Source organism: Indicator indicator, chromosome 18, assembly GCF_027791375.1.
Source record: "Indicator indicator isolate 239-I01 chromosome 18, UM_Iind_1.1, whole genome shotgun sequence".
Taxonomy (NCBI): Eukaryota; Metazoa; Chordata; class Aves; order Piciformes; family Indicatoridae; genus Indicator; species Indicator indicator.
Genome location: NC_072027.1, coordinates 6,628,166 through 6,685,788, shown reverse-complemented (window position 1 = coordinate 6,685,788; position 57,623 = coordinate 6,628,166). Strand labels below are relative to the sequence as shown.

At 43.2% G+C, this 57,623-nt stretch overlaps 3 protein-coding genes across 3 annotated transcripts; 2 read left to right on the top strand and 1 right to left on the bottom strand.

Moving 5' to 3' along the window:
- Nucleotides 1–6,377: 6,377 nt before the first annotated feature.
- On the top strand, nt 6,378–10,895 carry LOC128973151 (double-headed protease inhibitor, submandibular gland-like; the record flags this gene model as incomplete). Its single annotated transcript, XM_054389372.1, has 8 exons — nt 6,378–6,450; nt 7,041–7,063; nt 7,613–7,737; nt 8,447–8,495; nt 9,397–9,524; nt 9,665–9,710; nt 10,222–10,355; nt 10,850–10,895. Coding segments are annotated over 8 exons (624 nt in total), but the record flags the coding sequence as incomplete, so codon positions are not given.
- A 3,391-nt stretch (nt 10,896–14,286) lies between these two features.
- On the top strand, nt 14,287–18,272 carry LOC128973091 (serine protease inhibitor Kazal-type 6-like). Its single transcript, XM_054389285.1, has 4 exons — nt 14,287–14,344; nt 16,458–16,483; nt 17,380–17,492; nt 18,227–18,272. Exons 1-4 carry the CDS (start codon nt 14,287–14,289, stop codon nt 18,270–18,272), a joined length of 243 nt encoding a protein of 80 aa, XP_054245260.1.
- Nucleotides 18,273–33,712: 15,440 nt separating this feature from the next.
- Nucleotides 33,713–44,728, bottom strand: UBLCP1 (ubiquitin like domain containing CTD phosphatase 1). The gene is made up of 10 exons (XM_054389086.1): nt 44,575–44,728; nt 44,102–44,193; nt 43,603–43,688; nt 43,402–43,517; nt 42,192–42,290; nt 41,227–41,264; nt 38,973–39,071; nt 38,066–38,182; nt 36,624–36,751; nt 33,713–34,698 (listed from the first exon to the last, which is right to left on the bottom strand). The coding sequence occupies exons 1-10, from the start codon at nt 44,726–44,728 to the stop codon at nt 34,671–34,673; spliced, it is 957 nt and encodes a 318-aa protein (XP_054245061.1). The 3' UTR covers nt 33,713–34,670.
- Nucleotides 44,729–57,623: the final 12,895 nt, after the last annotated feature.

Genomic DNA, 57,623 nt, shown 5'->3' with positions numbered 1-57,623 from the left:
ATTTTCCACTATTTCTTTCCTGAAAGCAGTTTCTGTGTAAATCCTAACTAATCAGATTGTGATTGAGCATTTGAAATCCTGAAACACCCAGCTATCTGAACAATATTTGCACAGATATTATTGGGTGAAATTGCCATTTGCATCTGGTGATAGTTTCAGCAAAGAGTCAGTATTCAGTTTGTGTCCAAGTTCTTGTCAAAGTTCCTGCAGCAGCATCTACAATTGTTACACAGGCTCTGCATGGCTGGAGGCAAGGTACCATCTTACTCCTGCCCTATTCCTGGGCTTTTTCTCAGCTGGCCAGTAGTGGGGGGAGCTCAGGGGTGTGGGTAGGATCTCCTAATGTCACCTACCTTATATATCAGTTGTTGAGAGCTTTTCTGTGAACACACGTTGCATTTATCTACAGGACTACTGCAGTGACTACTGGGTCTGTACCCCAGAGCTGTCTGTACTGTGGCATACCCCCCAGACTGTGGGTCTGATGGTGTACCATATTCCAGTAAATGCTTCTTCTGCAATGCAGTCCTGTATGTTTGAAAGTAAACCTCTTCACTAAAAAAAAAGGCCAACTAACTTAGCTTGAATTAACTAATCAGTCTTGGAGAAATAAAGTTCTTTTATTTTGTGTTTGCCTCTTCTCTTGCTAACAAGGGTCAGGTTTTTATTGGGACAATTTGCCAGGAATGTCTTTCTTTTATGTATAAACAGGTAACGTTTAGCAGAGTTCTTTATTTCCCTGTAAAGTAATGGCTGACGAGCTTTCTTCTGGCAGGCAAAGCTTATTTCCCACAGACTATTTGTTCTTCATTGAAATTAAGTCTTTATCTTTGAATTCTAGTAATAAAAGGAAATAGCTGGAATAAAGTTCAGACATTTTCTGTTCCGGTTAAGCTACTCTGTTAAGATAGCCTTCACCAGAGGGAGAGACAAACAGTGAAAGCCCAGCTGTTGTGTCTCTGAGGTGCAGATTTCTTTCTCTACAGAAAGGCTTCAGTTCAGAAAGAGGAATCCTCCGTGGTGATGTTCTTCATGGCAGACACTCCCCTACAGCCTTGACCTGAACCTTGGAAATTCTTGATGAATCTTGAAGCCTCTGTTTAATAAAAAAAAAAAGCCAGCAGAATGTATGTCTTGTTTTAACAATGTGTCTCATTCTGTTTTCATCTAAGATGTTTCATGATTACATCACTGCAACAATTCTGGGGTGTGGATATTACCAGGCTAATTACAGGGAGAGGGAATGGATTGTTCTGATTTACAAAGAAATGAATCCCAACCACAAGGGCAATGGGTAGATCTTGAGGGCATCTGCCTTCATGCAGCTTTCCAAAAGAAACCCAGGGCTGGAGATACGTCCTTGTGCAATGCTTCAATCAGTTTGTTCCACTAAGGGCTCCTCAGACAGACGCTCTGCTTGGGTGAGAGGAACTGTCTGCCTCCCTAACGCTACTGTCAAATACCTGCTGCCTCACACTTGCATTGTGGTATGGTAGACTTTGGCAGCACGAAGAGGCCCCAGGAAAACCTGAATGTACACATAAACAGAGACAGTCCCAAGATTATTGTACTTGTTTGCTCTGCAAAAGCCATAGAAGCACAGAGTCTTGCTAGCACATTCCTGCTGTTACAGTTTCCAGTGTTAGCCCAAATTTCTTACCACCACAAGAAGGGTGGTGAAAAGGGCAGTTTTCAAGCTGCATCTTTTCTCCTTGCAAGCAGGGTTGGAAACCCATCTTAGGGTGAGAGGACCTCTTTTGCAACCTGCTCTGCTTCCCAAAGCAAGGGGACAGGATATTTTATCCAGGCAGATACCCTGCTGCCCATGGTCATGTTTGCAACTGAGCTGAGTACTGAAGAAAACCAGTGGGCAACCAGTCCTAACAGACCTGGTGCTCAGAGGACAGCTAGCAATCGCAACCACGGCCCATTTCTGCACCTCACCCACCACTTAGCTGCTACTTGTAGGTAATTACGTCAGCTGTCGCTTGTGGAGGATCCTTTGAATTTCTTCGGCCCCTGGAAGTCCCGGCTGATGAAAGGAAGGGCTCAGAGTCACAGCGTTAATTTATTATTCATTAAGAGCAAAGCGCTGGCAGTGTGGCATGCTGTACTGGAAGCAGTCTCACAGTCAAATAGTTAATGGTCTTAAGTGACAGAGTGTCACTTTGCAAAGACCAGAGAGAGCAGCTCTCTGAAAGGAGACAATTTATTTCCAAAAGACATGACTTTCTGCAACGATTTAGTGTCAAGTGCCTTCCTGGGGGCTGGAATGTCCCTCCTGTGAGAGGGAGGTCTATGTGCAGGAAGGAATTTCAGTGTCAGGCACAATTTCTTAGGACCAAAACAAATTGAGGCTCTGGGGAGGTAGTATTAGGAGTGGGTGGCTCAAATGCTTCATGATCCTTCTTGTCTCCTTCCAGTGAGTGAGGAGGTTGGGAGTAAGATAACACGAGCTCCAGCATGTATTTCCTTTCCTGGGGAGCAGCAGAGAGGATAAGAATGGCCTCCTGGAGCCATGATGTCTTGGAGACAAGCAGAGCTTCCAGTTATGGTTAAGATCCCAGTGATCCTCAGATCCAGGGGCCATGTCTGCTAAACAGGAAAATCCACCAGGCAATTGAAGGGAAATAGCAAGGAGAAATGAATGGGGACAAATCCTGCATCATGATGCAGAGTTATGCAGAATCCCTGCCCCAGGGGGGCAGGTCTTCAGGATGGAGGAAAAGAAGACAGTCATTTTTTATGGGCACCTCATTGGAAATAATTTTTTTGTTGCTGCTCAATAAAATCTTGCCACAACAACACAAAATCCTTTCCCCATTACTAATCTAACTCTCCCTCCAGGAAATTCAAGGCAGGAAACATTGTCTGCCTGCCGAGGTATTTTAAGATACAATTCTTTGAGCAGTACATTGGCCCTTTATGTCGTTATCTGATGGTTGTGAATTTCAGAAATGCCATTCAATTACCCCACAGCCTGATTAACATATTCCATGTAGTTGTTTTGTTCTGCTCTATTTTATATCGATGCTTCTGCTTTAACGTATTGTTCTACTTGTTGCTGGCCAAAATGAACCTCAGGCCAGTCTAGACCTTCCTCTTAATGCAGTTTCTCTCTGAGGTTTCATTCAGGATAAATGTTTTGCTAGTATGTTCCTTTTTGATGTGGAGAAAAATAAAACTGTGTTGGAGAAGAAAATTACTTGGAGACGTCATTTTGAGGGCTGGCTGTGTCAGAGCTATTGCAGAGAGGCAGAGCTGAGATTCAGTGAGGGGCTGGGACCAGATCCTCAGCCTTTTGCTGTCAAATTATTGCAGACATCCTTGCCTGTGATATCATCTCTGCTTAAAAGACTGGAGATATGCAGGCAGCAATCAGATACCTGAACTACAAGGACAAATATTAGATGAGTGCGGCTTAGAGCAGGGGCTTTGCTTCTATAAATTGAATTCATGTTCTCGTAGAAGATCCCATTCTGCCCCCGTGTGCAGAGGTCCGGGAACAACAACCTGTTTTGGGAGCTCTTGCATTGTGCTGCACGGGTAGTCAAATGGCAAAGAAATGCATTTTGCATCTGTCTGTGCTGCAGCATAGACTGGAGCAGAGCACCTCTTTGTTCTTGATTACAGTGTGATGTGTGACAGCAGGATATGGGAGCAAGGACAGCAATACTGCTACTGGAATAACAACATGAGGTCTGGTGTGCACACGTTCACTTTTTTTTTTTTTTTTTTACTTTCTAAAAGAATTAACAAGTATCCTTTCTGTTTGTAGCCAGATGAAACCTATGGCAAATTTTAAACTAAAGCAGGGAAGATAAATAAAGATTTTTTTTTTTTTAAAACATCAGGCTGTATGTGGCTCTGAGCAACCTCATCTGGTGTGAGGTGTCCCTGCCCATGGCAGGGGGATTGGAACTAGATGATCCTTGAGGTTCCTTCCAAGCCTAACAATTCTATGACTCTATGATTATGGACTTAGTTGAAACAGGAAGTCTCAAGATCAGAGGAAAAGATTCCCAGAAAAATACCATTGCTATTGGAAGAAATAATGCTGGATCAGAACCTGAGTAGAATTTCCAGAGTTGTTGGCAATTTGCCTTAATACAAATGGATACATTGTATGACAACCAACGTTTATCCCATTCATGTGTTTATCCCATTCTTGAATGTCTGCCCTCTAGGAACTTGAAATCATAGAATTGCAGCAGGAAGAGTTTTATTTAAACTTTTATACAGATCTCATATCTGTAAAAACATTACAATAGTCCTATGTCCAAAGACATACTGAGCCCACCACAATGATACTCTTGAACACTACAGAGGGGTTTTGGCAAGTGAGTTCACTCAGCCCCTCCCATTTACAACATGTGCATGACATTTTCTGAAGCTTACTCTTACAAACACATGGAGACAGTTGCTTTTGACTATTCCTAATGCCTGTTTTCAACCCATCTGCTGCAATTACTTCTATCCCATTCCCACTGTTTCTTATTGATGGAGCTCCTTGTGCAATCCCACATCACACCTAGCCCAGCAGCTCTTGCTGCCCTGCCCCAGCTGCTACCAATTATCTCCCATCCTTTCCCATATAGAAGACCCTGCAAAAGACTCTTCCCTTGCTTCTTGTTTTCTCCCTGCTGCCCTGTGAAGAAGCAGGGACTACTGGAGGAAAAGGGCTGCTTTTGGAGCAGTCCTGGCTGGCTCCCCAGAGCCTCAGAAGCAGCATGTGGATGGGAGGGGAATCTCCCCAGACGATCTAAGGGCTGGTGTTGGCCAAACATGAGAATGATGCTGCTCCCTAGCAGATGCCTTGCTGCTGGTGACAGCTCATGAGTGACCAGCTTGGTTTCAGCCTGGCAGGAGAGGCAACTGGAGAAGCAGCACAATTTCTGGTAGTGGATATGGAGAAACTTGGGCTGGAGGGCTGAAGAGGAAAAAGGCTGTGTCCCCATAGCCTCACTAACCACTGCATAGCCAGTAAGTGCCAACTTCACTGGTGTCTGGTGCAAGCTCTGAAGCCTTTTCAGTCTTTGGCATTCCTGCCCCTGGGGAATAATCAATATTAACATTTCTGTGATTACTGCTTCCCTTCCAAACATGCTCACAATCAGTGCAGGGAATTTGAAAGTCACATCACTCAGGATGCTAAGAATACAACAGAAACAGCTTTCAAAGGAACCCTTCAACTTCTGATGTTTGTGAATGAGATCCAAATAGCATTACTCATTTATTTTTCAGGAAAATGACTTCATTGATATGAACAGGCCAAATCCTGAAAGCACTATTCTGTGACTGCAGCTCCCTTTCACTTTCAGCTTCATTTTTATGATTTATCTGCCCATGCCAAGGCTTGAACGTGCCCCAGGATAATAAGAAAAACAATTTTGATTTCCTACTTAAAACTCAGGCTGCCTTTAAGCCCAATGTATGAATCAAGCTTCTTCTAAATCACAAACATGTTCTGTCCCTCACTTCCTGCCCTGACTATCTTAAATTAAAAAATGTATTATTGTGTGCAGCATTCCTTATTTGTTTGGTTGTTTGTGCTGTGACAGTCTAGCACATTATTCTTCGCTTACCTTCCCTAAAACATGATTTTCATCTGACTCTAAATTTAATGCAATAACAGAGTGGGGAGAGGGACCTTAAGGACTCACCTTCTGTTTGCAGCTGTGCAATTTTTTCTTGCATGTCTTTGGTATTAAGAAGCCCATTTCACCTGCACAGAATACCACTCGCTTGCCATTAAGAGGAAACATTTAAGGATGCTTATTCTTAAAATTTCTTAATCAGGTTCGTGCCCATTGCCAACAGGTTAATGTCTTACTCCTGCATAGAAACGTCTTGTAAACTTCTGAAGTTTTAGGCAATGCTTTCCTCTGTGATGACTGTTCCCTTCCTGTTGGTGAGAAATCCAGTGTACCAGGAAACTACAAGAGAGTGTGGAGAGATTAATTGAGCCCTCAGTATCTTTAAAGTAACCAGAGACCTGCCAACTCCCAGACTTCATGCTTGTTAAAGGTTAGAGCATCCCATGCTGCTGTCCTCCAAATCTGTTATCTCATGCAAATCTCCTGGAGCTCAAATAACCTCTGGTGTATGTAACATGGTGCGCACAAATTCAAACAGCGTTGACAAATGGGATTTTTTTTATTTGCTTTACCAACTTCCATACATAATTTCACAACATCAGTATTGAGACAGTGCTCTTGTTTGGAAAGTACAAATCAGTCATTGTTAACAAGCTGGGTGTAGCTCACTTTTTTTTTTTTTTAAATTCTTCAGGCCATCTCTCTAACAAACAAGTATTCTTTAGAGCTCAACTCAATAATCAATACAATTTTCTTAGTTTACAGAGCAAATAATTACTTTCTGTGGTGACTTCACAAGCTCGGGGAGATGCATATATATACTGCGGAGTGAGAAGGCTGAGAGCCATCTACTGAACTCAGCAGCAAGAGATTTGCAACTAACAGGCTACACAACCATCTCTGCTATGAAGACAACAGGGAGCATTGCCCTTCTTGGGCTCATGCTTCTCAGCTGCCTTTCTGGTAAGTTGCCTTTGTTACAGTCTATGCTAATACCTCTCTACCTCTCCTGACCCTTCGCCTTTATGTGTAAATCCTACAGGACAGTTCAGCCTTTTGGAAATGTGATGATTTAGTAATATGTAGGCTCTTTTTTAACCAACTTCATCCTTGTGCAGATAAATATCAGTAGAATGCATTTGTCTGATTTATGTTTATGATCCTTCGTGGAGATAATAGTGCTGTAGAAAGAGAAAAGTTTATGCTCTGTTTCGTCTTTAGAGAGTCAAAGTATCTGGTCTCACAAATAATTGATTTATTTGTTTTTAATTTAGTATATAACTACTTTGGAGTAGATTAACATTTGGAAAACCAATCACTTCTCAGTAATGGGAAAGTGTCTTTGGTAACTCTGTTGGAAAATTGATGATTCCAAAGGATTTTTTTTTTTTATCAAGGACATTGTACAATTTTTATATTTTATAATCTCTGCTTTTATTGTAGATTTTGCTACTGCCCAACTCCCGGTGAGTAGTAGTTCTTATTTGTTATTCAGTCTTGATTTCTGAGTTTAGATGAATAATTCATACTCACACTGTATCCCGGGGAAGGCTTGAGGGAGAAAAAAACAGGAGAGTGAGTGAGAAAGTAAGTATCCCTCTAAGTTTTATGCCCCCTCTTTCCCCCAAAATAAGAAAATACCTTTGTCAGAGAAAGACAGCTCATGAATTTGATGATAGAAAAGACAACAATTAATAATGTAGAGAGTCAGCACCGCACAGAGTGCCAGCAGAAAATCTATACAACTATTGAATAACTGCCTAAATATCATCCCTGTCTTGATTCCCCAAGGAATGATCATATTTTCCTGTAATTCTTGCCAAAAGTACAGGAAGTCTTAATAGCAATAAGGTGCCTTTATGCAGAGGAAACAGGGTATATTTTGTTTCCCCTCTTCTTCACCATGAAGAACAAAAATAAAATGACCCTCAGTAGTCTCCCAGTGTCACAAACCCACGATTAACAGAGGCACACCTTTCTCTCTACTTGGAGAAATGACAAATCCTCTTTAACAGATCTCCTGTGCCTCATACCGGTTGACTGGTGGCACGCTTGTTGCTTGTCCCCGCAACTATGAACCTGTCTGCGGCACCAATGAGGTGACCTACCCCAATGAGTGCAACCTCTGCGCAGAAATCCTGTGAGTATAATGTCTCCTGATTACCTACAGTGCCAGTTCAAGCAGCAGACAAAAGCTTGTGGGGTTGTGACTAATCCTGGGGTGAACTTGGTTTTCATAACTTTGTGTCTTCCCTAAAGCCCATAACTTTCCATGTGCAAGCTCCTGAATCTGATTGATTGCTGGGGCTTTATGAGTGGAGAGACTTAATGGGTGAGATGACTACATGGTATGAACAAATTCACAGAAACAAAGAACATCAGAGGCTGGATGTTCTCTCCAGAGATCATTGAGTCCAACGCCCCTGCCAGAGCAGGATCACTTAGGGTAGTCTGCACAGGAATGCATCCAGGAAGGTTTTGAATGTCTCCAGAGAAGGAGACTCCACAACCTCTCTGGGCAGCCTGTTCAGTGCTCTGTCACCCTCACTGTAAAGAAGTTTCTCCTCATGTTGAATTGAAATCATCTGTGTTCAACTTTGTACCCTTTGTTCCTTGTCTTATTATTGCACACCACCGAAAAGAGATTGGCCCCCTCCACTTGACACCCACCCTTCAAATATTTATAGACATTGATCAGATCCCCTCTCAGTCTTCTCAAGACTAAACAGCCCCAGGTCTCTCAGTCTCTCTTCATAGGAGAGATGCTCAAGTCCCCTAGTCATCCTCATGGCTCTCTGTTGGATTCTCTCCAATTCATCCTTCCTTTCCTTCTCTCGCTCTCCCTCTAGCCGTAACCGAGCCATCAAGAAGAAGCATGATGGAAGATGTGTTCATCAGGTAAGGTCCAAGATTGCCTCCTTCTCCTGCTGCGCTGAGCAATGGTGTATGAAGTGATGGCAGAGAGCTAGACAGAAACCTTGCCTGTGATTAATTCTGTACTAAACCTCCACAATTTCAGGCTGTCAGAAATGGAGTGAAAAGGAGTAATTTCGTATTTGCTAGAATTTCTTTTAAATGTTGTTTGAACAGTTAAAATGTTATCTTGTGTATAACACCAGACTTTAGAATAGAAACTTTTTATTTCAGTCATGCTTTGGCATTATCAAAACCCTTCTCTTTAGACTTAGAGGCTTGTTGAACCCAAGAAATTCCAAGAGGAACTTTGGGTTTTGACTAAACTGTAGTTTTGTAATAGAAAAAATGATTCTATCGGACTGTTTATCATAAAGTTTGTTTATTATTATATAGAGCTGCTGAGTAATGGAGAAGTGTCTCTCTTTTTAGAGTGAGAAAAGAACGAAACATTCTGGCTGTGCAATTTAGCAGCGACTTCCATTTCATCACTCTCAGAGTAACAGCAGAAACACCAAGATGAATGTAAACTTCATTTTCTTGTGGCATTGACATTTTGTAGCAAATGTTGCTGCCACATGAGGCATTTTAGGTTAAAGTCCTTCCTGGTGGCATTCACAGCGAAAATCCCCAAGATGACAGGCAGGAAGGCCACTGCAGGATAGGAAAGAAGGACACTGCAGGACAGATGCTTCATTGTCATGCTGTACCCACATGCAGGATTTCAACTCCGTGTATTCCTTCTGAATCCACCACACTGGGTCTGGAAGATTCTCTCCCTTTCAGCTCTGGATAGAAAGGAAGACGTCTCTTGCACCATGCTCCATTACAAAGGACTGATGCAAAGGGTAGTAGAGATTCAAATGTTGCCCTGTGACTGTTTCAGGTTGACTGTACTGGCCATACGAGATCCACCCTTGGTGTTGCGGTGCCCTGCACCATGGAGTACACGCCCATATGCGGCACCAACGGAGTTACCTACTCAAACAAGTGCCGCTTCTGCAATGCTGTGGCGTAAGTGAAGGGGCTGGGTCATGGGAAGAGTCTGTGGATCAGGGGGTGCTCATGTTGGTATTTAGAGTGTAAGGAGGTAGTTTGAGACCTCGAGTGTCTGCGCTGTGCTCATTGATTCTCAACTCACTTTCTTCCCAAAGGAACGGACTGAACTTAGACGTGCGTCATCAGGGAACATGCTCTGAGGTAAAGCACAGAAATCTGCAGTCTTGACTGCTGTTAAATTTTTACAACACAAATTGACTACATTATAAAGAAATACAATGAATGTCTGCACTGTCCTAGTGCATTTGAACTGCATATAGGGTTTGACGAAGGAACTTAAAATACGTCAAGGTAAAAGGCTGTGGACCCAAATTCCTGACTCAGAAATGCAGTCCTTGCTGTGACCTGGGAATTCAGCAGTCAGTGGGTGCCAAGACCTTTGTTTCCTGGTTAAGAGGCTGAGCAAGAGATGGTGCCTCACCCGTTCTGCAGGGGAGCAGGGGGGTCATATATTACCAGCACTATTAGCAGTGGTGATTCCTTGGGTGGAAGCACTTTCTGCAGTGTGCCTTGTGATCATCCACATCCAGTATGCTTGACCCTGCTGAACCAGAGCAGCCAGAAAGAGGGCCAGCCTGGGAATACCAGCATGGCCATTTCACTGTTGATAATACAATTTATCGGATTTTTAATTTTTCCCTCTCAAATTCAGGCTTCCAACAACCCAGGGATTGACTGCAGCGAGTTCCAGATTAGCAATCTCGTCTGCCCCACGAGCTATGACCCCCTGTGCGCATCCGATGGCAAAACTTATGGAAACAAGTGCCAGTTCTGCAGCGCACTTGCGTAAGTGTAGAGCTCATCACAGAGCTGTGAAGCTGTGAAGCACATGCAGGAGCTGGAGCACACATGCAGTGGTGGCAGCTGGTGTGGAAGCCCCACAGTTCCCATTAGCCCCTTGGTAAATCCATCCTGGCTCCACATTCCTTTCTTGGTGCTCACTCCTCTATCACCCCCCAGGCACTGCAGATCTTAAACCTGAGTGAATCTTCTCCTTCTCTTGCAATTAAATCTAGATCCCCATTTGCAGGCTCATAGCGTTGCTGACTCCTTCCCTGCCACAGTGATTTAAACTGTGACCATAGGAGGTGCCCAAAATTATGGGGTTTGTCCCAAATCTCTTTAACATGAGAAAGTGTGTAACCTGAGGAGTCAGGGAAGAGGTGAAACATTAAGTGGAGTACTTTATAACTTGGATAGCATGAGAGCGTAGGCTTATTAGGGTAAAGTTAGACTATAAAACTGACATCCATGTCTGTAATTTTGTTCTTTCTCTTCAGGAAGAGCCGGGGGGCTCTGGCTCTCAAACACCATGGCCAATGCTGAACTCTGGAGCCGTATTCTTCTCCCTGATTTCTCCCTTACAAACCCTGCAATCAAATATGCTTTTCCCTGCTCCCTCAGCGGTTGCACGTTGGTCTCTGCTTTGATTGATCAATAAATTAAATGCAGCCACTCTTTTTGCCATGAACTGGTTTTTGGTTGGTTGGTTGTTTTTTTTTTTTTTTTTCTTTTCAGGGCAGAGATCATGGTCATCAGGCTTTTAGGTACTTATCTGTCAGGCAGAAGTTGTGAAATAAACCATGATAAAGAGCAAAGCGTAACACCTGTCACACACTAGCCCAAGCCCTCAGGAGACTACGTCACTCCGTACCAAACCATTAGAAGAGAAACCACACTGCTATAAAATACTGCCACTCTCCTAGTTCTGGTGTCTTATAGACTGTAAATGGATTTGACTTTGTAACACCACCGAGCCTTGAAGGGACTGGTCCCTTTAAGGTCACTGGCATGGGGGGATGGTCCTGGAGAAGTGTGAAAGGTAGCCATGGTCAGCCCTACCTGGTCACACCTGGGCAAGGCGCAAGTCTGGCAGTGCGTTATAAAAGGGAGGCTCATGGCAAAGGGAGGAGGTTATCTCACAGGGAAGAAAATTAGGAACTGCTGCTTCCTTGATGGGTGTGTCCATCAAGACTGTGCTGATCAGCAGAAGATTGCAGCAAGCTATGCAAGGCTGTAATGAGCCTAATGAGAACCCCAGAAGAAATTAGACTAGGCTCAGGCTTTCAGCTTCTTGGAGAAGTGAGCTGAAAAGTTGTAGTCGGAGTATTTGAGGCAGACGTAGGACAAGGGACCCTTCAGGAAGAAGTACTGGATTTTCTAAACCCAGGAAAGAAGAAACAGAAGATGTGCTGGTAGTTCCAAGATGCTTTCTCTCTTGGGAAGAAAGGTGTGGAGATAATATCTTTATGGGAGCCTAAAGAGTGCACTAGAAGAGCAATGATACCTATGAATGTTCATGATGACGTGCCATGTTTCTGGGTGAGTCAAGGAGTTAAAATGCAAACAGTACAGGAAAAATTCCCAAGTGCCATGGCTCACAGAATCCCTTCCTCTTTCTCCACCTGGTGTTCTTGTTTTCTTGTTATGTAGCAAGACTATCTGTTGATAAAGCTGATATTTAGGACAAAATCTGTGACTTGCAAGCCTTTTCTTCGGGTCTTGTTTCCTTAAGTAGATAATTGCTTGACCAGGAATTTGCAGGTGCTTCTTACCAGAATAAGAGGCTTCTCTTTCCCCTTGTACTAGGACAGAGCAGTGCTGTGAGGGGTGGAACTTCTTATTTTCAGGGTACAGGCAATAAAATCATATTGTGCCTTCTCTTAAGAAAAGGCACATGGGACACTGCTGTCTGCTTATATGTGTGTGTGAAAAATAATTAAGGAACAGGCTGAGTGAATAAAGACCTGTCAGCACAAGGCAGACTTCTGCTATAATTTCTTGTTGGCCTAGAGGTTTATAGAGTAGCCACAGGCTAGTAGAGTTTTGGTCATAGCAGGAAATTTGTCTTCAACAGCAAGATCCTATGGTGAGCTGCCTTCTGAAGTGGTAGTTTCTGCCTGAGGACACCAGATATTTGTTAGTAGCTCTGAAGGCTTTAGAAGAGCACAAGTAAGATCACCTACAGGGTGAATGGCAAATACTGGGTTTATGGCTGTATCTTGGATGCCTTATGAACTTCTAAGCAAGAACCCTTTAGAAGATGGAAAGATTTGTACCACATAAAACTAAAGACAGGCCCAGCACAGGTAAGTACTTGGCTTGATGCCAGCAAGACTCTGTCCAACTACACCCTTTAGACTGTCAAGCAAGGTTCAGGTGCCCTTCTTCTGTCCCTGAACAGAAAGATTGCTTTGCCTATGCCAGCAAGGGACCTGTTTCAGATGTAAAAGAGAAGTGGAAAGGGGTAATAACAGTAATCACCCAGCTGGTAATTGAGTCTCTTCCTCTCCTCAGCTGGGAAGGGATTGGTCCCTGCAGCATGTTTGCTAAGGCTTCAGCCAGTCAGCTGTGCTGCAGCAGCCAACATGTCTGGGTAGATAAAGGACCGAGGCATTAGGCTGTGGTCGTGAGCAGTGACGTATGAAACTAGAAAAGGCAAACAAGCAGTGCTGCAGAGTGGCAGAACTAAGCGTGGCTTTGAACAGCGCTGCGGCTGACTGGCTTGATAACTAAATTATACGAGAGGCTGTGTTGTGAGCTCACCCTTAATAGACATCTGAGAATTCACCTGTCAGTCACAGCTTCTTTGTTGTGTGGATTTTAAGATGTCTAAGAAGCTGCAAACGAATGCTTCCCCAGATGTGAGGCATTCATAGCATTACTCTCCTGCAGAAGCTCTCTCCCTTGCTGGCTGAGGATCTTAGTATCATCTTTCCTCGACTGCTAGAAAAAATGTATTTATTATTTTTGATCTTTTTTTGCTCCCATGTCAGAATTGGTTTGAACTAGCTGCAGATGCAGAATTTACTGAGGGAACTAATAAACAGCTATATCTATACACATTGCTCTCCTAAGCTTTGTCTCCTTAGAAAAGCACACCAAAATTTTATGCTTATTCTTATCTGTACAGGTATTTTGCAAATAGTGCAGCTGAACACAAATCCTTGCACAGGCTCAGCTGGAAATAGAGCTCAGGGTTCCCAATTCCTCATCAAATTCCCTTCATTGCCAGTTGCTGTGGGAGCAAAGTCCTAACATATGTTGGCGCATACAAAAAAAAAGGAGGGGAGGAAACATTGACAGCTAGAGTTTAAATAGTTCAGGGAGGAGAGTCAGCAGTCCTATCTGGGACTGTGCACACAGCTATGGGAGCATGTCACATTGGAGAGCTTCTCCACCCCAACCCAACAAATTTAGATCCATCCTCAAAAATAGCCAGGGAACAACGTATAATTGGTTTCACAGACAACATATTCTCATGCTGTGATTTATTTCGTAACGTCTAGTGAGTGTCATCACGCCACACTCGAAGCCTTGGAGCTGGCATTCAAGCCAGGGCCCAGAGAATGAAAATTACCAGCTTCCCTGATGAATCACTGCTTTGAAAATTCACCCTTGTGAGAATCTTGTGACTATTCAGAAGAAAAAAAAGAAAAGATATTACAAGCCTGTCTATCATTCATATAATTAGCCCTTTTCTGGGTTTGATGTGGACAGGGCAGCATTCCTAAAGCACCATAAACATGGCCAGGACCAATAATGGCTTAGAAGCGAAGTGAAGAAGTTCTCACAATTAAGGTGGGGAATGAGGGCAGCTACGGGTGGGTACATAAATACACAGAAAGGCAGGCCTGTGTGCACACTGTGGGCTCAGGTGCTGAGACAACACCTCCTGCACGGATAGCTTGGCTTGGATTAAAGAGCTACCTACAGCATGAAGGCAACAGGTGCCTTAGTGGTTCTCAGCCTACTGCTGCTCTCTTTCTTCTCGGGTAAGTGATCTTTTCTCTAGCCTAGAAAAAAAAAGCCAAACCAAGCCTTTCCTGACAACAGCAAACTTTAGAGAGCCTTGATCACTGGATGACAGGCTTGAAGATAAAGCTGAGCAAGTAGAAAATATCTGCAGGACTTGCTCACTTGTATGACATATTTCTACTCCTTGTGTGCCTCTGCAGTGCATAATGCAGCAGAGGTGTCACAGAGCGAGCAAATTCTAAGTGGTTCTTGCAGCAAATGTACCAAAGTAGAGTGTAATTATGAATATTTTGCTCAAATATTCACTGGAGAGTTTTGCTGAACCAGTTAGAGAAGAAACTCATTCACCTCAGGGTCATCAGCTCTTGTTTTGATCCTAAGCATCTTGGTATTGGTATTTTCCTTGGAGATGTGGAAACGTAATTAGATGAAAGTTTCAGCTTTCGTTTATGTTGCACAGAAAAGCTTGAAAATTAAATTCAAATGTCCTCAAGGAGTCAGAACAAAGAGGGCAAATTAAAAGGATCCAATGTTTATTTATCTGGAGATTCACACATCTCTCTGATCTGGGGAAGCTGAGTGATGATGTTTGAACATATAGGTCACATCAGTGTTATCAGTTGCTTGTGTCCAGCTGACCCAGCTCTGCAAGCTTTGTGGTGATGGTTATGGAAGAATGAGCAGAACAAGAATTATTTATCCTTGTTTTTCTGTGAGTAATATGAATAAAGAATTCACTTGAGAAAAATGCAAGCTGTGCATGCTAAAAAAGAGGTGAATTACTTTGTACGCATTATTCATTATGAAATATTCATCTGGCTCTAATTGAGTCTTAATTGGGACTGGGTTCCATCAGAGTGCTGAAACCTCCTTCCAAGGCCATGCGGAATAGCAGCAAACTCTGTGATCTCCTATAAAATAAACAGATGCCAAGAGACATCATCACAAAGCCTTCTGTAGCTGCATGTAATATTTATTAAAACTATTTAATGAGCTAGATTGTAAATAAGATGCAGATAGCCATAACAGTGACTTTACAATTAAGGCAGCTTATCCTAACCTGAGGACATGAGAAATACACCAGCACCAGAGATAAAACACCAAAGGGCAGAAGAACTAGGGTGGGTTGATGGATGATGGTCTAGCTGACAGAGGGTTGGGTGGGATTTCCAATGTGTGGGGGCCTGAGTATAGGACAAGGTCCTTCCATTTCCTGCCCTGGGTTCCCTCCTGCCCAGAGCCTCCTGAACCGCCTCACAGCTATTAGTGAACCCAGTAGGTACAGCTTCAGCTCCAAATCTCTGCTTTCCCATTGCCATGCAAGGTCCTGCATATTTATTGCACAGTGTTGTGACCCAGATCCTGCAACTGCATTCAGTCCACCCTGGAGTGTCAGACTCTCGCCTTAGAGATGTCACAGAGTCATGTTTTCCTGCAGCTCTGACTTAACCTACATGCCAGACTGCAGTCTTTGCAGTAAAGAAATACAAAGGGGATGGACTGACTAGCTTCAAGCCCAGAGCCTGTAGTTACAGTGGGTATTTTTGCACTCTTACTGACTGGCACTGCCTGTTCCGCTCTGTATCACTCCATGACGTCTCTTTGTGGGATCTTGCTCAGGATAAACTTGTTCTGGGACGAGTCTCTGGGTTGTGTTGTGCTGAGGATGGCTGTAAAGCTGACCACAGGGTCTCCTCCTCCTCCTCCATGGTACACTCTTGTCAGGAGTACCAGGCACTTCATTGTTCAGAGGTGCAGGAGCCTAAAAGCCTTGGAGGTCAATATAGCTTTAAAATCTCTGTTGAGCACAGCTCTGGATCTGATATGGCAGCTCGCTTCCCCTGGAGTGGCTGCCTTCCAGGAGACTGGGTTGTGTGTCTGAGGTGCAGTTAGCAGCTGAACAACAGATTACATGGTATTTGAGTAACATTTTTCGAAAAAGCAAAATACTGAAAAGCAATTCAGATAATGTATTTCCTGCCCCCTCCTCCGCCACACAGGATGATGGGAATAGGAAAAACCCTGTGTATGTTCCACTGAGGTTTGCACAGAGGGTTTATGACTTTAGTTCAGCTTCTATCAGGAAATAATGCTGACATTTAAAATCTGCTTCTTTTGGTTTTATTCCAGATGTAGCAGGTCAAGACATTGAAGAGGTTAGTGCAGCTGTTTCTGCTTACTGAATCTGCATTTTCTAGAGGAATGGTTTTATAACCAGGATCTTGGTGCATGGTAAACAGTTTTTGATGTCTGCTGGGAGAAGGTGGGTCCTTCCAAGAAGTCCCAACACTCTTGGGAGGTCACCGCTGTACAGGGGATGTTAGGTGGGACCATATTAGCAAGATAGAGCAGGGAAACGGATGGTTTGTTTAGCAAATGCTTCCCATGATTAGCTCTAGGGTGCTTGCACAGGATTGTGCTGCTATGCAGCACCACTTTTGTCCACCTTGCTCCACTGTCCAATCTTCTCATGAAACAAATGAAGCAGACTTTAATGCCCCCAAACAAGGTTCATCACTGGGACTTATCCAGAGACAAAATACCTGTACATTTCCTGGACATCATTTTTAATTCCCCGTAGATAATGGTTTTCTCTTTCTTCCACTGGGAAGGCAGGAGCACCAAGCTGAGGGCAGTTTTGCAAGGTGCATGAAGGCATGCAGCAGCGAGCTAATGACGCCAAATGCCTGAAAGAGCATCAGTGCTGACTCTTCTCCTACATGCCTAGGCTAATCCCCTCCTGTCTTTGGGAGATCAAGACTTCTCCCTGATGACTACAGTTTCCTTTCTCAAACATGGGCCAAAAATTTCCTCCAAAACACTGCTCCTGCTCATTTCTGACAGGGCTTTTTCTTTCAGGGTATAGGCAATGTCACTACTGCTGCTTTACCCCTCTTGTCAGAAAAAGCATTAGATTATTTACCTTCTGTCCAGTTTGGAAAGTCAAAGAAAGGGTATGGGAGTCCTGAATGTTGTTGTTTTTTTTTTTTTTTTTTTTTGTTGGTTTGGGGATTTGTTTTGGTTTGGTTTTGTTTTTTAATTCCTTTTGCAGATTTGCAGAGAGTTTATAAACAGAAGCGTGTACTGCACAAGGGAGTCCAACCCTCACTGCGGCACGGATGGGATTACGTATGGAAATAAGTGTGCCTTCTGCAAGGCAGTGCTGTAAGTGAGAGCAGGGGGGGTTGAACTAACAGGGGGAGTTGGCTCCATTTCCATGTATGCAATGATGTTCCTCGTGGAGGGATAGCCCTGCATCTAGGCTGCTCCTCTTGTATGGACCAGCCCCTGCGTCGTGCCAAGTGGAATATTTCCTTGGAACGGCGCTGTTTGGATGCAAGTTAATTTTAATTTATTTCTAGGCTTTGCAGGCTGCTGGTTGCCATGCTGAGAGGCAGCACGGGGCCTGGGAGGCAATTGCATCCTGCCTGTACCTTCTGCACGCACTAATTTGATGCACATTTCCCACTATATGCCACAGGCTGCAACTCTCACTGCCCACATTTCTGGATGCTGAGAAGTGTATGGAGGAATGTGGGAGCTGAGCCGTGCCAAATTATTCCTTAAAAGTCTGAATGGGCTTTCTGGAAGAGGACACAAAATCTCAGAAGAAGAACCTGAATTTCTCCTTCTCCTATCACCTTTTAAAGCAGATGCAACAGGAGCCAGGACTCCTGAAGTGATATGTGCTTGCAGAACATTGTTTTTTTCCTTAGCAGGGAAACCAGAAACAAGCAAGGAGAAAAGATGGCTTGATGTTCCCTGTGAGGCATTGTGTCAGTGTGAGCTAGGCATGCTAGCGTGTCATGCAAATGGTTCTGTTTGGATAAACCTCTTGTCCCACACTGGACTGTCTGTCATACACTGCTTTATTTAAGTCTGACTTGCTCATTTTACAGGAGAAGTGGAGGGAAAATAAGGTTGAAGCACCTGGGGAAATGCTGAGTCCTCACCGGCACCGAGCAGCAGCAGCTGAACCCAACCCAGCAGCAGCTGAACCCACCCCAGCAGCAGCCATAGATACCTGGGCACGGACATGGGAGCAGCTCACCTTCACCTCCACCAACTCTGCTCAATAAAACAAAACCCAGCACGACTCCTTGGCTGGATTCCTCTTTCCATAACATCCAGAAAAGTGCTTTCATACAGCTGTGCTAGAGCCTAATGCATGACTTCTCTATTACATCACCCTCCTCCTGGGAAGTGAGGGGCTCCCTGTGCCAGAGCAGTGATTCCCATGGCTCCCATGAGCTGTGTCCTCCTGCCCCCAGCAGTCATAGCTCTTCTGTCCTGTCCTGTGTAACAAATTGGCACACACTTGCAGGGCAGCCAAGCCATGCAACTGCTCATGTGCTCCTGCCCAGCTCTCCCCACCCTGGGGGGTGGGTGACAGCGGGAGCCTTTATTCTTTACCCAGCCTCCGTGTACATGTTCCTTCCTCTCTTGGAGGTTATTGTGGGAGGGTGACAGGAGAGCTGGTGAACAGCGTGACTGCATATGCCTCATCTCCTTTGGAAACCAGAGACAAACAAGCTGAGGCTAGGGAATATTGCTCCATTTAAGCCTGCAACAAGAAGATGGCAGGTGGAGGCTGGTTTCAGGCAGAAGCTATAAGGCTCTTCTTTCCAAATCGGTCTCTTTCTTCTTCCTTCTAAGAGAACGCTTTGTCTTGAAAACTGTGAACTCACCAGCATTAGTTTCCCGCTGCCAAGTGGCTTCTCATGCTAATAAAATTATATTTAGAAGAACACCAGATTGTATAAAGTGTCAATAATTTAAAAAAAAAAAAATTCCCTGGAGGAGAAGAGCCGTGGGCTTCTGCTCCCCAAGTCAAGGACAAACTCTGCCTGAATCATACACAGACCTTGATTTTTGTAAGCACAAGTATTTGTGTTTATTTACAGTTTTTGAAGCATGTAGACTTTATTCCTTTCTTTCTGTTTCACGCTGCTGTCCTTCCTCTTCTTGGTGCTGGCTGGAAAATCCTTCTTTGTTGAGGCATGAACAAACGAATTCTCAAGTCTCTCCCCATTCACTGCGCAAAATTCATGCAGGGAAATACTTGTGGCATCCTCTTGTTAAAAAATTGGCAGCAGATCAATGGGACACCAGCTCCTTTATGTTAAACACAACTTTCAAAAGGAGCTTTAGGTTTTATCATGAGCCTCAGGAGTCAACATATTTTGCAAGCACCTAAATGCTGAGCATCTAAACCTCTGGACCTTGTTTGGAAAAGGGTTGTTTGCCTACCATGCCACCATACATGCTTTGAACTCAATTGGGACACAATGCCTAACAAGAGAGGCCTTAGCAAAGCTCTCAACACACTTAATGCTGGCTTCTCTTCTGATAATTCACATTTCCCATGCCAGTTCTGGCAAATCCTTTGTCATTTGGTAACTTTACAGGCAGCGTGCTCTCAGCAGCTACCCAGTGAACCACACAGGCAAAACCCTGTCTTGGCTGTCTTTGATCCTGATATTTTTCTCATCCCAGCCTCCTGTATTCTTGCAAAATCTCCCACCTCTTGGAAGCAGACTAACCCTCTCTGTGTTCCAGGTTGTACAGCCAGGGAAGGTGAGCTTGTTTGGTTTCAAATTCAAATGTTAGTTTAGTAAACTCTACAATAAGGCAGCCAGAACATGGACAAGACTGAGGGGAGCAAGAAGCATCTCCTGCACAAGGGCAAATGGTCATGGAGAACATGTTGGAAAAATAGGAGGACCTTCCTCATCAATCTTCTGGTTTGGAGCAGAATGACCTCCTGCCCTCTCTTACCTGAGTTTTCCCATGATGAGCCTATCACGTTGCATGGCTCTGGACCAACATCATATCCAGTGTACAGGAGCAAAACTACTCTATTTTTAAGATGGGGGTATGGGACATCTTTACACCTGAGATGGCCTTCAGTGACTCCAAAAATCTCACAGCATATTCTCATATCTACTCTTTTTTAATCTGGAGACTCAGATAACAAGGACAGATCACGAGAGAGCAGAAATTGCAAGAGTTCACTATTTGACAGCCATCCTGGATTTTGCTCTTTCGGTGCAAAAAGCAAATAAAAACACCTCTGTTCCTCTACAAACCTCACTACCACCCCCTCCCGTGCCAGAGAAATGGAGAATGGGCATCGTCTTTCCCCTGCTAGGATAAAGTTCCTAAAACTTCCTTCCCAGAAGAGGCCAAGTGAGGCAGCACTAGACCCAAAGAAGGGTTTCCAGCTGGGTGGGCACATGGCTCTGGTTAACCACAATGGCATTGATGCTTTGCTGGTGCCAGGTCTGTTCACTCTTGGTTTCAGAGTGCTGGGCTCACGTTTCCAACTGGGTTGATGGAGGCCAGGGACAGAGTACAAGCACAGCAGTGACCACAGGCTGTCCTGACTGAAGTCCTATCTGTGTCTAGCTGCCTTTCTGGACATGGACCAAACCAGAAACTTCCAGCCAGTATTTTTCCTTTGATTTTCTTTCTCCACTTTTAAAGTTTTGTTGGGTTTTGGGGTTTGTTTGTTTGTTGGGTTTTTTTGTGTTGTGTTGTTTTGGTTTATTTTGTTTTACAGCTTTGAAAGGTGAGTCATGATACATTTGAGATTGCTTTCATTAGATAACATGAGGATCTTCACAGCTTTTTCTCTCCCTGGGGAGGTAGGGGCAGAGGCTGGGGTAGGAGCTTCCGCAGCACCTTGGCTGCTGCCAAGACCTGGCCCTTGTAACAGAATGAAGACCCTCTGCTCCCTACATCTCATTCAGTCTCCCCTGGCAGTGGAAATAATGGAAGAATTAAAAGTTATGCATGGTTGCTCTTACTGAAAGGAAGCCATTACTCACAGCTGAGTACTCTCCCAAGACCAGGCTATGCACATGGCAGAGGGGAAGGATGTGTTTCCATCTCACAGCTTCTCTCTGCTGGTGATGCAGCTGATACATTATTGTGTCCAAGCTCTTGGCACATTTAACTTGTGTGCTCCACCACTTCCTCCTCCTCCCCCGGCACAGGTATGTGTCACTGTCACAACTCATTTGAATCCTTTGTCCTACTTTTTTCCCTTGACATTCACAGCATTTGACAAGGCTTTTCTAGCTGCCATGGGATGATCCTAGGGTGGTAGTGCCAACTTCAGGCTTCTCCCAGCCCAGCTGGAGAGGAAGCTCTGGACTTGGTTATCATTCCAGTTCACCTTCTTTTTCTCAAGAGAAGGCAGGCTGGATCAGGTTGGAGGGGATTTTGGTCCAGCCTCATGCTCAAAGCAGGGTCACTGTTGAGGTCCTATCAGGTTTCTCAGGGCTTTATCCAGTCTAGCATTGAAAACTTCTAAGGGTAGAGCATGTGCAACCTCCTTGTGCTATCTGTCTCAAAGTCTGGCTGTCATCATGGTAAAGACATTTTTCCTTGTATTCAGTTTCAGCAACTTCTCTTTCAAATGTCTCATCTCCAAGCCATGCACCACTGTGAGGAATCTGCCTCTGTCTGCTACATAACCTGCTTGTTCACTGGCAAGCTGCTATTACATCCTCCTGAAGCCTTCTTCAGACCAGGCTGAACAAGTCTACCTCCCATCCCTAAGTTGAAGAGCACATGCTCAGACCACCAACTCTCTTGGTGGCTCTTCACTGAACTTTCTCCAGCTTTTCAATGCTTTTCCTTTTGGGCAGGGCCCAAAACCAAAGTTGAGCTATGGGGATGAGGCAAAAGATTGTTCAGGCAGTAGGTGGGAGAACTGTAGGAGTGTGCAGGGAACTGAAAGACGTAGATAGCGACAGTTGCAAGGAGCAGCAGGAGGGTGTCAGTGTGCATTGGGTCCTTTAACAATTAGAGAGCAGCTGAACCTGCTCTGGGGTAAAATGGCTCCTAGATGCAGGGAATCATCCAGCAATCCCCGGCCCCCCCCCCCCCCCCCAACCCCATTATGGCTGAAAGACTTAAATAGGGGCCCAGGGGAAGCAAGTAGCATTTGGCTACTTTTACTGACTCTGGAGGAAAGAGGAGATGAGGTTTGTTTTTTTCTTTATGTGGTGTGGGTGTTTGCCTGGATTTTTGGGGTTGGGTGGTGGGTTTGTTTTTTTTTGTCCCTGAAATAAGCAGTGTGGTTTAGTAGCTTCTCATAGGAGTAGCAACAGCAATTGTGGTTGGTGTTGATGTCTTATAAGGATGCTCTAAAAACACTGGAGAAGGCTTAAAAAAAAGCCTGTGGAGAAAAGGGTTTACCACAGCACATAAAGGGAGAGTGGGAGAAAAAAATAAGAGCTATCCTTATAGAAAGGAAGGTGCAACATAAATAGTGGCTTCTTTTAAAGCTTCAGTGATGAAAGTGCTTCAAGGCACCTCTTTGGCTTTGCCAGCCATGGGACAGGGAGAATTCAAAAGCTTCAACAGGGTTAGCTTCTTGGATCTCTGCAGGGAGCAGGGCTTTGGCAGAGCCTCAGCTGGGACTTGAAGGATAAGGTTAAAATGGACTCTTTGCTGGACCTAGAGGGATACCCTGACCAACCTGAGGCTGACCCAAGCAGCAGTTTCAGTGCTTGTGGTAGGATGGACCTAGTACCCATGCATGATACAGGTCTCTCCAGGATATGTATGAGTGATGTGTAATGTTGTGCTTCTCTTTCTGAGTTAAAATTGCTCAATTAATTTGGAGAAAACAGAGATGCCAGTGTTGTGACATGGGCTGGCTGTGATACTTCTGGCCTTCTTCCCAAAGGACGTCGTGACTTTCTTTGGGAGGGTGATTTTCGTGGAGTCACCTGTGACAGAATCATCAGCTGTCAAGGCTTTGCCCTGTAAATGTATCCCCTGCCACCCTCCCTTCCTAGACATGCCCTTCAACCTGATTCAGTCACAGCCGGCGAGGGGATGCTCTGGCTTTGATGATGGCTCACTAAAAAGGAAGGGGCTGCAGAAGGTGACCTGCGCTTCTCCGATGCCGCAGGCAAGACAGTGCTGCCTGCGTGCGGGCCGGGGGCAGGCGTCGCTGCGGGGCTGCCTGTTCCCGGGCTTTGGGCTCCCTCTTGTGACCGCCCGGCATACGGCCGGGAAGGCACCGGCTCCGCTGCTGCTACCAGGCTGCGGGTGATGCCCGGCTGTGGCCGGACAGGTTCATTTTGGTGAGGGACTCTAACGCCCTTATCGTGCCAGTCTTTGGGGGCAAGTCAGCTCTGATCGAATGAGGAAAAAATGCCTTCTCTTGGTCCCGCCTGACCCAGCCACAGAGCTGTTTTTTACCTGGTTTGCTTTAAGTTAGAGGTGCCTAGAGTAGAGCTGTACATGAACAGTGACAAAGTCATTCACCCTTGCAGACTCAGAAGCTGCTTGACTGTAGCATCCATCCTCTTCTCGGGATGGATGTCTCCCTTTGTATTAAGACCAGCAGCTGTTCCTGCAATGAATGGTGTTGACAGTTTGGAACGGGCAGGAGAGGAAGACATTGGCACTGAGACCTGTCCCATCAAACTGTTTCTGTCTGTGACTTGTGCCTTGGATTTCCCTCCTGGCAGTCATTGCCCCTCTCTCCTGAGACTGCTGTAGGGCCATTGTGTTCTGAAAGAGTTTCCTGTGCTCTTGTAGAGCCCTTCACCTCTCATCAAAGAGTTCAGACACAGGGCATGATCTCAGTGTGTGTCCCTTTGATATAATAGATTGAATCTAATCAATGACTTCCTTGGCCTAAGACTACTCAAACTGTTGTCTTCTCCAAGACCCTGCTCACCTATCCTGCAGACACTGGAAAATGCTTGGGAGGCAGAAGAATGGGGGGAAAATTGCCCTGAGAGGTGGAAGAATCCCTATCTCTGCAAACATTCAAGGTCAGGCTGGATGGGGCTCTGAGCAATCTGTTCTTGTTGAAGATATCCCTGCTCACTACAGGAGAGTTGGAATGGCTGACTTTTGAAGTCCCATCTAACCCAAAGAATTCTGTGATTTTATGAAATGCAGCTGACATGGGCTTTGCACCATCTGGGGAGAACTTTTCAGTTATGCTGTTGCTCAATGAAACTACCGAAGTTCAGCATCGGTGCTGGGACTCCAGGTGTGACACACTTGCTATGATTTCACTTAACACAGCTGAAGCTTGGACTGTGACAAAGGAGAAAGTCATTGCCTATCCTGCTATAGTATGACATAACCACACAGTTGGTGCAAGCCCCCTCTTCCCCGACAGGGTCTTGGAGGACCTTCCACTAATGAGGGTTTACTGCTGTGCCTTGGCGGCCTGTCTAGGTCCTGCTAATCCTCTGGAACGGTCCACGCCTTGGCGTTGTCTGCAGTACTTAGGGTGATAAACCTCCTCCTCCTGCGAGCAAATTGCAGGGCGATGGCAAGGGGAGGGTGCAGTACCAAGGATGGCCACTGGAGGCTGCCACAGGCCGGATGGTTTTGTCAGTGGTACCGACTCGGTGCCGTTCAGCTTTGGTCGCTTCTGCTACCAGATTTTGATTCTTGCTATGTTTGTTGTGTTGGGTTTTGGGGGTTTTGTTTGCTTTGTTTTGTTTGTTTTGGTGGGGTTTTTTTGTTTGTTTTGCTTTGGGGTTTTTTTGTGAAGTCCCAGCTCCTGGAGTGCAGTGATTAGGTGAGACCTAAACATCTAACTTCCTTAAATAAATAAATAAATATTTTTTTTTAAAGCTTCTCTAATATGAGGTCAAACGATGATTCAAGGAGAAGGCTGAAAAAAACTCAAACTTGTTTGAAAAATCAAGTTAGGTTGGGTTGCAGGGGGCAAACATTTCCAGTGGCCCAAATCTCAGGCCCTGTTTGATACGTGGCTCTGATAAGCCCTGGGTCATGTCGTGCAAACATTCCCCTGGGCGATCTGGAAGCCTGGCAGATGTCACAGGTGCTGAGACTATAATAAGGGCTCTGATAACAGCCCTTTTTCCTGCCTCCACAGGGCTCCACTCCTTCAGTTGTTCCAGTTGTACTGGTGTTGCTGCCTTCCTGTTGGCATCAGCCCTGCCTTGGAAGACAGATCCCCACCCCATCAGGGAGCTGAAGGGTCGTTAATGTAACAGATGCTGCGTCTTTTCTTCAGCTTTTTGGATGGAGGCAAACCCCCCCACAAATTAAAACAGAGGCTTTTGCAGCTTCATCTACCATCCCTGCCAGCATTCTGGGAGGGGAAGCAACTACTCACAGCCTGCTTTTAACATGAAAATTCAAGTCCGTGGGTATCTGCTCACTTCTCCAAAAATTTTGGATGTGATAAGTTATTGCCAGCCCTAGTTCTGTGCTCTGGGGAATGAATGGTCGGTGCCAGACTGCAAAGCACAAGGCATCAGATAGTATCACACAGAAGGACACCACTCAGCCGGTGGCAGGAGAAACCATTCACATCCCACCCACATGCACACTGCAGCCACACTTTGCAAACGGGCTGGAGGGGGAGGAGGGCGAGGTCACTGGGGAGAGCTCATCGTGGAGCTGTAGGGGGTTAGTCGTGTGTCTGGAAACCTGGTAGCAGGTAATAAAGTAGGATCTCAAGCCTGTGAGAGAAGGTAGCACCTGCTCCTCCTATTTGAGCTGGGTCTGTGGGGAGGTACTGAACCGCTGGTAGGGGGAACAGTTGGTACTTTAGCAGTGCTGAAGACTAGGAGCTTTGCAGCCCTTGGGGGCAACGCTGCAAGGAACTCTGGGGTGACCCTGCCCTGTACTAGCCACTGCTGGTGACCCTGGGACTGGTGTTTGCACTGCCAGACTTTTACTGCTGTCTTCACTGTAACAATAGCTGCATCTGGCAGGTTTTCTAAACTGAGACTCTGCTGCAGGAGCCTGCAGCAGCCACTGCAGAGCTTCCCTGGAAAACCATCAGCAGCGCAGCTGGGATGGCTCCTGAGGAGCTGTGCTGCTGTTGCTGTCACAGGAAGGATGGTAGGGTGCAGTGAGGGAAGTGATGGAGGGCCCTTACGGCTAAAAGGATCATGGTTAACGTCCTACTGTGTGCAGCTTATGTCCCGCTTCTTAATTTCATTTTTATGGTGATCTTGTGGGAAAATATATTATGGAGGAAGTGTTAATAAATTAATTATTATATAATTAATTTCCTTTTCCCTTTCTGGAAAATGGAAGTCAACATAGGACAGTACAAAGGAGAATATAAGGAGCAGGTAAAGCCATGGATACCATGGTTGGGAGAGCTATTTATGTGAGTGTACAGGCAGCACTTGAGGTGGGAAAGCTGTTTTATCAGTTAAACCCAGAGGGGAAAGCACTGGCACAGCTGCAGATACCTTACTGCTTCAGAAAATGGGAAAGTCAAATCTATTATCCACATAGATTGGAGAACCTTGATACTTCTATAAAGTTAAATTCAGTGAGCTGAGTCTCTTGTGGGGCAGTGAAGGTTAGCTGAGCCAACTTGCATGCAGTTGAAACATTTAGCTTTGACCAGTCAAACCCCAGCTTCCCTTGAAAGCAGATCCATGCTGTTGAGACAGGAGGCATGACAAAAGGTAATTAGCTATCAGTTTTAACCCCTGATCTTAGCAAATGAATAGTTCTCGGTGATGGTACTTTGTTAATGAGTGAAGTGAAAAGCACCTGAGCGTCCCTGCTGTGCCACCGCTCTGTCACTGCCTTGTTGCTGCTGGAAAGGTGATGGAAATGAGAGATCCAGAGAGGACCATGGAGATTTTTTGCTTAAAAAGAAAAAATGTGGTTTAGGAACCGATATGGGATCTATGAGAGGGTAGTTGGGGTAGAGGAGCAGCCTTGTGGTAAAGCATTGTGCCAGCAAGAGGAAAGTTGGGCTCCTTGGGGCAGACACCCTCTGTGCCCTCCCAGGTAGTAGTGACCCCAAAGTGTTTTGCTGGATTTTCTGTCTTGTAGATGAAGGTGAGTGACTGCACCAACTGCAGCACTGACACCGGGAATCAAAAGGAGAAGCCTTTCTGAAGACCAACCCTAGGTTTTTGTGGCTGTTGCCCTTCTAGCAATACAAGAAAGTTTCAGGCACTAGACAGGGGTGAAAGCAGACATGATGCTTGTGGGGAGATGGATGTCCATGGCAAACTGCTGTAGGACGTGAGTGTGGGTATGCACCTCTCTGCCCAGCTACTGCATCCCTGCAGCATGAGGCAGGGGCTGAGGAGAGGCAGGACAGCATGGACTGGTTGATACCCCTCCAGCCTTGCTCTGTTGCTTTCAGTGCAAACCTCTTGTCTTGAGAAAGCCCCATTGCACCTCTTTCACTGTGACTTAGGAACAGGAGAAACAGCACTGACCCATCAGTCAAGGAATGATTTGGGCAAATATACTTGGTGCTTAGCACTCGTAGGGCTTGAGTGACTGTTTGGACACCCTGCCCAGGGCTGTCTCTGCTAGGTAAGATAAGGTCACTCTCTGCTGTCTCCTGCCCCTGCAAAGTCGGTGCAATCCAGCCATTGCATGTCAGCTCTGGCAGAAGCTTTAGCTCCAAAGCTCCTGTCTGGCTTCCTTCCCAGCCTTTAGCACTTTGCTATAGTGCTTGTCCCATGCCCAGCCCAAGGCTCAGCCCTCTGGAAAGGCAAGGCAGAAGAGGGGTGTAAAGCTCAACTGATTCTTGTGAAAGATCAATCAGTACTGGAAACTCTGCTCCTAAGTCTTCATTTGCTGTGCTTACTGCTTAAGTAGTGCTCTTGCTGGTCTCTTGATTCGTGTTTCTTTGGAAGAAGTACTGTAACTCTTTTCATAGTTTCTGGAGTTGTGCCCTCTACTTGATTGAGTCATGCTCTGTGGATCTGTAATTACCTGTTGCTCACATATGCATTAAGGGATTTTACATGTTAATCTCACAAGAAGCACTGCTCACCTTGATGTTTTCATCTCTGGACGCAGTGTGCTGAGTTCATTGCATAGATTCAGACAAGCAGTTCTTCCCACCAGTCTCTCCCTAACTCGCCTTTATCTCTGCCCCCCAGCTGTGCAGTTGGGCTCCCAGCACTCAGCTGAGGCTTCTGGACCAGCACTAAGCTGCAGGGCTCCTGGTGCAGATGCTTTGACATCTTTTCATGCATCGGAGAGTGACGAATGGCTCTGCATTGGTGACGTGAGTTTAACTGGACAACTATTTTATAGCACCTCTAAGTTTAAAACCAGACACTGTCATATACCTTGGTCAGGGATTGCTGTCATGAGCAAGCAACAAACCATGAATTCAATGTTATCAGTGACAATAGTATCAGCTCAGTGTTGTATGGGTGCATTTCTGCTCCATACAACTGTATGTTATATTGTTTACTAGCTGCAGAACTAAACCTACCTAAATGTACTCAGTTTTGGACTATCTAAACCATTTTTTTTCAAGGGATTGTTCAGTGAAACAATGGATTAAAGAAAAAATAGTCACTTTAGGTTCCTTAAATTCTTTAAAAATAGGATTGAAAGTAGCAATGCACACACAATGCAATATTTTCATTCTGTTTATAGAAGTCAGGATTTTCAGTCTCTTGCCTGTTTCCTTCCAGCTGCATCTACCTATTACATTCAAAATGAAGCACTTCAATAACTTCTAAATAGCTTCTTCTCAACTAATTTATTGCTTGTGGGCTTGGAGATATCACTCAGATGTGATTACAAACCCACTTCTATCTGAAGCTCAAAATTTTTCAAGTGTTAGACACAATTAGACACAAATTTACTTTTTAATTTGTTACCTTTTGTTATAGAAAAGGGTTTTACAACATGCCTGTTAGGGCTAGTCACATCTGTAAGGGACTAATCAGATTTAAAAAAAGCCCACATCACTTTATCATTTTTATCTTTGAGGCAGTTTAATACACTTAACTTCTCAAAAAATGTGCTCATTTTGGTCCTGATTCAAGGAATATCCATCATTAGGACAGCAGAGGGACCCCAAAGTCACACTGGCATCAGCTGTACTTCAAGCATCTGCTTGAAATTCTCTTCCTGCTCACCTACCAAACTGGTGCTTGCAGTTTTCACTATTCACAAATGTCACATACTTGTGAAATGTTGACTGAATACAGAAAGCTGAGTAAGGAATCAGTAAGCTGTTCAAAAATATGATTCCAGAGCCATCTCATTCCCTAGGAAGCAGGATGTCTTAGAAGGTTCTACTAGAATTTGTTAAATTATTCACATTATTCTTCCTGTGCCATCCTTTGCTCTTCCAGTATGACCCAAACTAGGGGAAAACACCTGAGGAATAAAGTTTGATGCTTACCAGTGGAACTATTGGCTTGTAACTCATCAATAATGTACAAAACCCATCAAAGTGCTTGGTCATTACAGTCCCACAGCACAAGGCCTCCTACAGAACATTAAGAGTTCACTGTGCCAGTGAAGCACAAACTGAGACACAATTTGCATCTATACTAAGAAGCTTTTTAGAAATGAAGGAAAATCTCTAAAGCACTGGGAAAAAAATAGCAAAGACAGGAAAGAGGTCTTTAACCACACTATTACTATGAGAACATGCTCAGAAACATAGTTCTGGGTGTCAAGGCTGAGCTTGTTCAATGTGTTGATTCATCTGTGGATGTTTCCCTCCAATATGAAGCTATTTAAACAACTTCTCTGAGCTGCCTGTGACTCAGCCACTCATGCCCTGCTCTCTGGCTCTGTGGTCTGTGTTCAAGTAGAAGCATGGCAGATCCAACTCAAAATGCAGGGGCTGATTTTGCAGCAAGTAGTGAAGTATTGGCTCAGGTGAAGAGCTCAAAACTCCAAGTGAATATGAAAGTTGAGAGGTTTGGCTTGAGCATTGATACTGAACTATGACTTCATTGGTGCTGTAATCCAGAGTTTGACTTTCCTTCCTTTCCAGAGCAGCATTGTGGTAGTTTGTGGTAGTTCCAATCCACCACAAGCATAAACAGTGAAGAACAAGGCTCTCACTGTTAAATAACAAGTGCTTTAACACCAAGGGTGAACAGAGTCACCAAAAACCTGATGCAATAACCTTAGTGTTTTACGAACACCAAGGTAAAAATTTTCTGTGGTGTTACAGGGGAAGGAGAGGACATCACCCAGAAACAGTGACCAGACAGCACTCAAAAACAGTGACCATGCAGGCTTCACTCCAGTCCTCTTGCATGCAGGAGCTGCAGTGAACCCTGGCCCCAGCCATGGTGAAAATGCTAAGAGCTGCTCTTTTCTGATATATAAACACCTTGGGAAATGGTGTTGTGTGTGCAATTCCAACTTAAACAGTTGAAAGAAAAAAGCACTCCAACATTCAATCAAGTGCTAATGATGCACTCTGCTGTGCCCACCACCCCACCCATAGTACTCAGACAATTATGTAACTTGAGAACAAGCACCCTTTGATGTGTATCCATTATTTCTTAACAGCAAATGAATCGGTGGAAAAACTGTTTGCTAGGAGAGACATAGAAAAGAATGGTGTGGCATTGTGTGTGTCTGTGTGTGGCAAGGAAACATGCCAAGCTCTTCACAGGCTCCCGAGAACTAAATGAGCACCTGAGTGTTCAGAATATCAATACAGCATCAAAGGATCTCCAGAGATGAGCAAACTTCATAAATAAGCATAAATAATGAAGTTCAGGGATGCATGAGAAAGCTCATCAGTACAGAAATAGTTCATTTGAAATCCTCCATTATAGAATGCCAGCAGAAAAGGGCTAATGTATGAATGATGAGGTTGAGGCCCTATGTAATTTTGGGGGGATCTGAAAGATAACAGCAGTGTGGGGGATTTGGCATGGGTACAGCTGGTTTGGGAAATACAGGTCTAAGATGGACAGTGTGGTCCAGCGCACAAAGCCAGGAGAGTCAAATTTAGCACTGCAAACGTCAGAGCCATTTATCATTGTCTGGGAAAACCTAGCCCCATCAAATTGCTCATTTCTTGCCATTCAGTTCTTCCAGACCTTGAATCTTGATTCTAAACTAAAATATGTCTTGGTTAATGAGGACCCCTTTCAAAGCAGATGACAGTACACTATTCTGGTATCTTATGGGTCTTTCAAGATATTGCTAATATTACTTACACAAGAAACTCCTAACATTGGAAAGGTGTACCTTGTCTTCTCCAGTGTTTTTCTCTTCTAGTTCTGTTATTCTCTCCCTCACCATTTTGTTTTCACTGAAATCTTGATCATCAGCCACCCTACACGAGGGGCAGTGGTTGCCTATGTAAATACTGACTAGCACCAGCAACCACTGCTGCAATGTTGATAACAAAATGCAGGGTTCTGCCCCCTGACAACTCTTCATTCAGCATTTCTTGTTTCAAGCAGCTTTAGGGAGCCAGAACTGTGCATTTTTCTTGACCTTCTGAAATGCAGTTTTTAACCTAGGCTTCATCTTATTGGTAGAAAGTGATCAGCACTTCTCACATCAGTCTTGGCTGCATCCTGAATAGACAGAGTGGAAAATCGTCTTAAACCCTTTGGCATCCACTTGCTGTCAGTTGAATGTCAAATCAGGAATAAAAATTGGCAACTAGCTGTAGACTTCACAGTCATGCAGCAGGATTTGTGGAGCTGAATTTGCAGTTCAGTTCTTGGCTTCAGCTGTCACTCCATGTAGCTCCAGTGATGAGCATTCATGCCACAGTGAGGCATTGGGGTTGTCAGATATCCAGAGTTTACAGAAATAACTTCATTTTTAAATGGACTGTTTCTTTTGGTATGAATAATCAGACAGAACAGTATACAAAATACTTGACATGTACTGGGCTCCCAGTACAGTCTCTGACACACGAAAATATTTGGAGTATTTCAGACTCCATTTAATGCTTCTCCAGACTTTCCTAGAACAGTAAATTGAGCTCTGTAATTAAGCCACAAATTCCCTCTCTTTCATTATGCTTTAATCCTATTTTGTAACAAAGCTTGTGAAAGCCACTGATGAAATACTTCTCAGGGACCTCAATATAATCTAAAAGAACACAAAATGTTAACAGGAATCAGGCTTTGAACTTTGATGGCTATTTCTAAGGCTTAGTCACACTTTGGAAATACGAGTAGGTCAAAAATGCCCTCCCTATCAAAAAGGAGAAAGAAAAAATTAAGCAGAGGTGTTTTCCTCTGAACTTCTGAGCAACAAATACACTATTATTTGGGCTAAGCAGAAAAGCAGCCATTTATCCTTGCAATTATACTAAATTCTGGTAGTTTGGCACATAATCATTGTATGTATAGCCCAGAGGAGTCATATAGTACAAACACAAGAGCTGCGCTGCTTTGGCCAAAGTTCCACCCAGCAGTGGTTAAAGGGAAGTGCGCAGGCTTGGCCACTGTGTATGCCCTGCTTATCTTCCTGAACACCTGCAGTTCCTGTACTGAGGATATTAGAGTCATAGAATCAGTCAGGCTTGGAAGGGACCACAAGGATCATCTAGTTCCAACCCCCCCTACCATGGGCAGGGACACCTCACACTAGGTATTAGACCTTCCTATCCCCCTTAGTGCATCTGACTATGGACTTGTTCATGAAGTTGTCTTAATTCCTCTCATATATTCCAGTTCAGCTTATAAAATACTTGAAAGGGGAGCATGCATCTATTTCAGATCAGCAAATATTTTGGAATTCTGGAATGAAACCCCAGTGTCACTGAGATAAAACAAAACAAAAAAGCTTTGGATTTTTTAAATCATGTTCCTTTTATAAAGCAAAAGAAAAGCATATTGCAGAAAAACTTTTGTTTGTATGCCAGCTTTCAGCAAAAAGATACAGACGTGTTTAAACACATTCCATTCATTCTGCTGTCTCTGCCTGGCCAGTTTAAACTCTACAGGTGATTCTAGTGCAATGCTTTGGCTTCGTTCACTTGTTCAAACTGAAAGGTATTCTATACCAATATTGGCATATTGCCATTTATCAGTTCTCTATTCCAGTATCCATGTTCTTGCAGCCTTTCTAGGTAAAGGATCACTGCTCTTATGTAGGGGACTGTACCTGCACTGCATGTACATGTGTGAGTTAGCCTTCTAGTTCAAAAACCAGCTCTAGGAGACAAAACCTCAGAAATTCATCCTCAATCCCAAAAGATTTTTATGCATCAGGTTTCTGATTTACTAGCCTAAAACACAGCTTGGGTTGGCACTCCACCAGAAAGAACAGTGGATAAGAAACTGTATATTTTCTGACAAGCCACTGAGCTGGAGCCTAATGTGCTCATCCTAACAGCTCATTTGTGTCTGCTGTCCTGACATGCTGACATTTGCTGTCAAGGTTCCTTTCCTGGGCAGCCAGGCGCTTCGTTATTCGACACCGCTGCCCTGATCTGCAGAGGCACACACCAGGCTCTCATTTAACTACTAATGCAAGGCTGGTATCTCTGGAATCCAAAGAAACACCCCCAAACCCTCCTGAATTAAGATTAGCAACAGCTTCTCTGCTATGGAAACTAGGCAACGAAGACAGCACAGGACACAAATTATGAAAAAAAAAAAAGGTATTTATTATTTACACAGCTGCTATAGTTCCTTAAGAACAATATATACCATTTTCCTTTGAAAGGGTCAGATTTCTTTCAAATACATGAACTGCATAATGCACAAGTGTTGGTAATGCCAAACAGCAGTCACATCACACTCCTATAGTGCAGGCATAAGCAGCGCAAGTAAATGATACTTTTAAGAACAGTATGGCTGAATGTTGTATTTAAACACAGTGTTTGCACTTCGACAAGGTTTAGCTAGAAGAGAACAAGGGTTTTGATCATGCTTTGTTAGGAATCAGACTCTCCCATCTTAGGTTTAAACTTCTTTATCTGACATAGGAGAATTTTTCAGGCAGACTGCTTTTCACTTACCAAACAAGAGTGGGTTTCTCTCCTGCAAACTTCAATCTTTTGTTTTCCAGTAAACACTGCTTTATAGTACAAGTTCACATATTGGGGTAAATCAGCCACAGAGGTGGTACTTTCCCATCTTACTGTCTTGCACAGAGAAACACTGACATACTAATACATACCAAACTTAGACAACTTGTAATTTATAGACTTAAATACTGGAATGGGAAAGGGAGATTGTTTCTAAAGATGGAGGGAATAGAGGACTTACACAATTCATACACTGCTGAGGATGGCTCCTTTCTCAACTTTTTTGGTCTAAATACCTTTTTTTTTCTAGTTTTAGAATGGTTTTGGTCTTTAATGGTTATGGTTGTACTTCAGCAGCAAAGGAGAGGAAAGTATTTTAAGTAGTAACACCAGACCTGAATGCAAGAAAAAGTAACTGACTTGTTTCTCCCACTTTGAGCTTATTGCTGTGATATTTAAAAAACCCCACAACCAACCAACTGGAAGACCAAGTAGAGCAGTCGTTCTGGCATTGGATCCAGTGTCCAGCACTATTATACTCTAGCACAAAAGCAAGGAAAAGTCCAATGATCTTAGTTATGTCCCCTTCAATTCAGTGCCACACAATTTCATTAGTGTTATTGTCCTTGCTTCTTTGAAAGATACCTGAAAGAACAAAGGGACAGTTGTTTGCAAGGAAGAGGTAGGCACAAATATAGCTATCACCTTTCATAAACTCAGAGCATGAATCTGATTTCTTTTCTCACTAGCAATCCCCTTCTTGATAATCCAAAATTAGAAATGTGATCAATACTACATATGATTTTATTTTATTTCAATACTATTCAATTCCATGGAAGATCCTCTTACAGTAATTCAAAGCTGGATTTTCAGTAAGGCTCTACTAGGCTTTTTAAACAAAAAGGAGGAAGGAAATGCAAGCATGCTATATTCCAAGAAGTTAAACATTATATCTGTTGGAAGAGCAGCTATTATAACCTTTAAGATAAAAAGGCCCATTAGATATGGCACTCCTTCAAATAAATTCAAGACTTTAATGAGCAGTCATCCAGCATAACCTAAGAAGAACAGCCCTCCAAAGCTACTTTAGAGACTGAGTTATTCTAAAATGTTTGCTTTCTTATCTCACAGTTCTCTTACTGCTATAGCTGGAGCAATCTGGCTATGTAGTGACAATGAAGCCTTTGGAAATACTGCAGAAAAAACTCTAACCAATTTAACTGACAGTGTGAAAAAGCCAGTGAACGTCACTGCTTTTAAAGTTCTAGTATTTGACTTTCTGTTCTAATCAGAAACAAGAAAGAAAATTGCATCGGGTTTGCAAGCTGTTCTTTCAAGCAAAGAATGTTTTCAAATAGCATATTGCATGTTTTTTTCCATGTATTGAAACTTCAGGCTGTTGCATAAAAACATTAAGAAGAATTTTACCCAAACACTTCATCTAATCATTCTCTGGCAAGAATTAGGATGGTAAGTGGTGCCCTAAGCATTTGGAAAACTCTTGTTCATAACACAGCAGCTTACATTTCAGAGCTGACAAATACTGAACACCACACAACCTGGGTATAGCACCTGAGAACCACACTGTAACACTTCAAATCTCTCAAGTATCACAGTATATCAGAGGTTGGAAGACACCTCAAGAGATCATCAGGTCCAACGCCCCTGCCAGAGCAGGATCACTAAGGATAGTCTGCACAGGAATGCATCCAGGTGGGTTTTGAAAGTCTCCAGAGAAGGAGACTCCACAACCCCCCTGGGGAGCCTGCTCCAATGCTCTGTCACCCTCACTGGAAAGAAGTTTTTCCTCATGTTGAGCTGAAATCTTCTATGTTCAAGTTTGAACCCATTGTTCCTTGTCTTATCACTGTGAACCATCAAAAAGAGCCTGACCCCCTCCACTTGATTGACACCCACCCCTCAGATATTTATAGACATTGATGAGATCCCCTCTCAGTCTTCTCAAGACTAAATAACCCCAGAGATCTCAGCCTCTCTTCATAGGGGAGATGCTCAAGTCCCCTATCATCCTTGTAGCTCTTCGTTGGGATTCTCTCCAGCAGGTCTCTCTCTCTTGAACTGGGGAGCCCAAAACTGGACACAGTATTCCAGGTGTGGTCTCACCAGGGCAGAGTAGAGAGGTAGAACTTCCCTAGACCTGCTGGAAGTAACTGCCCCAAAAGCTGCCCTGTAACAAAGGACTTGAGATCTCAACTGACAGTGAAACTTTCTAATAGTGGAGGAAGCAAGAGATTTCCAGGAACCAGGTTCCTTCAAACATTCTTTCCCTTTAGGAAGCATAATTGCTTCACTGAAAACAACTGGCAGTCCTGAATACTGGAGAAGTAAGAAATAAAATAAAATAAAATCCATTCTGTCAAAATCTTATTTCAGGGCAGCAGCCCAAACACTATAGCTTTATTAAAGTTCTACTCAAACTAAACAACCTTTATAACTGCGAGTAATGTCAAAGTTCAGCTCAGTTGTTTCCAGCCCTTGTACGTACAACCTCGAGCAAAACACAGTGGGTCAGGGACAGAAGGAAGAAACAATTTAGACTTTGTTCTTACCTTTCCCAATGTTTGTGATTCAGCTCCAAAAAGTCATCTAATTTAGCTATTTCTTTGAGGTACTGAGTGAGCTTTAGAAGCTCCTTGTCTTTATCCCGATTTAAATGTGCTTTCATAAAAGGCCTTATCTATACAAAATAAACAAACTGAGTATAACCATTTGCTCAAAGAAAAATGCTTCTGATTCTCTATTATATACCACCCAACTAAAATGTGTTTTCAGTACTATGCTAAGGTATAACCTCTTTTAGGTAAGAGGGAGCAAAACCTTTTCCATCAGTGAACACATCCAATCTGTCTTGTAATTCATGCAAAGTGGACTGTAAGGTTTTTGCTGTGCAAGCCCACCATAAGAAAGCTGGTTTTTCTTAAACTTCTTTAAGCCTTCCCCTCTTCTTCAGACAGAATAATACAATCTGGAATGGACTGCCTTGTCTTCTAGTATGATTTGATAGATGTTTTTGCAGGAGACATGAGGGGTTTCCAGCTTTGCTTTATGAGTTATGTGGAACCAATTTTTTTTTTCAACAAAGAGCATTTAACTACAGTCATAGCTTCTGTGACAAGAGATGTCAAAAGTAAAGCTTATCTGACAACTGCTTTAAGCTTGGAATACATTATACTTGTACCATGTTCTAGTGATTCACCATCCTTGTCTGCAGCTCAGTTAACATCTTGATGAACGCTTTTCAAACCTGAGCTAGAGGGAGCTCTATGAATAATCCTTTCCCTGTGAAATTTCTGCTCTTCCTGGTTTTCCTAATGCTGTACAGTTTCAATTAACATCATCTTGCTAGATCTCATCAATTGCTACCTTCAAATCATGGAATCTTTCAAAGAAACATCATCTTGGATTTCTGCATCTGAAAACAATTACTTTTGCTTTTTCAAATAAATTTATGAGGGTTCTTTTAGTACCATCCTGTTGTCCCCTTATGTAAGTTAAACATTAAGTTTTGTTCTCCTTTTTTAGGACCAGCACTGGTAACAGCATGAACTAGTTGACAGTTTTACAAAACAAAATGTTTGCAGTCAAAATGGCTTGAGGTATTAATTATTTCCCAAAACAGAATTCTTGCTATTATACTGGCTTACTGACACTTGTTGTTTTCTGAATAACACCACTCTTGAGATCAAACATCACGTATTTTAATGGTGCCTGTCTGCAATGCCCAGCTCAATTACGGCTCAGAGGTACAATTTAAGCAGAAATCATGATTTCATTGATTTTTGGTAATAACCTAAAACCTCACTTAACAGTGAAACGGTTTATTTAATACTATTATAAAGGAAATGTTAGTTCAGAAAAATGGCAATCTAAATAAAATATAATAAAATCTGTATCTTTGCTAGTTCACACTAGCTTTTCTTTATCATACAGCAAAGTACTACTTGAAGTACAACAAAAAGTAGTCATAAATGAAAATTCCATTTCAAAGTACCTTGAGTCCGTTCTGTGGATTCATGAGGAAGTTTCGGCCAATATCATCAAACATTATAGTATTTTTTTTGCTGTAATACTCTGAAAACTTTCCCCAGATAACACCAAGAGGTTTTACCTGCAAAAATAACACATTCAAGGTATCTGGGGTAAATGAGATCATATACAGGAGACAAAAAGAGTAGTCTATAGGAACTTGAGTCCAAGCTCAAATAAAAAACACTTGTATTCTTTTGCTGAAAACTCAGCATGTTTGGGGGATTTAATCAAGGAAAGGATATGAGGAGGCTGAGGGGAGACCTTATTGCTCTCTACAACTACCTGAAGGGAGGCTGCAGTGAGGAAGGAGCCAGCCTCTTCTCCTTGATGGCAAGCAACAGGACTAGAGAAAATGGTCACAAGCTGCACCAGAAGAGGTTCAGGCTGGATATTAGGAAATATTTCTTCGCAGAAAGGGTTCCCAAACATTGGAATGGTCTGCTCAGGGCAGTGGTGGAGTCACCATCTCTGGGGGTATTCAAGTAGCTGTGGACCTTGCACATGGGGACATGGCTTAGTGTTGACCCTTCAGTACTGGGTTAAAGGTTGGACTGGATAATCTTTGAGGTCTCTTCCAACTAGATATATTCTGTGATTAAATATCCCCATGACTCAAGAATATTCTTTGCTTGGTACTAAATTTTCTTGCAACTGTTATTTATTATTTGATTTGAGAGCAGTGTTATCAAAACGTACTACTCAAAAATAGATAGAGAATTTCAGTAGGAAAAAATAAATCTATGCTTCCAAGATTCTTACACTTTTCTTGCATGGAAGCTCCAGCACAACTTTATTTTTGAATATTTCCAGGGGGCATGATAACATGTCAGTTGACTGTAGAAAAAGATCAAAGAAAAATAGGTGCTTACATCTATCAGTCCTCTTCTAGGTGTGTGCACTGTTATCATGGCAGCACTGTCCAACATGAAAGTTATCTTGTAGTTTGCATTGGTACTCACTCCGAGCTCCTGCATCACAAAGATTTATTACTAAAGCTTCCACTCGTGACAGTTTTACTGCTGTACAACTAGAACCACAATTATAATACATTGTTTATCAAAGGTTGAGCTGCTGAGAATTACCAGAGACAGGAAGAACTGAGGGGGGTTAATTTATTTTTACCCAATGAGAATCATAAAAGTACACCATTCTGCCAACAGAAAAAAAAAAAAAAGCATGGTAGGAATTTATTTTCTCAGTGTTTACTACCTGAAACTAATGTCAGCATAAAATCAAAGCAACTCTGCAGAAAAGGCAAAACACAGAGGTCTTGCTCCATACCTTCATGCATAATCTTTCAGTAGTCCTACATGCCTTAATTCTATTCAGTATCTATAGCAAGGATAGCAACTGGGTCCTGCCTGCTACTTGTGCCTTCCAGTGAGTTGCAACAAATCACTGCCCAGTAAAAAATGAAACCTAAATCAACAGTTCATAGTTGCAGCTTCTTCTTACACATGTCCAAGAGAGACAGTTAGTCAGAAATGTGTCAGTTTGCACTCTAAAGGTTTGATAACTTCTGAAATAAAGACTTGAAGGAAAACATAGTTTTCGGAAATAAAAACTTTGACTAGATGAGAGCTTCAGTTCCATTTCAAATCCTTTCTAAAGCTGCAAAATCTGCTGCCATGTCCTAACATAGATATTGCTGACTACTTTTGGCGTGTGCAACAGCAGTAATATGCAAAGCTTGCATAACAAGGAGAAGCTGTCCACTGCAATAGCTCTTTTGCAAATGTCCAGCTGCCACGGAACTGATTTGCTTTTATATGTAAAAGTCTATCTTGCAAGTGAAGAGCCTACTTGGGTGAATGTTCTGTTGCACTGCAAAAACTAGCTGTTCTAGACTGAATTCCAGGCATAAATACATGGTAAATGAGAGATTAAACTTGGTTATCTGATACTCCCTTCTTAATGCTGCTCCTGCTTTGTAGCTTAAAACAAAAACCTTTATGCAAATTATATACTTCTATTGGTAAGCACTCCTGGTGTTGTCAGTTTAGGGAGAAACAGCAGTTGGCCTCTAGTGGTGGGAATCAAAACTGATCAAGATCCCAGAGTAGGCATAGAAAGGCTGTAATTCATTAACATATGAAAGGATGGAAATGTGACTTACTAAATGTAGAAAGGTGACCAGGGCAGGGGAACCAGCACAGTTTTGAACTACGCTTTGCAATAAGGTTAGTCCTAGAACTACACTGACAGACACAACATGTAACACTGCCACAAGAAGGGCAATGTTTGCAGAGCTCAGTACTGATTTTACTTGCACTAACTCCACTTCATAGTTCTGATGAAAGGTTCTCGTTTCTGAGATCACTCTGACACATTTTTGTTTGCTTAGAAGAATTATAGTAATTTATTATTTTGAGCAAGAGAAGACCAGAAAATGTGTTTTGCTCTGTTAAAACCTGAAAAAATGTCGAGTAAAAATGTTTAAATTTGGAAAAATTTTCCCAGAAAAGGGAACAAGCTTTGATTTACAAGCACAAACACCAACCCACCAACCACAAATACAGCAATTCTTAGTAAGCTCATTAGATTTACAGCTAAGCCTGACTGTAAATATGTTTACCACCAAGTCAGCTGTGCAAAACTGGCTAGTTGCCCAATTTAGGTACGGAAGAGACTAGGATTGAAAGAAGAGCTCTTACGGATGTTTTAACAAGGCAGAGGAAGCAACTGAATCACACAGCTGCATGAGGTACAAGATAAATATGAAAAGAGCTTCCTCTTGATAACCTACTCCAGCCTGCCACATCTGTTTGCTCCTTTAAAAAAAAAGTATTACACTTAAAGACTAGGACTCTATAATTAGAGTAAGATGAAAGCAACTGTGAAGGCTGCGTGACTAATCCAAGTTTCAGCAGGTACTGACTTGTGTTTAGTTCTGCTAAATTTAGCACCTACTGCTGATAGTTTGTGTGGAATGCTAATATTAGATTTAATCTAGTTTTGTGACAGAGATAATTTAAAGTGACAAGGAAGGTTAAAAAACCTCATGCTTTGATTCATACAACCTCCCCAGCTGCTAACCCTCTCTCTAACAGTGAGCATGAGTTCAGCTCTATGAACAGCTACTCAAGACTCGAAACAAATTACACGTTTTTCAGAACAACTTACTTTCATTTTAGCTTCAATCCACTTCATATTAGTAGCAGCTGGAACAAAAGGGAGAAAACAGAAATACTTGAATCAGAATAAATCACTGCCAGGCAAAAAAAGAAACAAGCCAAGAATTTAACATATCAAATTTAATTTTAGAAAGATCCATCCTTGATACAGCTTTTATGGCTCACTGCCTTGAAGACAGTCTTCCCTCAAGAAAGTTTATTTTTATTTAGAAAAGCTTACTTTTGAAATGAACAGCTAGATAAAGCACTGCATGCATTTATAACATTTTCTAGATCAGCTGCTACTGAACTACAGTCTGCAGGGCCATAAGAAGTGTGCTTTGAGTAACCATACTGCCTGTTCTGGATTTTCTCCTGGAAGCAATGATACAAACACATCAGACCTGAAAAGGGCAACCTGCATTGCCCACTGATGGAAGAAAATGTAGAAACATTGTTCCAGCCTATGAAAATGCAATTTTGTAATACAAGTCTAATGTGGTTTAAAGCCTACGTTGGCTAAAGTCTATTCTGCAGCTGTTGGACAGGAAGTGAAACAGCATGCAAAGGCAAATAACCAACCATCTCTGCAGACAGAAGAGTTTGGTTCATTTGGCAGTTCACCACATATTGTCTGGATCGGATTATTTGTAAAGATGGCTATCAAAGGGTGTTTGAATGTTGATTATACAATTTTGTTACTTCAGGCACTGGTTTGTTTGTACAAAGTGACATTCAGTAAAGTGATGTTGAGCTTTACACTATGATTAGACCCATTCGTGTGAGCAGCATGTTGTGATTTTTCACCTAAGAATAATGTGAACATTCCTGCTCAATATATTACAGCTAAGCACTCATGTGTTGTTTTAGATCTCCTGATTCACACTAAAATGCAGTATAGAAAACTCCCATCTGGAGTCTCTGCTCGCAAAACCAATTTACAATAAAGTCTTATGCATTGGATACAAAACTTACACCAAATTACAATATCATAATCCTCATATGCAGATGTCAGGAATTCATGAAGGTATGGCCTCATCAGTTCCACTCCAGTTTCAGCACAGGATCTGTGGTCTAAAAATAACAGAAACGATTAATTGTAAAGTTTAAGTTAAGTTGCTAAAGTTCAGCCTGACTTTCTTACCCATCCAGAGACATGAGGAGCTTCGTGAGGGGAGTATTGGGACACTTTGAAATCATGAATGAATTCATATCAAACTACCATTCCCATTTTTAAAGGTGGAGAGAAGCAGCATAGTGATTATTTATCTGTTGATCCGTACAGGTATTTGAGGACTTAACTAATTAAACCAGAGATCTGTGGGTCTTAGTACCTTTGAAGAGTTAGACCAAATAGTCTATCTGAACACCTTAGCAAATTTCTAACAGCCCAGATATGAAAAAGATTCCTTCAAACCTAGCCCAGTTAATTTTGCGAGCATACATCAAGCTTAATTCAGGCACACAAATTTTGCCTGCTCAAATTAGAAATTTTCTGTGAAATTCTGCTAGCAGAAGAACCCTAAATAAAAATTTTAGACTCAGTAAGAGGTTGAATTTTGATCTGATTGTAAACAAATCTCATCAAAAGGGAAAGCTAAGGAAAAGGAGTAAGGCAAGCTATGATTTACTGCTTATAGTTAAGCTGCTATGACACACCGACATCCCAGAAAATTAAGTCAGAAGGAAAATTCTGGCTTCCAAAAAAACCAGTCTGAGAGAATTTTCAAGTAAAACATGTTTTTGAGAATGTTTAGTAACAATCTGGAAATAAAATTTGAAGCTGCTCTCTCATGCCCTCTAGAAGTGGAGTCAGTCAGATATGGACCAAGATTGTTATTTTACATTATCTTGCCCTGGTGCCATCTTGTCCAAGATACAAGTTGGTAAAGAGAAAGATTATTTGGATAGAATACTAAATTGTTCCTTTTGATGTCTCCTTGCAGAAAGCTGAACTAAGATCAACAATACACAACTCTTAAAAAACCAAAAAAAAACCAACACACAACCCCAATGCTTTTTTAAATTATGAGCAGAAGACCCCAAGATGTTACAAAGCAGAATTTACATAGCACAACATATACCAAAGTTACAGACGTAGATTTGCCATCCAAAAATCAAGAAAGATAAACTGGCAAGTAAAAAGAACTCTTAAACAAACCCCACAAGTTGCATGAAATCTCACCAAATAGTGTATAATCAACATCCAACACTAGTAGCTTTTTTCCTTCTCTAGGAGGATTCAGAATTTCCACTTTGTATTCTTTAACTCTGCGGGAAATTTTTAGTAGATTTTCTTCCCTAATGGAAAAGTGCAAGAAGTTAGTGACAATGCATAATGTGCATTCAGTAACAAGACTGGCTTTTAATAGCTACAACTTCGAACCTGTTTTCTACTTCCACAACTTCTTCTTCAATATCAAAGTCATTGACAACATCATCATTATCAGGAGGTGGTCCAAGGACATCTTCCTAGAGGAATAATAAGAAAAGATAACCAGGATCACTGAAGGAAAACAACAATGGGTGTTGTTTCTGTTCCTGCATGTTACAGAAAAACAAAATACTACTTAACCAAAGTGATTTCACTTAATCAGTGGAAAGAATTACTGAAGTATACTAAAGGCTGTTCAGTTTTGAGAAGTCAGTGAACATCATAGTAATAGGTTTGTACTTTAAGCTCAGAATGACACGAGTTGAATGACTACACTGCTACCAGAGTTCAGAAAAATTTGCTTTACCTAGGAAAATAAATACCAACAGAAATCTTCTGTATTATCATCTTTCAGACGATTACTGGAATATTAAAAATTTAAAATCATAAGGAGGAGACACATACATAAGCACTTTTCCTGTTTAAGCTAACAAACAAGTAAAATACTTACCAAACTCTCTTCACGAGTGCCCATCATCATAATTTTAGTATTTGGTTTCAACTTGAGAGCTCCAAGCTTAACATCATCATCTGCAGGTTTGCCTATAATGTGAGCAGATGGTTATTTTTATTACTAGGGTAGTGACATTTTAGAAATTTGTCAACACATTTCATGCTTGATTGAGACAAGCTACCCATCAAACACCAGAATATCTCAAACTGTATCCCTATACAGACACATCACTTGTCTGGCTAGCAGCAATTTAATTTTTTAACCTACCTTTGTTGCACTTCGATGTCAGCCATTAAATGTATCAATAATAAACAATACCCAGTGATGTGTAACATTCCTATGTTCATTCAAAAGCTAGATCTGGGAGGTAGATGGCCTGTTAGTAAACACATCCTGGCTAGGTTTAGAGGGTGTTTGTCCTTAAAACATCTCAGGCACATCCACAACAAACAATTAATATGAACAGTTACCCTTCATTTTAAGTCCAAGTAGTTTTTGACGCTCTGGTAGCACTCCTGTAAGGCCTTTAAGGGACTGCTTCAGATCCAACACCGTGTCTTCTTCTGATAGTGAGGTTATTGTATACTCCTGTCCACCCCATTTTATTATGAGAGAGAGAGACATCCTTGACGCATATGTTCAGTATTGTTTTCTGAAAAATATTCTGCAGGAGGAAGATACAATGGTCAAGTAAGGCAGAAATAGGAGAATTGCTCTTTCCAGATGACAAACCATACAGCCTGTTCAAAGTGGCTTTGATTTATTTGATTGTACACCAAAGAACTGTTTGTTTTGCGTGAGCAGATGATAAATGTGTTGATAAAACGTTGAAACTGTAAGGGAGAAAGAATAGCACTAAAACTGGGGCTCCGAGTTCCACTTCAGTGTATTTAGCAATGTCACAGTCACTGTTTGCTCCAGCATATGCTCATTTGCTGTGTTCTGTGCAGGTACAGCCTGTTCACTGCACAACCAGCACCCAAGCAGAGTACTGCAGTATCATAAAAGTCATTTCAAAGCTCAGAAATGTCCTCTGCAATAATTACGCAACCAAACCAGCCATGGGGATATCTTTACACATACAACAACAAAACAGCAGACATGAAATACCTGAAATATAGATTAAAAAAACCCATTAAAACAGTTCTGAACTCAAAAGTGCATTTTTAGCATTGCATTTCTCTAATCACTTTCCGGGTGCAATACCTGCAATAATACACACCCCAGGTCATGTCTCACTGTAGCAACATCAAAGTGTGAGTTTGAGAACAAAGCCAAAATACACACCTACACCATGCAATTACATGGTAAGAACTGCACTTTCATTGTCGTGCTGACAAAACAACCATAATTATACTATCTTTAATTTCCACAGCATCACTTAAACAAATTGTATTTAACAGTCTAGTCCTACATTAAACACAGCAGAAAAACAGGATTCTTAGCTTTATGCAGAAGGAAGATGAACATGTGTTTTTCTGTTAACGCTTGGAATCAAGTAGATGGAAAGCTATCAAAAGTCTGTTACTGTCAGGAGATGCAGAGAAGGCCTCTGCACCACTAATAGGGAGATTGTCCTCGAAGACTGACATTCAAAAAGAGAAACCAGACCTGGGAAAAAAGCTCTGGCTATCCACCCTCAAGAAATGCACTGCACCAAGAAATACAGGCCTGTCAATTCTGAAAAAAACCTCAGAAGCCAAAAATCTGATTCTTCTTCCTCTCTGGTATTGTATTCTCAGACGTTACCTGCTCTCAGAAAAATTATTTCTCATTTATACAGTAGAGTCTGTTAGGAATGAACAAGTAATTACTTGGGCAATACCCACCAAGCTCAGACCAAAAGACAAATAGAGGGCTAGATACAAGCTGCTTGCTTAGGACACTACAAGTGACACCTTCACACAATTCTCTAAGAGCACTGAAAACACACTGAAGAGGAAAAATGATATCACAGAAAAATTATTTCCCCTTCCCCCCCCCCCCTATTTTTTTTGCAAAACATCCCCAAATCATATAGGGACCTGGGATCATTCTGTGAAAAAGACTGATGAAAAAGGGGCCCTCGAAGCACTAAGAAATTCAACTCAGTTAAAGGGTGCATGGCATCAAACAATGTTGACACGTAAGAGTCATTATCATAAACTATTCCTGTCTGTAAACCTTTGACTAAGTTTACAGAAAGAAGAGTTTATTGTCTGTTTTCTCGCATGTACAATACATCTGAAATCACTCTGCAAGAAAATACAGAGCAAGAGCTGTAAAAAAACTTCTCAGGTCTCTGTCCAGTGATAAATTGAAAGGATTATCCCTCCAAAGTTGAGCACTTGACCAAACATCTGTGCTTACTGCATTACAGCCCTGACAAGACAAATGTTATCAGGAATGCCAAGCAGAAATAAGGCACCTTTATTCAATGCCAAAACACAAAGGGATACCAGAATCAATGATCACTAGAAGAAGAGACAGACAGGGATTTTCAAAGTTTCTACCACCAGGGCTGGATGCCATGTGAAACAGAAGCTAACAGAAATGAAATATTCTTTGGTTAATTACATCTTCAGAGACTTTACAAGCCCCTTGGACCACTAAGAGCTTATGGGTTGGAAGGTCACTGGGTAAGACAAAGTGTTTAAAGTCGTGTTGTAGTTAAATTTTTGTATTACTCCACTTTTCTTGGAAGATTTGGAAGAGAGACGTCTATATTTTTAAGTTTCACTAAGCAATATAGACAATGAACCACAAACAAACCCAAGGCACGGAGAGCGCAGTACTGTGCAAATGGGACCTCAGCGCTTTCTACTGCACCGCAACAGGTGGAGGAACGGGGCTTTCACATCAGAAACCGCTCTGTGTCAGCCACCACCGCAAAGCCGTCTCTGGACAGCAGCCGCAGGAACACGAGCGTCTCCCGTCGGGGCTGTCCCAGCAGCTACAAGGGGCGAGACGCACGGGGAGAGCCCACAAGCTGCCGCCGGGACCTGGGGAGCCGCTCCCGCCTCGCAGACGTTAGAAGGGCACGGACTCCACCCAGACAAGCGCCCATCTCGCCCCCCTCCCGCCCGACCCCCGCGATCGGCCTTGCCTCACCCCGGCCCGGTAAAGGCGGGCCTCCGCCGCACACAGACGGGCCCGGACGCACCCAGCTGCCCCTGGATCGGGGACGCGCAGGCCTCCCCTCAGCCCACCGGGTCACACTGCCGTCGCTGATCCACCCCCGGCCCTGGGCAACGCGATGCGGCCCCTCACCCTGGCAACGGAACCGGCCCCGTCCCGGGATCCGCCGCACCGGAAACGGAACTGTCGCCCACCGGAAGCGGGCACTGGGTGGAGGGTGGGGGCAGCGCGCGGCGCTGGCAGCCGCCCGGATGTGCGCGAGTTTCCCGCCCGGCCCGCGGCAGTGTCGCTATGGCAGCGCGGGGCCGCCGGGGCCTGGTTCCCTGCCGGACTGGTCCGCGCTGACCGGACGGTGGTAGGCAGCGCGGGGTGCACCTTCTGCTCTGCACCGTTCAGGCGGTGAGGCGAGGTGAGGCGAGGTTTCACGTGTAGCAGGTTCCTTCACCCGCCCGTCTGTGAGATCTCGGGGCTGCGCCCGGCGGGTTCATGGTTTTGCGAGGCGGAGTTCACGGAGCAGGTTACCTGCGCGGATCCCCGCGCTGCCCTCATCGCTTCTGTGAGGCTAAGCTGGACTGGACCCCACTAGAGCTCAGCGTGGGTCCCAACGAGCAATTTCCACGTGCAGCTATTGCCACCGGGGTCTCCCTTTCGTTACTATCCCTGACGGGATTGCTCTGTACCCAGGGACCCGACTCGAAACTTGCCGCTTGTACCCTGACTCTACAGGCATGTTGCCTTTTTGTGTCTGTTGAATCAGGGTCACTTAGCAGCTGTTTGCAACTGGCTTCAGCTGCATTGGTTTTGTGCTTGGACAGCAGATCATAGAATCGGTCAGGGTTAGAAGGGACCACAAGGATCATCTAGTTCCACCCTCCCTGCCATGGGCAGGGACACCTCACATTAGATCATGATGGCTAGAGTCTCATTCAGCCTGGCCTTAAACACCTCTGTAAAAGAAAAAATAGATTTTGCACAAACACCATCTTTTACACTTGCAGAAGTAGTTGAAAAAGTTCTGCATTAAAGTTTGGTTTCTTATGTGGAGTCGAGGTGATAGAGATTGCAGTTCTGCTTGGCATCAGCAGAGATGCTATTTGAGGGAGAAAAGTGAAGGTTTCAGTTGGTATTGCTCTGTAGATATTTTTTCTCTTTTGTTTGGTGATAGAGAAGGGAACAGAGCAAAGGTAAGCAGCTGTGCAGTAAGTACAAGTTTCAGAACGGCTGCTGTAACTTCTAACAGCCATTCCTAGTTTAAGTCTTAGTGAAGAAGTGCAGTATAAATAAAAAGTGTAGAAGGCAGATTTCTTTCCATGAGTGGATATGAATTTAATATATTTCTTGCCTGGATATGTATTTTGAGTTCTGTTCCTTATTTGGGGTTTAAAATAAAAGCTAAACGAAGTGGTGCAAATGGGAAACTGCTGTAGTGGCTGTTCATGTCAGGTTTAGCATCTGACTGCAGGTAAATCCATGTAAAACCAGTTGTTTTGTATGTATCCTAGCCATGAAGGGTTTGCTTTTTCCTTTAATGACACACAGCTGTCCTTAGTGTGGAGGCAGAGCATTACAGCAGGGCTGTAAAGCTTCCAAAGCTGCAACTAGTAATTAAAGACACACCCTGCATAAAACTATGCACCCTCCAGGCCTGTTAAAAAAAAAACAGGCTACAAAAATTATACACGGTGTGATTGTCTCTTTGTAAATCTTTTAAAAATATTTGTTACTGTTTTATGGTTGACTTTTAAAAAGCTCTCTTGAATAGGAGGTAGAGGGTTTATGTATAGTTTTTTTTTTGAAGAGTAATATGAAGAAGAATTTTGAAGTAGGATGTGTATTTCATTTCTGATGTGACGCTGGTGTTTTAGTATCCTGAGCTGTGACTAGGACGCCCTTCTGCTAGGTGTTGTCAAAAAATACTCTGATGCTGACAGCACTCCTGGGACGGATAAACACATCCTTTTACTTAGCTGTGAAAACACATGGTGGTGCTCAATCCTAACGTTAATGTGCAAAGTAGTAGAGTAATTTGACTGAGACTGTACAATTACAATGCAGACCCTGAACAGCGGTAATCTTTTCTTTGTACTGAGGAGTTTGTTTTGTGCTGGTACTCTGGCCTTACACTGCAACTAGCAGAGCAAAGATGAAGGAAAAGCAGTGGGGAGATTTTAAAGCAAATGCATGCTCCCTTTCACCTTGATGTGCACTACATCCTGGGATGCTCCAGGGTGAAATTAAAAAAAAGTGACTGCATGTCTAATTGATGCCTTCTGGCTCCCTTCCAGTACCTCATGTTCACAGCAAGCTTTCTGAGTGTTTGGAGGGATATGTTCCTCTGCATAAATACTGAAGCCAAGGAAGTCCTCCTAAATTGATGTTCATGCTGCATATAAGAAAGCAAAAGTCTCACTAGCAGCTCTTGGGGATGCTGGGTAAGAATCCTGTTAAATCATCATTTAAAGCTGAAAACCATTTGGAAAGTTCAAAAGGTTGCTTTAAGAGTGAAGAGAAAGATTAGATTGCATCTCTGTGTGATGTAAGGGGGTAGAAAGCAAGAGGTGATGACATTGCAGGGCAGAGAAATGCTAAATATTTGTTATATTCAGTGACTTTATTGTGGCTAGTCAGTGCAGATGTCAGTGTGATGCAGATTTGTAATGGGCCAGAATCCCAGAATGCAAGGTTTTTCAACCTTTTTTTTTTAATTTTAAGTATCTTTTTGGTTTAGAAAAGTCTACCCCACTTCTAAATTGAACTTATGTTAGAAAAAATTCTAGAGCAGAGCCCACATTCTCTACTAGTAATAGAAAATAGTTTAGTATCAGTGTATTTTAATGTCTTACGCTTTTTGTTTTTTCATCTTGACTTTTTTTACTATTTCCTACATTACTTTATTACTTTTTCCTAGTCCTTTTTCTTTGTTTTATAATTTGTTCTAAGCAGGTGGTAGAAGCAATGATGATTTAGCATGCCAGACTCTTCAGGTCTATACCATTAAAGTGTTTCCAGCCCAACGCAGACACATGTGCCACCTTTCCTTGCTGTTCGTGATTGCTCCAGTGTAATGCAGCAGACAGCATGGTTTACTGGACACTACCATCACTGTGCCCAAGAAATGGAGTATTTGAATGCAAGCTCTGGCTCTGAATTACAGTGTGGCTCTGGGCAGAGCACCAAGAGATGAATTTGCAGTGTTCAATAATGTGGTGTGTTTCAGTAACTAGCAGCTTGGCTGCAGACATGGACACATCTCAAGTTTGTCAAATTACCACTAGTACAATAGGTCTCTGTCTCAGCTTCTTTATCAGCAAAGCGGAGGTTAGATTAATATTTATATAGTTCTCTTACAGGAGTTTTTTCCAGGATTGTTTAATTAATGTTGGCACTGTGAAATACTAGAGCCTTGTACCAGTGTACCATATGATTTTTCACTTCCTGAATGCAACTGTTATTCCTCTGGCACTATTCAGCCCAATTATTTTTATTTTATTTACTTCAGTTCTTTGTGTTCTAGATTATGCCCCACTGGCAAGGGATCTTGGGAGAGAACTGTGATGCTTTTGTTTGCCAAACAAAACCTGATTCATCACTTCCTTACATCACCACCCAGCTCTCTAGCTTCTCAACACAGACTGGTATGGCTTCCCTTTAGGTAAGCTGTAAATCACAGCAGCTGTGTGTTTGTTTGGAATCAGTGCTCTCCAGTGTTGTAAAAGTGGTAAAAATATATGTAATCATAAGAGAGATGTAATTATCAGATACAGTGTGGGAGTGGTTTCCTGAAGAGACTGAAAATAAATATGAATCTCAGAAATTGGAACAAGGTAAATTGCTATAAAGAGCTCTGAAAAGCAGTGAGAATGGGAGGAAAAATGACGGTAGATGAGAAGCTTAAGCAATGGGGAAAAATGTAGGAAATAAGATCCCATAGGGACAAGCAGGAGAATTTCTGAGATAGGGCTATAGAGAGAGTAGGTAATCAGAGAAAGAGATGCACTGACTCCCTTGCAATTGTGGGACCCAGTAATGCTCCCAGTTCCTGTGTGTGGCTATGAGTTTCTGCAGGAATTAAAGTTTATTTGTTCCTATGTTTAATGAATGGGATAAAATTGCAAAGGAACACAGAGGCTTTGGGGGCTCTCTGCCAGCAGTATTACAACACACACCAAATTAAGTTTTGCAGGCAACCTTAATTTTTGCATTATTTAACTTTTGCCAGACTGTATGCAATATAACCTACTTGTTAAAGCATTTCTTTTGCTTTTACATATGCACGTATGAATATTTAATTTTTTTTAAAATGGCTTGTGAAAAGCTTCAAATAAACCTGGCCATGTTATTTTCCACCTTAGGCAAGCAGTGTCCTTCTATGTCAGCATATTTTGCTGCTCTTGAGAATTCTTATGTGGGATTTTCTTTGTAAGCAGTTCAGGGTGCTGGCATTTGTCCATTTGCATGGACAAATCAGGCTTCCACATTTTCTGACCTCTGAGAAGGTCTTTTGAAAGTTTTAATGAGATGTCATCATAGTGGCTCCCTTCAGTCCTCGGTTACTGACCACTCAAAGTTTGGAATCCAAATGCCTCTGTTAATAATGGGAGATAAACAATCATTGAATTCAGAATTCTTAGCCACCCAGTGTAGACTGCAGAAAAGGCTTTTAAAATTCCAGAGAAATGAAGCAGAAAGTTGAGGTGCTTTTAAAAAGACATGCCTGACAAGGCAGTGGTAATGCCACATAGCTGGTCTGCCCATTAGAAAACCTGTGCATTTGTGAAGTAATGCATTTTCAAAATTAAATACTGAGTGGTGATAGAATGAAATAAAGGTGGGGTTCAGTTCCTATTGTTTGAGTGCAAACTGAAGCAAGAACTTCAGTGGTTTGCTACAATACTCTCATGATATAATTACTTCTATAATAACAAGAAGGATTTCCACTCCATCTCCTATAAATACCACTTGCTGCCTACAGTTGTACATATATCTTTGTCTCTCCCTGCTGCTTGCTGTTATTTCTCTCAGAAAGAGCAGTGAATACAGGATCTATGACTTACAGATCCTGCACCATCGCCCCTGTCCTCAGCCTCAGTCAGCATTGAACCAAGCCCACAAAGGACTGCAAAGAAGTGACTCATGATTCTTCCTCTAATGTACATCATGAGAAGACAAGCAGGCCCTAGAAATGAAGCTGAAATTCTGAAGCCTTATTTGACAGCTGGTTCATACTCTTGTGATAAGAAGTGGGGTACTGGCAAGTATTAGTGAACAGTGATGTAGCAGTGAGTCAGATGAGCCAGGCAGAATGATGGGGTGGCTGGGGAAGCCATGGTTTTCCCATGTTCTCTGAAAGAGTCCAGGGTTGAGAGCTGTGAGTTTACCCTGGATACAAAAAAAAGAATTAGGTGATAGTACCACAGTTATGATAAAAGTTAACACAAAATGCCTTTTTCTTCTGGTGTTTGAAAAGCTTGGGTACTTACAGAAGGGTAATTTTGCAAAGCAGAATGTGTACAAACACCCAAACCCTTTATTTTCATTTCTACTTCATAAAGATGTTGTGTCGAGGCTATACATTGTTAATACCTATGCCTCTGAACCCTCCAGCTCTCATTAGAGAGGGCAAGAAAAAAGCAATTGCTAAACTGGCTAGGCCAACGCTTGTGAACTACAGGATTTTCCAGTTCTGTGTATTCCCTCATTCCTCACTGCTGCAGAATTTTTTCATGTCCCTGACAACGTGGCTTTGAAATTTTTCAAACATTAAAAAGCATTACTTCTCTTGGATCAGTTTTTTTTTTTTTCCTTAGCACTTATTAATGCATGCTAGGGGTTGGCCATGAGGTGTTTACAGAATAATTATTAGTGGGACTTTCCATGTGGGGCTGAGCACAGACTGTGATGATCAGGTGCTGCACAAAGGACGCTTAGCACAGGTCTCCAGCTGAAAAATGGCAATAGGGAAGAACAGTAAGTCTGATGTTTTTGTTGGTCTCGCAACAAAGATGACTATAGATTTTGCAGTACTCCACTAGGGAAAAAATTACTTAACCTTAGTATCTTAAATTAATATAGTGTTCTGTGTTCCACACATTACTAAAATAGGAGAGCTGTCTTTTATACGTCTGACCAGACACTGCCTCAAATTGCGCTGCCGACTCTTTGTGAGTCATCTTCCAGCCTTGCAGCCGCCCTGACGAGTCCTTCGCGTCCCGGGAGGACCCAAAACCAAACCAAAACTAAAACCCTGGTCTCCCATCGGAATTTAAACCCATAACCTCTGCCCTTTCGGGGAGGGGTGGAAAAGCAAGGCTAACAGCGTGGAGAGCAGCCGGCTAGTCCCGTGCTGGCTGGCGGGCAGCGCTATCCGCGGCGCGCAACTGCGCGCAGCTTCCCCTGCCTAGTTCCTATGCCCAAAGCGGAGTTTTCCACCCAAAACTGCGCTTTCCGCTTGAAAATCCCATTCTGCTCTCTAACCACCCCGCGCCCTGGAGGAGAGTGGTAGGGCGAGAACCGCGGACCTGCACGACCTGCTCGGCGAACGTACTACCCTAGCCCCACTGCCTCGAGCTGCTCCGGCGAGGGCGGGCCCGGAGAGGGGGGGGGGGGGGGGGGGGGGAAACAGGGAGGGGGGTGCGCGAGGCGGGGCGTGCGCATGCGTGGAGCGGAGTGGCGCGCGCGCAGGCAGCGGGGCCATGGCCGCCCGTCTGCGGGGCTGGGGGGTGTCGGTGCCTTGAGGCGGCGCGGCGCAGCCATGGTGCCTCGGGGAGCTGCTCTGTCGCCGCCATCGGGCACCGAGCCGCCGCCGTCGCTGTGAGGCGCGGAGCCCCGCCGCGCCATCGGGGAGCAGGATCAAGACGAGGACGAGGAGGTGGCGGCAATCCCGCCGGTCCAGGTGATTCCCTACCCGCCGCCTCAGACGCGCGCAGGCCCCTCCCCGGCCGCTCCGAGTGTCGCGGGGGCCGAGGCGGAGGCGTCCCACTCTCCCTGCCTCCGCGTATCCCAGGGCGCCTTTCCACGCACCGCGCTGCTCGCACGCGTGTCAGCCCGCCTGTGTGGTGGGGCTTCCCCGGCCTTTCCTGTGTGCAGCGGCCCATCATCCTCTCCCGCCTCCCCCCTTTCTCTCCCTTCCCTCCCTTCCCTCCCTTCCCTCCCCTATCCCCTCCCTTCACCGGCGCTGGCTTGCCGCTAGCTGTGCTGGGGTTACTAGAGTTCAAAGGCGGCGGAACTGCGCGGGGCCCGGGGAAGGATGCTAGGGGCTTTCTGCGGCGCCGGTGATGAGTGCGGGAGTTTCGCCTGGCAGACGGCAGGCAGGAAATAAGTCGTCGGCTGGGAAGTGTGCGTGGAGGGGAACAGACGGGGGGTCTTGGAACTCGCAGGTCCGCATGCTTGCATACGTGTGCCCAGCCCGGCGGTGCAGCTGGACGTGGGCCCGGAGGATGAGCTGCTCGGTGCTGCAGTCGTGACCGAGGTGCTGGCTTCGCTGGGGAGGTTGCGGTGTCTCCCTCCCTCTCTGGGTGCTGGCTTTACCTTCTGGTTTCCGCAGCCGGCTGTAAATATCCCCTGACCCTTTGTCGGGCTGCCAGACGCCGCACGCCCGCGGGGGTCAGACACGGAGCGGTGTCTTGTGCCTGGGTCCAGGTGGGAAGAGTGGAGATGGGCCCTGAAGCATGTGGTAATGGTTATGTAAGAAGCAGTCCCTCAGTAGCATGAACAGGAATTTTTTTTTCTCTTTCCTACTGATGTTAGTCGATTTTTTTGAGACCTTCTGTAGCCTTTAAAAATTGTGGGTTTTTTTTTCTGTCATCGAGAGTAGTTCTGTGTACTCAGTACACTTGTGACAGATGGTTGCTCTTAGTGGAATTCTTATCTTTTGCTTGCGCTACCTTTTTGGGAGTGTGTGTGTGGGACCTGGTGCATAGATAATCTAGTTGGGGGAATGAACTGGAAAAAAAGGGTGGTGTTTTTTTTTTTTTTTTTCTATCTTTAATGCATGTATCAGTTAACAGGGGATAATAGTAGACATTATAGGCAAAAGGTGTTTTTTGCCATTGAAAAAGGGGATTCTGTAATATACTTGACTCGTAAATACTCGCTATTTGTGATCTCATTCAAAATACTTAAAAAAAAAGTTTGTGGATGTTGCTGTATTTCTTCTGCAGATTTTAGTACAAGTTTCTTTTAGCCTATTTTGTGGACTTGGCACTTGGATACTTCAAGTTGTATTTGTATTAAGGGTTTTTTTGTGTGTAGTGCACCCTAGAAATCAAGTCTGGGAGAGGAGGAAGGAAATAATTTGTAGTTACTCTTTGATCACTTTTGTTTGTATGTTAATGATGATAGATTTAAATGTTGAAAAAAAAATCTTTTAAGATGAGAGCTGTTAAGCTATTGCACTCTGTAACTTTGGTTCATCTGTAACCTTGGCTTATATTTGCCAGTTAAATAACAAGCTGCCTCTGCATGAGAAATTATTTTTGTTTCTAGTTTGTTTTAATAACTATAGTAATCAGCTGCTGTTTTTTGAGCTGTAATATCACGAAGGGATTTAGTTAGCTGCTAAACTAAACATTAGGAAATACTTGTCTTTTTTGACCACCGTTCTGTGAAAGGATTGTCAGAAATGTTACAGAGCGGTACAAATCTGCTTGTCCAAAGCACGGAATTCACCTTGCATCATTTTGAGAAGTTACTGATGTTAGAGCAACCTAGTTCTGAGATACGAAGTGAGCAGTGTGCTTTGGGAAAAAATACAGGGGATTTCTTTCCTTTGGAGAGGATGGAAAGTATCTCGCTCTGGTTCAAGAGCCGGGTTCCCTGGTGCAGATGCAGAAAGGCACATCATGCCAGTAAGATGTGAACAAATGGGTGTGTCATGGAAAACTCTGTAAGCCTGCTTAGAGTTTCATGTTGTGTACTCAAAAATATTCTCTAAGCTGTTTGCTAAGCTTGGGTTGGTTTCCTTCTTTTCACACAGACATGCAAATAGCTTCTCTTTCAGTCCTCTGGAACTCTTTATATTTATGTGGTGATTTACTTTTTCTGAGTTAATTTTTAGCTTCAGAGGGACCTGGCAATGTTTGATGTGGTTATAGAGTGGACAGTTCACCGTTGTTATGCTTTTTAATGGATGTTCATGTCTAGCGCCTTCCATATGATTCAGACATTTGTGCCAACACCCCTGCCTTTACCTTTACAACATTTCCTTTCATTTTAGAGAAGCCCTGCTGCTTTATAATTAGTTGCGTACTTGAATGTTCAGGAGTGGGTACTTCATCTCGTGGAGATTTTCTGGAAGGTTTTTTTGATTGCTTATCTTAAGTTTGAACATCTTTTAAAAAAGACTATTCTAAGTGTTTACACCATTTGTTTGATTTTTCTGTCACATGAGTCAGGTACTGCAGGAAGCTAAGCTGCCTATTTAACACGACTGGAAATTGATGCTCTTTCTATATCACTCAGATAGCTAAGGTAGCAGCAATGGAAACTTTATCAGTGTTGACCTAGAGAAGTCTTGAAAGCCTAATTTTATAGTTTAAATTTTTTAACAGTCATGTAGCTAGTTATTGATTGGTATTGCAGGTTCTAAACATAGGCTGTGTCTGTATCTGAAAAGGCTAAAAACTAAATGAGCAACTGTGAAATATATTTCATCATGTCACGTATAATCATCCTGGTAACAACACATTTAGGTTGCAGGGTTTTTTGTGAAGCTGATGGGGTATGCCAGCTTTACTTGTGTGGCTGGTCTTGCTATGATCCAGATCTCTGAGGTGGGTTGTCACAGACTGCATCATCTTGGGCTGTCATTAATGCTGTGTGGAGGTCCTCTGGGTATTCTATCCTCTGCAGAGGAGCTTTGGGATTGCTGCCCAGATTTTCACAGAATGTGCTGATACAAATGTGGTTAGGCAGGCTTGTAGGTGTAGGCTTGCAAACACGGCTGTGATGGCAGAAAGAAAAATGCTGAATAATTAGTTAATAAACCAAACCTTGGACTGGCAAGAAACTGTGGAGTCAAAAAGGACCTTGGAGCCATTCAGTTTGTTGATTCAATCTAAATTTTCTACTGCAGGTTTTACTTAACCAATATCATTAGTTATATTTTTATTTTAATAAATTAGATTCCAGTCTTTCAGTTGCCTAACTAAACTTGGCAGGTCTGTGATCTGAAAAACAAGGAGCTCCTCTCAGTGTGACTAGATTTGAACTGATCATACACAGGCAGACACTGATGCTGTAGGAATCCACAGAAAGATTTTGCTGCATACCTGGTGGATTTGTTAACCTTTGTTCACATGTGTTAGGCCCTGAGTTCAGTCCCTTGATCTTATCTACTCATTATGAAAAATAAAGGACACAGGATGTTTTACAGGCTGCCCATAAATAATACACTTGCTGTATA

Coding starts and splice junctions, on each gene's coding strand:
- LOC128973091 (XM_054389285.1), top strand. CDS start 14,287: ATGAAGGCAACAGGTGCCTTAGTGGTTCTCAGCCTACTGCTGCTCTCT. Junction 14,345..16,457: donor GCTGCTCTCTTTCTTCTCGG/GTAAGTGATCTT, acceptor GTTTTATTCCAG/ATGTAGCAGGTCAAGACATT. Junction 17,493..18,226: donor GCCTTCTGCAAGGCAGTGCT/GTAAGTGAGAGC, acceptor CTCATTTTACAG/GAGAAGTGGAGGGAAAATAA.
- UBLCP1 (XM_054389086.1), bottom strand. CDS start 44,728: ATGTCTCTCTCTCTCATAATAAAATGGGGTGGACAGGAGTATACAATA. Junction 43,689..44,101: donor GCACTCGTGAAGAGAGTTTG/GTAAGTATTTTA, acceptor TTATTCCTCTAG/GAAGATGTCCTTGGACCACC. Junction 36,752..38,065: donor ATCCACAGAACGGACTCAAG/GTACTTTGAAAT, acceptor TATTTTGTATAG/ATAAGGCCTTTTATGAAAGC.